Below are 61,045 nucleotides of genomic sequence, written 5' to 3'. Positions count from 1 at the left end.
GTAACTGGGTATGCCACTCCATTAGCATTAGCAAAACATGTCCATTTTGGTTGAGTAGTTTTAACAAAGTCTTGTGGATTGAATGTCATGTAATAAGTTGCCTTTGAATCAATAATCCAATCACGATTACCTCAGTCATTTAAAGCTACAGATTTGTTTGCAACAGAAGTAGAGATGTCCCCTTAATAAGAAGAGTTCCCTTTTTGTGTAATGGATAGTTGAGATTTAGTGTTCATGAATGCAGCTCGACCATTATTTTCTCCTACACCAGCTTCACATTTCTTCTTTGCCATGAGTTCATGCCACCACTCTGGATATCCATGTAGTTTAAACACGTCTTTCGTATGTTTCATATTTCCACAATGTGTACAGCCTCCTCTTTCTCCTTGTGACTTTGACTTTGTTGGTGTATTAGACTTTTCATTTTGAAGTAAGAGTTGGTGTTGTGATTTTTGTCCCTTTTTTGACAACATAACTACACTAGATGTGATATCCCCATCTCCTTTTGTTAACGTCACTACTTGCCATAAATCATCTCCGTGGACAAGTGCATAAGCATGCTCTACTATAAGAAATGGTTGAATTTGAAGTACATCTCCTCGAATTTTATTAAGTCGATCATCCAGTCTATCCAGGAAAGTATAATCTTTATCTTCCTATATAATAGAGTTATACTTTCGTATGTTAGTTTCACATTTCATCGGATTTGGGTGACGAAAATCAATTTCTCTCCAAAGGCCTTGAAGATTGTTGTAGTATGTTTCGATAGATCCTTCGCATTATTTGAGCCTCATCACCTTTCTTCTTAGACCATAAACTTGTGAGGTGTCAGTGCCATCAAAACATATCGTAGCAACAACGTCCTACACAACTTTAGCTGTTGGAAATATGATATAATTGCCGATCAATTTTGGATCCATGGAATTGATCAACCAGCTTTTCACCACTGCATTTTCAGTTCTTCATTTCCTAAAAGTGGAATCATTCTCTTGGGGTTGTGGAAGATCCCCATTTATATATCCCAGTTTGTCTTTCCTGGAGATGTACATCTCGACAACCTAAGACCAAAGACCGTAATTGGTATCGTCCAGTTTAATACCACTTGTTGCTCTACTAAGTTTGTAACCAATGGAGTCGGTGTTGATTCAACATTTGTGATATTTTAGAGGTCAAGTCTGTAATGATTGGGTTCTCTTCTCGAGAACTCTTTATCAAAGAAGAAAGTTCTTCAATTGCTCTCGATGATTTCACACAGTCTTAGAATCTACACTCTGATATCATGTAAAAAAGATATCACTCTTCAATATATTTGATATATAGGTGAAGCCTTATTTATAATTTATAAAAAAGCTATTCTAAGAAGGCTATAACAATTACACAAATCTAGCCTAGAATAATGGTAAATCAAATATTACAATTACACAAATCTAACCCAGAATAATAATAAATCAAATATTAAATATCTAATTTAAATTTCTCTATAATCTTTCCTTTAATATTCTGTTTACAGCCCATGCTAACAAAATTTACAAGATGAAAAAAAAAAATTGGCACCTTTTTTGCAAAGAAAAAAAAAGTATTTGGATTAGGATTAGTTAATTGAGATAATCAAATAAGTTATGTTAAAATCCGACTAAAGGGCCAACTTCTTTGGATTAGTGAAAATTTGAACGAAAGAAAGAATCTATGATCATCCAAACAAATAAAAACTCTAATTTTCCCAAAAAAAAAAAAAACATGTTTTAAAAAATGTTTTTTAAAAGTTGATTTACACAAAACAAAGAGAACCTAAATTAAAGAACTAAATTGAGTTTGGTCCGGCCCCAAATCCTTTGACATAAAGCAAATCTTCCAACGGTCAAATGAAGTTTAAGAACCCTGACGTTGCAAAGTCACACCAGCTCTTTCCTTCTTCGCTATTTCTCCATTAAAAACCTCTCTCTTACCTTCATCTTCATCAAGTTTACAAGCTTCAGGAGTCTTAACACCAGATCCAACCCTACACAATCTCCTTTTTTTTTTTTTATTTGTTTTATTTTGGTCTCTTACTTTCTTTATTCATCAACTTTGCATATTGTTTTACAGTTTCTTTTTCTTTTTTTTTTTTTAACCTTATTTCTGAGGTTGGAGAATGGAGCACCAAAACATAGACTGGAACAACATAGAATCGAAATTCGAAGAAGATGACACCTACGAGAATATCCATGCGCCTAAATGGGTTGATCTCTCTGCTCCATGTGAACCTATAGATGATGAAGCATGGTTCTGCAAACCTGGTACAGCCAAGTGTCCTTGAACTCTGTTTGGTTTCTAAGAAAACAAATAAGTGTGAAAGATAACTTATTTCATGAACCGATATTTTAACTTTTTAAGAATTAGCAAGTTTCTTTTCATGGAACCTTTTTCTTACTCAAGAAAGTTAGTTTTAATGCAGGTTGCAAGCATCCAAAGTGTGCAGAAGATTATCTCAAATCAAAGCACTACACCAAAGTTCTAATCCAATTTAAATCTTTGGAACAAGGCTTTTATTTTATTTTTATTGTAATCTGTATCTTGAATTTATACACTTTTTCCTGATTTGCATTTCCTTTTTCCTCTTTTTCAGGTGAAGCTCCTAAAGTCAATGACTATATCTGAAATTATTCCTTTCAGAGATAGAACTCGCAGGTGCAAATTTGTTCAGGAAACAATTCTCTAAAATTAAAAGCAACTATAAACCAGTAGCTTACATCAGCAGTTTCATGCAGCAACTTGTTCGAATTTTCACGCTCCGATCTCCTTTGTACCAAAACAATTTAAAGCAACGATGAATCAAAAGATTTTTATTTGAAACTTAACAGTTAAGTTAACTAGTAGTTTATCTTTGTTGCAGAAAAGCAAAGGCTACAAATGGAGAAAATGGTCTAAACCTACACAAAGTTTAAATGATGACAATGAGAACAGGAACCCAAACTTATCTACTCCACCTCTCGGTGCCAAGACTATGCCAAAGAAAATGGCAAAGAAATCATCTATGGTGGAGAAAACTCAGTTGGATGATTTAAGAGACAATTCAGCCAAGTCTGACAGGAAGCGGCGTTTAAAGAGTACCTTCTCTGCGCGTAATTTAGTAGCAGGTCGAGAGATTTTAAAGCAGATCACTGAATTCTGCGTTCAATTGAAGAAAATGGCAAGCAAAGGTTCCGAAAAGAGAGCATCAGAGAAGGCTTCGGATGGTGTTTTGGGTGAATTGAAGGAGAGAGTTAGAGAAAACGAGAGGATGCCTCTGCTTTTGGTTAAAGAAAGGGAAGTCTAGACAGGAGTGTAAATGAAACAGGGGAAACAGAGAATTATTATTGCACATGCATCAAAAAGTTTTGTGACAGTAGGACCCAGTTGCATTATTTTTGTTTTTTTGTGTTTTCATCAACAGATGATTAGTTAGTAGTTTTGTCATTTTTTTTTAAAAAAAAGGCCGCCTGAGTATAGGAAAATGTTTGCAGGTGCTAGGATTTCCCATCCTTTTCGTAACAAAGATAAAATATTTGTAACTTTTGTCAGGGTCGTCAAGAAATTTATTACTGTTTTTCCTGTAGATTTAACATCAACATAAAGGTTTTCTGCAACACAGTACCTAAAATATTTCTCAGATGGATCATTTTAGCCATATGCATCCTTTTTATCGTCATTAAAGGGCAACATAAGAAAGTCAACGGTTATTGCCTGGAAGTAGGAAAATAATTTTTTATTAAGTATCTCACATGACCTTTTGCTGTATCTTCCAGAATCTAAATTTGCCATAAAGCTCCCAGAAAAAGTCTGTTGACTTAGCTGGTGTTGAATAGTGAGAGATGGATCTTAAACATTTTAGCCATGAACATCCGCTGGAGCTCATCCAAGACCAGACTCGTCCAACTGAAGAACAAGAACAAGAACAAGAAGAAGCTCGATGCTTTGGGTGTAAGGAACTTTGCAGAGGGTCCAATCTATTGCTTCAGTGATTGCAAGTTTTATCTTCACAAGAAATGTGCCGAGTTAGCCCCCGAGGTTAGTCATTCCCTCCACCCTCGACACCCTCTTATTCTTCTATCAAAACCACCATATCTGATGTTACATGTTGCATTTGTAATTACTGTCATAAGTGTTGTTTTGGATTCGTTTACCATTGTGCTTCTTGTGAATTTTATCTGGACATCAATTGTGCTTTGATTCAACCATCCATTATAAACCATTTTTCCCACGAGCATCCATTGGCCTTATTTGAAAAGCTCCACGATCGAGCCTTTGTTCATTGCATCGGATGTGAAGGATGAGCATCAAGTCTGGTTTACAGATGTTTGGTTTGCGACGATTTTTATCTTCACAAGGAATGTGCCGAGCTACCCTATGAACTCAGTCACCCATATCACTGCTTACATTCTCTTTCTCTCTTGCCAAATCCGCCAACTCATCAAAAGGGATGTTCATGCAAATTGTGCAAAATCAAATGGAAGGGATTTGTTTTATTACTGCTTCATATGAAAGTTTATCCGTACGCTTGAAGATGTTTTGTCGTTGAGATTAATTACAGCTGCAAGTCATGAACACCCGTGGACTCTTGTATCAAGACCAATCTCATCCATCTCTGATGCATATGGCACTGATGGAGACTGCACTCCCTATCTATGCCTCAAATGTAATCTTCTTGTTCACAAGAATTGCATTTCATTGCCCCACACCATCCGAATAACGTGACATTCTCACCCTATTTCTCATTTTTATTTTCTTCAGCAAAATCAATATGCAAAGCCAGAGTGCAGAATTTGTCACAAAGAGGTGAATTCGGAGTTCGGAAGTCACTATTGTTCTTCCACTGATTGCAATTATATTGCTCATGTGAATTGTGCAACCAATAAGAGTATTTGGGATGAAACAGCTGTGTTGGAAGCCAATGAATCAACAAAGTTTGATCACCGCTATTATCAATGAAATGAGTATTGGAGAGGATATAATAGCAACAGAAATCAACACATGCCTACCATGATCACAATTTAATTCTCACTTTTTTAATGGTGAGTTCAAATATGATTGTGATTGTGATGGCTGTATGAGGCCTATCTCAGCTCCTTTCTATAGTTGTGGACAATGTAGGTTTTTTCTCCATAGAAATTGTGCTGAGTTGCCTATGGAAATACAACACCCAAGTCACAAGCACTTGCTCACACTGGCAACGAATTACCTTGCATATTGCCATGCCTTTCTTCGCTTTCACCATGGATTTAGCTATAGATGTGACAGAGAACCCTGTCACTTTGAGATCGACATTCAATGTAGTTTACAACTGGATACATTGAGCCATCCAAGTTACGAGCACCTACTCTTTCTTGGCCACGAGTATGAAGGGAATTGTAGTGCTTGTCCCAATTATATATGGGATGACAACAGTGCCTACAGATGTACGAAAGGTTGTAAATTCATCTTAGACTTTGCATGCATCACATTACCACTTACAGCTAGGTAAAAGTATGACAAACATCCTCTCTCTCTAACTTATCATGATGGTTCTAGCCCTAATCAATTTTATTGTGATATCAGTGAGGAAGAAAGGGATCCAAACCATTGGTTCCACTATTGTGCAGATTGTGATAACACTGTTCATCCAAAATGTGTTATTGGTGATCTCTCATTTATCAAGCTTGGGAACACATGCGAATGCTTAGCTCATTCACACCCCCTCACTTTTGTCAGGAACATTTGGAGCTGTCCTCGATGCAATGTATGCGGCAAGCTTTGTAATGGGCAGGTCCTTGAATGCAAAGAATCTGAATGCAATCTTATAGTCCATTGGAAATGCCATCATCTTTTAAAGACGCATAGAAATAGCACTCTAGATTTGATTTGAATAAAGGAAGTCATAGGTCAGGTACTTGCAACTATCAAAATTTTCTAGTATTACTCATGGTTCTTGTTTACATGTATCTCTTTTTCAATTTGGTTATGAGTCTGTTGCTTGATTACTCCAAAGTTTTTAGATCAAACATAACTTGCAGTCATGGTTGGAATTCCATAATTGTTCTATGTCACTTTGAAGTTCTATTGGCTCTTGAATATTGGTACTTGGTAGTAATATTTTTGTTAACTGGTATATATTCTATGCTATTGACAACAAAACTGTAGCCTATTTGAAGAATACTATTCTTATAGAGATTTGTCATGTCTAGTTATTGAGAAGGAAATGGACTTCAAGAGTGTAAAACATTTTTGATTAAGTACAGATTAAATTATCTTTAATTGTTTCCAAAATGCTTTCTTTTCAACATAATGTTAGACTAGATGAGTTACTTTTAGCTGCCTTTTTGCAACTATCTGCAGATCTAGTCACTCTAACTCCTCAAATTAATGTTAAACCTAAAGAGTGAAAATAGAGTTCTACTGTTTTTTTGACTGTATATAATTCTTCCTAACAATTATTTCTCGGGTATGATAGTTGTTCTTTTTGCATCATCTGCTAAATGAGAATCATTGAAGTGTTAGTGGTTGAATAGTTAGTTAAGTTGCCGTTTTATAGTTACAAAAAAAGTATTGGTAGGTGAAACTTTTCTTTGAAATTTTCTTTTGTGAATTCTTTTTTTGAATCTGTGATTGTTATAATATTAATCAATAAACAAGTTTTCAGTCTGATTAAAATCGTTTCCCCTGGCCGTGCTGTAATTCTAGCAGATTTTATTGTGATCTGTAGAGCAAAGATTAATGAAACAGCGGACTGAAGATGACAGTTATTTTCATTTCTATTTGATCCATAGGCTTTTTTTTTTTTTAGTTTTTTCTGTTGGATAATTAGAAGTTTCATTTATAAACCGGAGCAGAATAAACTGTGTTAAGCATCCGATCGAAAACCATTTGACAATAGGCGGAGGGCCTAACTTAAATATAAGACCACAGGCAATCCAATATTTAATAAATGTGAAATAATACCATTTTAATGGTAACAGGCTCACATGTAGGTGAAGACAGAAGCCTTTCACGTGACATACTTGAAATGGGTAAGAGACTGGAGTAACAAGCAAGAACAGGCAATCCAATATTTAATAAATGTGAAATAATACCATTTTAATGGTAACAGGCTCACATGTAGGTGAAGACAGAAGCCTTTCACGTGACATACTTGAAATGGGTAAGAGACTGGAGTAACAAGCAAGAACAATGGAACAAAATCTGGGCTTTGATGCCATGATAAGCGTCTAATCTAAAATCAATTGGCAATAGGTAGAAGGAGCTAACTTGAATATAAAACCATAAGCAATTCAATATTTAAAGGGATGTGGGATATCACCAACCACTTTAACAAACTGCTACTAGAGAACTGCAAAAAACAAGGGACTGACATATAGAAAAGTTTAAACTAGATACAAACTAAAACTGAATAAAATAGAGAAAAAAACTCAAATCATTCGCTGCGACATAGAAGCCTATTTTCTGTTGTATTGTCAAAGTTAGAGACAGTACCATTGATTCTGAATGTAAAATGTCTTGGACAGCTATAAAAATAGCATTAGAATTTTCTGGATTCCCCTCCATTTCATGCCAGTCTCAATATAAGTACTGCTAAGGCTTTACCTTTTTTGGTATCTTTGGCGCATTAGAATTTCAATGTTCTTTGTTATGGTTTGTATGCTCATCTGTACACAGTATTGAGAGTTGTCGGTAGTTAAGAATTGGTGACTGCATCAGTAGGACACACTAAATTGCCAATCAGATTTATAAATTTAGACACTTATGCAGAAGTTGCTTCAGAGGGTTTTTTTCTCTCCCCACCCCATAAAAGAACTAGACGCCTCATTGATTCTATGTTATAAAAGTAAAACTAAGACCTGTTATGTTCTGCCCTATCAGAAAACAAAGAATTTACCAATTTGATTACTGCTATTGTAAAAGAAATGAGTCAGTCTAGGAAAGGATACAATAGCAACTGAGATCAAGCATTTCTGCTATGAACACAATTTACTTCTTACTTATAATGGTAAGGTATGATGGGTGTATGAGGTCTATATCAACTACTTTCTATAGTTGTGAGCAATGTTTGTTTTTTCTCCATAGAAATTGTGCTTAATAAATTAATTACAATACAAATGTCATGATCAGATTGTTATCCACAGAGAAATATGATTCATAGTTTTGTCGTTAGACCTGTATGGCTCCCATTTGTCTTCTTTGGAAACAGTCAAACAAAATATCCAAATTGTTAGTAGCATTCTATTTGTGAAATAAAGTGACTGATTTACAATTTCAGTGCTCTTTGATTTGGTTCTTATCAAAACCCAAAGATAAGAAAAAACAAACAAAACCATCCAGCCATGACGGTTTAGCTCAGCTTAGTTGGTGACACTGGCACCTTGTTGGAATTTTTCTGCTGTTTTTCCATTTCACTTCCTGTTTGCGGGGAATCTTTCCTCCTTGCCCATAGAAGATGGGTTTTTCCTTTTTAACGTGCAGATTTAAGAGAAATATATGTCTTAAGTAACGTGAAGCCAGCTGATGAACGACTGCCATGTTGCCCTTCAAAATTAACCTTAATAAATTAATATATTCATCTCTTCCGCCTGATTCAATCGATATGTTCAATATTTAACACGAGAAATATCGTTTTTTTTTTCATCATTTTCATTTTCATGTGGTTTTGGGGGTTGTAGAGTTGACTCACCCCATGTGCTTTCCTTTGTTTAAAAGCCATACATTTCACATTATTCTTTTTAAATCTTTATCTTAAAATTGACTACTTATACATCGGTTGACGTATAATTAAAGTCGGCGTTGGGAAGTGATGGGATTCAAAGCAACTTGTAAGTAATTTTTTTTTCAAGCCGAATAGTACAGAATAGAATACAGAAAGAACTGGAAAAGAGGTTATTGAAAGACTATATGGGAATTAAAGTTAATGAATCATCAAGCAAAAGAATTAATATGGCAACAAATCATTTCCATTTTTAAATCAATATCTTTCTTGCTTCTTTCCATATGGAAACATACAGTTACTCGCATTTTTTTGTTTTTGTTTTTTTTTTTTAAATGAAGTATTTCTTTTTATTAAAATTTTAGGCAAAATGATTGGGTATCAAAATGACAAATTTGGCCTTGATTTGCTAACGGCTTTCTCATCCAAAACAGTTAAGTTATAGCCAGTCATTAGGTAGGCCAACAATGGTATTTACAGTAATATAAACACCAAAATGCCATGCCATCATTCAAACTTCCCCTGCGAGAGCCTTGGCGGCTTTTGTAATCAGAGCATTGACTCTTCTCCCATTGGCTGCCAAATTATTACTTGGTCCTTTTAATTCTCTTTTTAATGCTTGTTTAATGCGAATCTTAAGAACAAGCGCCTTGCCCAACTGGTAATACGACAATTATTGCAGTGTTAAATTCTTTTTTTTTTTTTTTGTCAAAAGTTGCAAATCCAGATCTGGTTAAAGGTTAGCCATTGCTTCTAGATCACCAAATTTCAATCTTTGTTCAAAAGAATTTAACTTTTCTTCTATCAATTATGGTGAAATATTGCCCTGTTATTAGTTATGGCGATAATGATTTAATGGTTTTAATTCTAGAAATTATTTGTCATTTCTTGTTTTGAGTTTGATTTTTTTTTATCGGAGGTTGTATGAATTATGAAAATTTTGTTTGCTTTTATCAATAAAATATTACATTAGAGTTTTGTGATTTAGAACTGTAATTTTGAAAATATTTTAAGGTTGTCTTTGACAACATAGTTTGAAAGGAGGGATTTGGATGTCAAATTCTGTAGTAATACTCTTCAACATTTGAGTTTTATGATTAAACTCAAATTCATGGATTTATTACATTCTATTGAGTATTGAATTTGTAATACCTAAACAAAAAAGTGAATTTCAAATACATTTTTGAATACATTCATCCTTATGATTTGTAAAAGAAATAAATCCAAATTCACTCTCTAAAGCTTGTTTCCAACTGAAGCATATGGTTATTGTGCTTGTTTTCTAAAATTGCTTCCTGATTGATGCAGTAGGTGCTTGGATAGAGTGTGAGGGATGAAGATACAAGAAATTTTTCATGTGAAATTCGCTGATTTGGTTCTCAATTAATAGAATAGATGCTTGAGATAATGTTTTCTGTTCAGAAGTGGAAATGCTCATGGTCTCTGGTGGCTACAGTTGCGTCTATTATAGCGCTAGTTTCAGTAGTTCATCTATTCCTGTTTCCTATCGTCCCTTCTTTTGATTACTTCATTTCCCGGCAAGTTCAGTACACATGTGTTCCAGTTAATGCATCAGTTGAACAGGGTGCTGATCATGTTTGGGGAAATATACACCAGGGTCTTGATTTAGATCACAGGTTTCCTTCTGACTTGCATAATGGAGTTGTTTATCATAATGCACCGTGGAAGGCAGAGATTGGGCGGTGGCTTTCTGGTTGTGATGCAATTGCTAGGGAAGTCAACATTGTTGAGGTAATTATCATGATTGTTAATTATCGTTCATCCTTCTTGTCTTACCAAGCAGCCCCCTCCCCTCTCTCTTGGATGGCTCTCTCTTTTGTGTGTGAGTAGCAATTTTAATTCAAGACTTCTTCTCTTAGGAAGTTTATATTTGTTATGCACAATCAGGTGGATGTGTATTTCTTAATTAAAAAATCTAGACTCTTTTAATGTTGCATCAACATCTTCATGACTTTTATACCATAAATATGTTCATTTTGGCAGAAAATAGGTGGTAGGCGCTGCAAAGATGACTGCAGTGGTCAAGGTGTTTGCAATCATGAATTGGGCCAATGTAGATGCTTTCATGGATTTACTGGTCAGTACTTGCATCCTTTCATTGTCTTTGTTTCAGTTAAACTTCTATAAGAAGCTTCACTGAAAGAAAAGCCTTATCCATTGCAAACACTGATAACATATAAACTTGATAAAATGAGGTGGACTATTATAGACTTGATAAAACTATAAAATACCAAGCACTTGACAAAGTCAAAAAGTTTTGGTACTAACCTTCTATTTGATACTGTTATTTACAATTTTATCTCAAAAGCAGTAGTACTTACAATGATGGAATAAATAGTCCTGTCCTGTTACTACTGCTCCTAGCTTCTAAAAGATTAGGCATAAGGCACCATGTAAGTCCTGGACATTTGGAACTGTACGTTTTGTCCATCTCTAGGATGATCAATTAAAGACCATTGATTTTAAAATATAATCAATGTAAATGTTAATAGCAAATTTAGGTTGATTATGGAGCTATAAATAATATAAGTGTTGTTTAAAATTGGCAGCATTTTGTTTTAACTTAAAAAAAATTTCCTAAAATAATATGGTATTGCAAATAACACATTTGATGGAACAGGAGAAGAATGCTCTGAGAGGCTAAATTTGAGTTGCAACTACCCTAAAACACCAGAGCTGCCCTATGGACGATGGGGTGTCTCAATATGTTCTGCTCATTGTGACACTACAAGAGCTATGTGCTTTTGTGGAGAAGGCACAAAATATCCAAATCGTCCTGTGGCGGAGGCATGTGGGTTTCACATGAAGTAAGCATAGTCTGATTCCTAACATGTGCTTCATAGTATTTCTCTCTATCCTGAACATCATGGGCCACACTCCTTGTGTTGCCTTTATTTCAGCTTACCTGCTGAACCTGGTGGTCCTAAACTGACTGATTGGGCAAAAGCTGACCTGGATAATATTTTTACTACAAATGGTAGCAAACCAGGATGGTGTAACGTAGACCCAGATGCAGCATATGCTTCAAAAGTGCACTTCAAAGAGGAATGTGACTGCAAATATGATGGACTTTGGGGGCGTTTCTGTGAAGTGCCTGTTGAAAGTGTTTGCATCAATCAATGCTCTGGACATGGTCATTGCCGTGGTGGGTTTTGTCAGGTAATAGCTTTATACTTCTGTATGTTTCTATTAATAGTGGAACTTAATTTGCTTTTGGAAGGAGAAAAAATTGGTGAACAATCTTCGTTCCACCTACATTCATTTTTAGGCAAAGATATATGAGGGGCAGTAATAGATGAGGATAAAAAAGTATCAACTTTTGGAATAGCACAAAATTAGGGGACTACTTTGATTGTTGGAATGTAAATATTTTCTATAAATAACAAGCTTCATAAGTGTTTTTTTTAAATGATTTGGAAAGTTTAGGAGCACATTGAAAGGCTACATTACACTTTAGACTGTACTCCATGATTTGGGCAGGTTTAGAAATTGAATTTTTGCCCATGAGGATTGTTCCATTAGTGATGATCTGATCGCTAGAATAAGTAGAGAGTTTTATTGGTGTGTATTTTTGCTATTTTTGGATATTGGAGCGTATTTACCATTCAGTACTTGGTAACTTATAGGAAGTAAAATTTGAGTTGAATAAACATTCCATATTTAGTTTATGAGTAATCTGATTTTAAAAATCCTTATTGTATTGTGTTCCTTCATACATTTGATTTGAGTTAACCACCCTTTACATTGGAAAATATTTGGCTTCACTTGTGTCTTTCCTGCCTTTATTCAAAACTAAATCAAGTTTATTTTCAGTGCTATAATGGATGGTACGGGACAGACTGCAGTATTCCTTCAGTCGTATCTCCAATGGGAGAGTGGCCTAAGTGGCTCCGACCTGCTCAGGTCAATATTCCTGGTAATGAACTCTCAGGAAACCTTGTCAATCTCAATGCTGCGGTGAAAAAGAAAAGGCCCCTTATCTATGTATATGATTTACCTCCTGAGTTCAACAGTTTACTTCTTGAGGTATGAATGAACAATATTTTGTATCTGATACTATCAAGAGCAAAATTCTTATATTTGTCACTTAATTGACTGTTGCAGGGACGACATTTTAAGTTTCAGTGTGTAAACAGAATCTATGATGACAGGAATGCAACATTGTGGACAGATCAGTTGTATGGCTCCCAGGTATTATTCAAACTAGTATTAATGCAAAGCATCTAATAACCTGAATAATTGCTTAGAAATTTTCTTGATTCTATAAATTTCCAGATGGCACTCTATGAGAGTATTTTAGCTAGTTCATATCGAACATTAAATGGTGAAGAAGCAGATTTTTTCTTTGTTCCTGTTTTGGATGCTTGCATCATAACACGTGCTGATGATGCACCCCATTTGAGCATGGAGGTAAACTTCATAAGTTGTTATATTTCAGTCTATATCCTACTGTGTGAAAAAGAAATTATTGGATTTGGATTAGCATAATCTCTATTGCTTTCTATTTTGGGGGCTTTGTTCAATGTTCATTTCCTCTTTATGATTTTCAATTAAAAGTATAGATTATGATGCCATTGTTCCTAAGAGGAAATCTATAGACATACCAAGAGAGGGGTAGTTTTAACAAGTTCTTTTTTCAAATACTGAGTCTATCGGTTAGCATTGTTGATGCTTTATAACTTTTATTTTCTAAGAAAAATTTTAGATTGGGCTTTGGCCCACTCAAAATCCTTAAGGGTCAAAACCTCATAATTGTCAATATCAGTATCATCTATTCACCTCTCAGCAAAATTGTTTTTTCATGCAGGAACATCCACACGGCTTTATTTACTTTTTTATTTGAGCCCAGCTTCCCCATATTTATGTGCTTATTACTCTCTGATTTCAGAATCATACTGGCTTGAGGAGCTCTCTCACTCTGGAATTTTATAGGAATGCATATGATCACATTGTTGGGAAATATCCTTATTGGAACCACTCGGCAGGAAGAGACCATATTTGGGTATGATATAAAATTTTTTTCATTTGATGTGTGTGTCTATCTATCTAATTTTGTGTAGTTTTTTGCCGTATGTGTGCTAATCATGTCACCTTTATATCTGAAGGCAGTCTTTTTCGTGGGATGAAGGTGCTTGCTATGCCCCTAAGGAGATATGGAATAGTATGATGTTGGTTCATTGGGGTAATACGAATTCTAAGCACAACCACTCAACAACAGCCTACTGGGCTGACAACTGGGACAAGATTCCATCTGATAGAAGAGGCAACCATCCTTGTTTTGATCCTGATAAAGATCTCGTGCTTCCTGCTTGGAAACGCCCTGATGTTACTGCATTGATTGCCAAACTGTGGTCTAGGTACACATCCTATTGATTGCATTTGTCGAAACACCTATTAATACTTACTTTTCTCAAGTTGAAAAAACAAAACTCTTGGATTATTTATTTTCAGGCCTCGTGAGAAGAGGAAGACGCTTTTTTACTTCAATGGAAATCTAGGACCAGCTTACACAAGTGGAAGACCAGAAGCTACGTAAGTTGAATAAATGTTAATATGGATAAATTTGATAGGGGAAATTACATTTAAAGGGAATATGGACAATCTCCTCAGAGGATTCCAAAATGAACACCTTTCTTTTTGGTGCCTTAGCCTTCCTTTCTTCCATCTCCTACATCTTCATTAGCTAAAAGATCATTTTCTGATGTTTGAAGAATGTGTTTAATAAACTTTACGAGTCCTTACTTTTGGTGTCATTATTAAGAAACATGTTTGACTGATCTGGCAACCATTATCATTTAATTGTTGGCTTTCAGTCGTCACATGGCAGCAGATATGCATTTAGTAAGTTTCAAATCTTGGAAATTACCTATGGATGGTTTTGGTGTTTGTGCAGGTATAGCATGGGGATCAGACAGAAACTGGCAGATGAGTTTGGTTCGACCCCTAACAAGGAGGGAAAACTAGGGACACAGCATGCAGAAGATGTGATTGTAACTCCTCTTCGTGCTGAAAACTATCATGAAGACATAGCCAATTCTATTTTCTGTGGTGTGCTGCCTGGGGATGGTTGGAGTGGTCGTATGGAAGATAGTGTTTTGCAAGGATGCATTCCTGTGGTTATTCAGGTAGTGCATTAATATATGTTGTTGTAGCTCTTATAGCTACCTGATCTTGCCAGATTATGGGTTTAGAGAAGCATTTAATAGCAGCATATACTTCTTTGATAATGTACGAGACTTGGGTGCTTCCTATGTTAGAGTGTCAAATGACATTCTGCATCCATTATGGGCAATTGTCATACTTCACTGAATTATGGCTTCATCTTTCTGCTTTGCACCTAAAATATTTGGTAATATAAAATATAAAACTTTGAATTTTTAAATTCATTTTTACTTGCAACTTAAGGTAGCTTCATGGAGGGCATTGCTTAATGGCGTTTGGCTCCCTTAGGCAGATATTCAGAATGCAGAACTTATTCTATATGGCTTTATTAGATGTGAGCTTGGTAGTTTTGTAAAAGACCTCATATAAAAGAACTATTCTCAGGCTGTTGCATGTTAGTTTTCTCAACAAGTTCAGCTCAAAAGTTTTTTGTGGATGTGCTATCAATTAACATGGTTGCTGGAGCAATTTGGTTTGCCAAAGATGCAACCTGACAACTTATGAATAAATAACCTAATTGCTGAGATCAATAGTTTTACTGTTTGATTGACCATGATAATTAAAAATTTGACATTAGTTACCAAGAAACTGTAATTTGCATTAGCCCACATCCTGAATTTGGTAGGCTTCCATTCTCTCAAGACTAATTTCAATGAGAAAAATGCATGGTGGTGCAAAGATTGGCCATGATTTGCTATGAGCATTGATAAAATGCTCTTAAGTTGTTGCAGTGGGGATTTTATCCTTCCCCTCTGAATAAGATTTCTTGTAGCAATTCTTACGATTGCACTTCGAGAACAAGCCAATGTTGAGTTCCTGAAATATGCTATCTGAAAAGAATATTGCTGTAAGAGAAAAGGATAACTTTGTTCTGATTATGAAGTAGGTATCTAACCTGTTGAAGTGGCTAACATCACTCTTACTTGGAGAAGAACATTAACTTATCACCTTTATCCAGTTGTTGTCTTTATCACCTTCAAATTAGAACTGTTAACTTGATGTTATGGGTTTCACATTCAGGCTTCAGGGGAGTGCGCATTGATAGTTTAAGAGTCGGAACAATTGAATTCACTGGCAATTATATAGATCATTATGTTGCCAATACACTTGAATGATTTCCCCTCCAGTTCTAGGGTTCTTTTACATCTTGGATTTCTAACTTCTATCTTTACCTACTTAAAAGAATGACATGATTCATCATCTTTATTCTGGTTTGTTCCCTTTTTTATTTCTTATCTCCTCATGTATAGGATGGGATCTTCCTGCCGTACGAGAATATGCTCAACTATGAGAGCTTTGCTGTTAGAATACATGAAGATGAAATTCCAAATTTGATCAAGATTCTTCGGGTTTGTCATTTTAGGTCTTATAAACTGGAACACAGAAAGTTGGTAGTTTTTTTTTCTAGCTGACTGTTTGGTGGCCTTTATATCTTGCAGGGAATCAATGAAACAGAAATAGAAATCAAGTTGACCAACGTACAGAAAATATGGCAGAGGTTCCTTTATCGAAATTCTATTTTGCTAGAAGCTGAGAGGCAAAAAACTGGCTTTGGCCGAGTGGAGGATTGGGCAATTCAATTCTTGCAACAAACTGAAGATGACGTCTTTACAACATTTTTACAGGTATTCTTCCTTCTGTACTGAATATAAAGCTCTTTTTTCCCCAATCTATGCAGTGACAACTGTGAAGTTGATGTTAATTTTCTGCATTGTGGTACATCTGAGAATATGACCAATATACAACCTCTGTACCTTGAAATAGGTTTATTCTTTGAGAAGTTTTAGTAAAGTGACCAAAGGTAAAGAAATATCTAACACCTTTGCTTACAGTAGAATCTTGTAGCAGTTTCGTCAACATATTTGTAGAATTTATATTCCCCACAACACTTTATTTCTCAGTAGAGTATGAGCTCACTGGTACATAAGGGTTGAATCTTATCAGCCAAGCAAAACCATACGTACTAAGATCCAAGAGCATAAGCTTTTCAAGAAGTTCTTGGCCAATGAGGTTCATCCGGCCTAAGATAACTTGGAAGAATAAAATTTACTTTGGCTATTTCAAGAAATGAATTGTTATGATGTGAGTGAAGTTAGAATTCATGTGAGCTTCAGTAATATCTATTAAGTACTGGGTTAATGTCATGAATGGCCTTTGAACTATAGTAAAATGTTAAATGTGATACCTGAACTTTAAAAATCTCTATTATGGTACCTAAACTATGAATTTGTTAACTAATGTGGTACTAACATCAATAGTTCCAAATGATGACATATGGCTGATAAATAGCCCTCCAAGTACCACATTAGTTAACAAATTCATAGTTTAGGTACCACATTAGATATTTTTAAAGTTCAAGTACTACATTGAACATTTCACTATAATTCGGGAGCCATTCATAACATTATCCCTTAAGTAATATAAGGTTAAGGTATCAGGGCAAATAACTGGACTTGGTCTGATCGTAATTCATGGCAGTTCAAATTGTTTATAACATTTTTTGGATGATCATATTCATCTGATAACTCACTAAAGTTCTCATTTTATTTCTCCTTGATGACACCCTATATATTTATGTTATTTCCCCTGCATTTTAAAATCGCTATATTTTCTTTAGAACTAATTGCTGTGCATCTAAACAAATACGGATTAGGCAATTCTGTAGCTTTCTTCCTATTAAAGTTCAAAAGAGCAAAATCTCTCTCTCTCTCTCTTCCTCTTCAAGTTTGTAGTATTTTGTCCCGTTGACACTTGTAAATTTGTGCAGTCAACTAAAATTATCCTTCAGGCTTAGTTCTTATAGCTGCATAAACTGCTTCTCTCTCATTTGTGCGGGGTTGTGGATTCCTATGGAATGTTAAAATAATAACCACACATGTTTATTTGGAATCCTAGAATCACTTTTTCTTATGCACAATGTGGTAGTTGGAGTGTTTGGTGGGGTTCAGGGTTCAAAATATGCAGTGAAACTCTTCAGCGATGATGCCTTGTGTCCTTGCATGGACATGACAGTTACCTCTCTGCAGTGTTCTGTTCTCTCTGTAGTTTGAATATGCGGTTTGACCACCAAAGAACCAATGATGCATGCTTTTGTATGTACGTTTTAAAGTGTTGAATGTGCTCTAAATTTGCGCTACATGACCTAAGGTCTCAACGGTGTTTAGGTTTTCTTAATCTATATGGACATATTTATTTGTGTTTGTGTTTTTATTTTTTGTGTAAGTACATCATGCTAACCTGTTTTTATTGTCATGACTAGGTTTTGCACTACAAGTTACATAATGACCCTTGGAGGCGGCAACCTGCTAACCTTAAAAAGGAGTATGGATTACCACCAGAATGCTTGATAAGAACCAAGTGAAGAGCTATAAACTAACGTATATAGCAGCAGCTAAAGTGGCCAAAAACGAATGTACATGAATCAACCATTCTTAGCTTCTTGCAAAGAATTGAGTTTCAGAGCTTAAGAGTGTGTAAAAACTGGTCAGGTGGATGGATATCAACAAGAAAGCCTGATATCCCAATAGATATGCCAATTGATGCAAGATTCTCAACCAAACAGAAGTAGATGCAGAACATAGGATTTTGTTACAATTTTTTAACAGTATTTAGAAGAGTAAGAAGAATGGAAAATTGTTTGGGCAGTGTGCGGTTTAGCAGAAGAGATGTGCATGTTGAAACCCTTTATAATATTCTTTTTATATTATTTGTATGTCAACTTGATTTTTGTCTATTCAAACATCATGCACTTTGGCCTTTCCCCTTTTCTTCTCTTACTATTTTTTTTCTCACTTCCATAAAAAATTTATACTGAAAAACCTGTTTAAAGGATTGGAAAATCGCTTTAAAAGAATTCATATATATAAATTAGTGACTAATTGGGTACTAATTCAACTTAAAATATTTGATGTCTTTAATTTTATGCTTAATATATATTTTACCAACATTTGTATTATATTAACGTCAATAAGTCTATTGTTTTGGACATTTTCCAATTTAATATATAGTCGATTCTCAATTAAAATGTTTTTAAGCCGTTTAGATGTTAGAAGTATATCATCTATAATTATTATAAATAAATAATTAATTATATTTCAGAATTATATAAGATTTATTAAAATTTTATCTGTAATTCATATTTATAAATAATAAATCTCTATATAATTTTTTTCATTATGATAGAATATTATAAAATTGTATAAAAAATTATACTTCTAATTCTGGCCATAAAAAAGTATAAAAAAAAATCAAGTTTCAGTCAATACTATGAAAATACTACAAGGACTTTCATGAAAAAAAAAAACCCCCTTCAAGCAAGGGGCAAGCAGAGCAACTCTATCCCTCTCCACTTGCACATCCACACGATTCCAAAACTAAAAACCCCTCGTAAGCCTAATGTTTCTACTCTTTTTTATTCCACGTGTTATCCATCACAGGCACCATTTGATGACCAAACCGTAACTCAATCACTCCCCGCCACCAAGCCCTCCTTCCCTTCAAAACCCCTCTGTTTACCGCGCTCTTTTTTCTCTCGCGTGTCCTTTTTTTCCTCTTCAGTTTTTACCTTGAAACTCTCATCTCTAGCTCTCGACCCCTGCCCAGTCGCCACCTCAAGATGGGGCAATCAGAGGCCCAGTTTCCAATTTCACCACCACCGCTCGTTGTCTGCTCCTTGAAGCCCGCCGCCGGTGAGTCGCTGAGACTAATCGGGTCGCTGAGTCAGGTATCCAGCGTGTTGGGATCTCAGTGGGGTGATGAAGGCAAAGGCAAGCTTGTTGATATCTTGAGTGAGCACTTCGACATCGTCGCTTGCTGCCAGGTACTACTATTATACGCGTATTTTCATACGTATTTTATATTTGTTCTGTTTTGTTTTTGGTTTCATGACCAAAAGGTACTTTGTAGATATTATAAAACAAACAGTTTATGTCTAATTTTTGATTGGTGATTGGTGTGTGGAAGAGTGTTTATGGTCATGTGTACAGAATGTTAAACTATGGAAATGTGATTAACCCACAACTCTAATTGCTATACATTTGGACTGTAATTCTCCATTAAATTTTTTCTTCTTAGACAGGACCCTTTATGACCCTTTACTTCAAATTACAGCTAATTTTGGGAACTTTTTCAGATCATATGTAATGTGGTATGACTTGCCCTTGCATATGAGTTCGATTGTTCATATGATAACATTCTTTGTGCACTTCTACCTCTACAACATAAGCACATGCTGAAATGTGTTATTTTAGATAGAGCTTGACTACATTTTATAATGATATGTAAGATTTTAATTAGCAAGCTTGAATTTGTGGTTTCTAATTAGTCATTGCAAGTAGCAGCCTTCTCAGTGTTGGACATTTTTCTGATTTCAGGGTGGAGCTAATGCTGGACATACCATCTATAATTCAGAGGGAGAGAAGTTTGCCCTTCACCTTGTTCCTTCCAGCATCCTTAACAAAGAGACTCTGTGTTACTGGAAATGGAGTAGTGGTACATTTGCCTGGTCTATTCAAAGAAATTGATGGTTTGGAAGCTAATGGGGTATCCTGCAAAGGAAGGATATTGGTATCTGACTGTGCTCACTTGCTATTTGATTTTCATCAAGTAGTTGATGGACTTAGGGAAGTGGAGCTTGCTAAGTCATTGATTGGCACAACTAGAAGAGGAGTTGGACCTTGTTACTCAAACAAGATGATCAGGAATGGCATTAGAGTAAGTAACTTCCGGCACATGGATACTTTCCCTAAGAAACTTGATATTTTATTATCAGATGCAGCTTCAAGGTTCCCTGGTTTTGACTATACCCCAGAAATGCTCAGGGAAGAGGTTGAAGATTACAAGAGATTTGCTGAGAGGTTGGAGTCTGTCATTGCTGATACTTTGCATGTGATGAATGAATTGATTACACAGAAAAAGAGGATATTGGTGGAAGGTGGCCAGGCTACTATGCTGGACATTGATTTTGGTACTTATCCCTTTGTAACTTCCTCAAGCCCATCAGCTGGTGGAATCTGCACTGGAGTTGGTATTGCTCCAAGAGTTCTGGGTGATCTAATTGGAGTTGTAAGTGAATGATTTTACTTTTGTTTACTTTTCTTGGTTTCTTTGTCAGAGAGTTGATTTGTTGTATGGTTGGTGGACATGGTATGAATTACGGGCAGACACAAAATCAAATGGTTCTAAATATAGCTGTTGGTTTTAATGCATAAAATATGTTTAACTTCATTCATTTTCCTCTCTTAAACACTCTGTGTGCAGGTAAAGGCATATACCACAAGAGTTGGCTCTGGTCCTTTCCCAACAGAAATCCTGGGTCAAGGGTTGACATCCTTAGGTTTGCTGGGCAGGAGTTTGGCACAACTACCGGTCACCCTCGTTGTTGTGGTTGGCTCGATATAGTTGCCCTTAAGTTCTGCTGTCAGATAAATGGCTCTTCTTCTCTAAACCTCACCAAACTTGATGTTTTGTCAGATCTTCCTGAAATTAGATTGGGTGTTGCTTATAAACAAGTTGATGGTACAGCAGTGCAATCATTCCCAGCTGATCTTCATCTTCTTGAGCAGTTGAAGGTCAGTGAACTGTCTGACATAATTGACACTGATCAGATTTTACATTTGTAATTTTATTTTTTGCTTTTAATTATTTAAAACCTAACTTCTTCAGTTGTCTTATTGATGCTGCATTCTAAGTTTAAATTAAGACCCAACTGGAAGTCCTTGAAAGATAGGCACCATGTAAGTGAATACCATAAATTGATTGCTTTTTCTTCTTTAAGCTATCCATTAATGGATGCAATTTTGATAGTTTTGCAATCTCCATTATGGACAGAGACACCGTTAGAGGTTGCACTATCTATGAAAATGATAAATAATTTGTTTTATGCTACTCAGAATGCAAACAATGAATGTTAGATGCATTTGCAATTACTAGGTTGTTCACTTTTGCTATTTCTCTAGCAGTTGTCAAGCACTCTTGTTAATTCATTTGCTTCCTATGTGTTTAGGTTGAATATGAAGTTTTTCCTGGATGGAAGTGTGATATTTCTTCTATCAGAAACTATTCAGATCTTCCAAAGGCTGTACGTCAATATGTTGAGAGGATAGAGGAACTTGTTGGTGTGCCTGTCCATTACATTGGTGTTGGACCTGGTCGGGATGCTCTTATTTTCAAATAATTGACAATTTTTCTATTATATTATTGTTAGTTGATTTTCTTGCAATCAGGCAAAACATACTATTAGTGCCGCAAAAATTATAATCCCTTTATGAGTGGGAAATTTTTGGGACGAATTTAGGGCAAGACATAAATTTGTTACAAATATCTTCACATATGCAGGTTACTTGGAAATGGGATTTCGATCTCTATATGAAATGAATGTCCAGGGTTTCAATCTGCTTGAGGATAATTGGTTTAAGTATTAGTGCTTGAAGTCTCTTTGATTGCAGTGGTAAGTGCAGGAGAGTTCAAAGGGTTTATATGTAAGAGCAATTTTGTAAGTGGTAGCTTCGTGTAATGCATGGGTTTTGGCCGTGCATTGTTGGCTAACCTTGATACACGAGGATTTTGACCTCACCCATCTAATTGATCTTCTCATCGTGTCCATCTCAAGATTTGAAAGTCGACAATTGTTCTATCCCTTTTTTAAGATAGAAGTTTTGTTATCTCTCTTCACTTGAAATTCATTAACTGAAGATGTGGTTTCAGTAATTTCTAAAATTTGGATAATGTATGGGAAATAGTGATGTAAATTTATTTGCCTGATTGATACTCGTGAAAGAAATATTTTGGAAGTAACTTGATTACTTTTTACAGGGTGCAATAACTTAGCAGATTTATGAGCTGCTCTTTTCAAGTATTTTCTTCTTGTCTTAATTATTTATTCGTATTGTTTTTAATCACTGATATTCAGTTTGTACTGTTAATTGGTTTGATCCTGTAAGTGAACCCTACCAAGTACCAACCGGACTGTTTGATCAACTTAATTTTCTTCTAACTATAATGTTATGTTAGATGCTTTTAACTTTTAGTAGTATTCTCTTGTGCTCTGTCTCTGGGAATCCTTACTGAGTTTGGCAAAAGACAAAATTGCAGAAAAGCCAACTAATCCAATGAAGTGAAGGTGATAGTTAAAGTCGACACTTGATCTGTTCCGATCAGACAAATCGGTCAGAAAACAACTTTCCCGCCGGTAACTGGAATACTGAACTTCCACCTCCCTTCTGCTCTCAGAAACTTTTCTAGAAATGCCACTAGTATCAAATCTTTATCCTAGCTCAATGCCAACTGAAAAATGTTGATTACTACTGTTCTAGAAGTTCCAAATAGAAGTAGGAAAAGTAAGCTCTTCTTGAATATCATGAACTTGGAAGCCGGCCTCTACTCCTTGGTAGTCAGCAACTTCATGCATCTCAATCATAGCATCCCAATTGAAGCTGTTCTCTGCAATGGCAGCTAATTCATCATAATCTTTTATCAAGGAATCTGTTGCTGTTAAACTTTCTGTACTACCAACTCCTTCAGAGTGGTTTTCTTCGCTCAGTATTCCCAGCTGCTGAAGGAACTCATGCAAATCTATCTGCGGTCTATCCTCATAAGCTCCCGCCATTTTTTCTGATGAAATTCTAACATCCTTCTCATTCATTTGACGATCTTCTGCAGGGGTTTCATTATTTACAATCTGAATGTCAGTTTTTGAGTCACATGAAGGTGAGCTTGAACACCCGGTCTGACTTAAAACCCCATTCTTCTTAAGTTCTTGGAGTCTCTGATGAATAACATGAACGCTAGGTTGGGCATTTATGTTAAGCAAGCCATAAGAAGGAAACATTGAGATGAAGTTCTTGGAAGGAATCCATTTAAACTTCTGCAGTTTGTTTGGTGAATCGGAGATGGGTTGGAGGTGTGGGAGATTAAGATAAGCATCCGGGCCATACAATCTCCTGGCAGCCTCATCATACGCGATGGCAGCTTCTTCAGCCGTCGCAAAAGAACCCAACCAGAGTCTATTTCTCTTCTTGGGTTCTCTTATTTCTGCCACCCATTTGCCCCATGTTCTCTGCCTGACTCCACGGTATTGGCATGAAGCATTCTGGGGGCCGCCTTTGCCTCGAGCTGGACCTTTCTTCCATGGCTTCAATGGTGATTTTTTGCTACTTTCCATGGGAGTTTCAGTAGGGGAACAGAGGAAGTTGAGTGTGTGAGTGAAGTTGGAACTATGGGAGTGAAGAGAAGTGGGTCGAGAGGCGCGGGATATGTAGGGAGTGGAAATTTAGTTTGGTTTAAATGTCTTCACGTTCCAAGAAAAGCCTATTTGACCGTTATTGAGTGTTAATCAGGTAATTTTTCAAATCCAATGGCTTATATTTTAACCATTTTGCTTCCTCTTGGTGAAATCCTTTCAATAATTGCAACCGGGTGCTTTTAAATACATCTCTATATTTGCTCTCCCCACTCTTTTTTTTTTTTCAAAATTATCACTAGATAAAATTATTTAATTATTTTTTTATTTTAATTTTAAAGTTTTTAGGTATGTATGCATATATAATAACTTATATAACTTATCGGATTAACAAATTACATTTAAAGTTAAAAAAAATCAATTGAGAGATAAATTTCATATCTTAAAAAATTTTCATAATATTATAAAGTAAACACATAATATGTTTCAAATAATTATAAACTTATTACAAACTGATAAAAAAAAAAAAAACTATGAATATAGGTTTTTAGATTTTTTCTTAATTTAAATTATGAGGGACAGAAATTTTAAAAGATTATGGATATTTGAATCCAAAAACTTTTAAAAAATTTTAGATTTGCAATTTTGAAAATTTTAAAAGTCATTGTAAATTCTAAAAATTAAAAGTGAGAAGAAATTTGAAAAAGGATAATTAAATAATTTTATTTAAAACTATTTTTTTTTAAAATGTGAAGAGCAAAAAATTGAGATGAGTTTTAGATGCCCCAGCATTAAAAAAAATGTATTAATATTCAAACTTCAAATTTATTAAACATTATTTTTTAAAAATGACTATTTGAATTAACTGAAGAAAACTCATTAATCATACACATTTAACAATGAGAGATACATGTTAAAAACTTGAGCTCAAATTACCATTTTTAAAAATTAAAAAAAAAAGAATAAGAACGAATTCCTAATGATATTGCTTAATTAGAGGCCAGTCAATCAAACTTTAAAAAAATTTAAAACCCCCGTAAGACGAATGTCTGATAAATTGTTGGAATGGATTGTTAATATTACATTTTTAATTTTTTTAGTCATTAAAGCATGCATTTTCAATTTCATCTACTTTCAATAATCCCTCTTGTTTAAGGGACAAAGTAATTGATATACGAACAAAATATACTCCTTCAACCCTTGGAAAGTCCATCATTTTTATATTCTGCAGCTTGTGGCAACCCCATAAACAGCAAGACATGGTTAAGCTTGCCATTCATTGTCATGCCAATTGGCCTACCAATTGTGATAAGAATGCATTAATAGTGTTTTGGCAGTGACTAGAAAATAATTCCTTTCCTTTTTTTTTTTTTTTCCTGGAGCTGCTTTACTGTTTAAAGTAGAAAATGGTGTGATTGTGTAAGGATTGTTCCGGCAATGTCCCTCGGATTCTATAAGGATTGTTTTCGGCTAATTTCTAGTGTTGCTCTAAAGTCTAACATGAAATGAATTTGACCATCGCGTGGAGGATATCCACCTAACAACATTTTTCACTTTCACGAGCCATTGTTATTTCAATGTTTTCCTGCCATTCACGACCTGATTCCTGGGACTGCTGTTCACCTTTTTCCCATGCCTCTCTCTCTCTCTAACATCTCCGTATTCCTAAAGCATGTCACATGTTCAATTGGTATTACTATTATTCATATACTTCTACTGGGTTCACACACACACACACACACACACATATATATATATATATATATATATATATATATATATATATATATATATATGATCCATTCCATTTTACTAAGTTGCAACTAAGCAAAGGAATTCCATTTTTACTGATAAATACTCGATACCCAAATATATGTACGAAGTTGATCAAGTGCTTTTTAGGACGTCTTGAACTTGACGATTCACCTTTATCTAAAACATATATTGAGATTTTTTACACTAAAAATATGTCCAAATGTTTTACATACAAAGGAGATCGATGAATGGTGCTGATGATCCCATAACATTACCATTCTTTACTCTTCTACATACAAAGCTAATCACTTACTTTAATACTAAACCAGTTATTGTAAATATCAAGTTCCAATTTCTAGAGCAATTCCTAATCAGTTTGAACTTTGACCAATAGTTATAGTAAAAATTTTTGTAGAAGTAGACAGTTTGAAAGGTAGTATTTGAAATAGTTATCAATACTACCCTATATAAAAAGTATTCATTAAGAGATCTAACACTGATACGTGTTTTTTTTTTTTACAGTTGTTTGACATTTGAGTGGAAGCAACCTAGGAATTTTTTTTTTTTGTTCTTTTACAATTCTTTTTATTTGACCAGAACCGAGAGGCAGAAACTTCTTTCACATGACCTTTTTTTTTTTTTTTTTATGTTTGACAGAGTATTTTAATTAGATTTTCGAAGCTTCTCTTTTTGATTCCTATTACTGCTTCAAAGAGATGAAGTTTAGTGTGAAAAAGAGGCTTATCTGGTGTGTATTTCTTGGTTCTTTTTCCTTTCGTTATTTCTTTTTTTTTTTTTTTTTCAGACGTTTTTGGGTAAAGTTTTTGGCTTCTTTTTGTTATATAATTGAATGTGGGTTTCATTTTTTTTTTTTTTTTGGGTTTTGTTGAGATGATTTTGGTGTTAGAGATTTTAATTTTATTTAATGGAGTTGGATTCTTGAATGGAGTTGGATTCTTGAATGGAGTTTGGGTTTTGTGATTATGAGGTTAGCATGTTGTGAATTTCTTTTTTTAAAAGATTTTCTCTTTGCATGTTTTATGTTGGATGAAAATTAATTTTTAGTTGTTATTTTATTTGACGATACTTCTTTTTATTAGTGTTGTAATCATTCTTTTAAATAGAAACATACTTTTTTTGGTGTATATTTTGTGGCATTTTTTAGGAGTATGATGTTTTGCATATTGTTTGAATGAAATTGTGATTTTGTTTTCGATTGATCTTATAAAAATGTGTTTTTCTTTTGATGGGTGATAAAATTTTTGGGGTTTTGATTTTCGATCATCTTTCTTGTATTAGAAATTTGTTGTTTTTGTTATTTTTTGTTGTGTTTATATATTTAATAGAAAATTGTTTGAGTGGAGTTTTTTTTTGTTGCAAGAAGAGTTTTGCTTTAATTTGATGAGTATTTTGCTTTTTTCACAGGAATTGTTGAAAGTTTGGGAAAGACAGGGTGGAGTAAGAGTGGAAGTAGTAGTGTCATTGTTTGCATCCAAAACTTTTTTCTCTGTTTCTTTCATCAATTTTCCTAAGCAAGTGGCATAAAAAAGACAAAGAGAGTGCTCCAATAGAGCTCAAACATTGTGTTTTCGAGTTCCACAATGGAATCAATCTTTGCTTTCAGACCATTTCACTTTTGTTCTCGGCCACCAACACCTCTCTCACTCGGTTATTTTCCATGGCCACAGTAACTGACGACCATCACCACCACAAGCTTTAACTTTGCCACATTTTTTCTTCAACTTCCAAGCTTTTCAATCCCATCCTTACTTCTTACTCCTCACGTGATTGTTACAAAAGCACCTCATCTCTTAGGTCTTTTCTTTTTTGTTTTGCAGTTTATAATTCAATTTCTAACTCTTTTTTCCTTACCTTTATTTGTTTCCAATGAAACGAATGAACATAAATTTTAGGTCTTTTTTATTATTGTAAATGATTGACATTCAAATGGTTTTTTTTTTTTTCATTATGTAGGACTAAAGTTGACTTCTTTAACCAAGAACTTGCTTCTATGTTTTTTTTTTTTTTTTTTATGTAGGAAAGATGATGATTCCTCAGTTCATGGACAAGAAAGCCAATTGGGTTGTATATTATGCGCAGTTTCCAAATTAGCCATTAAAGTCATGGTTTTGGACCCTTTAGAGAATTACTAGGCTAGTGCCATTGCTTATGATCACATGGTTGGAAGCCTTGATGATAGTGCTATTGTTCAAGAATTCACAAAAAAGTCCAAATTTGATACTGAATTTATTGTCTTTGTTTGTTAGAAATGAAGTATTTACATTCATAATCTGTTTCTTAGACATCAGTTATAAGGGGAACAAGGTTGATTCTTCAAATGATCAGAATCATAGCCAGTGCAAGAAGATACCAAAGCAAATAAAAGTTGAAAATTTGGTGATTGTGATTGATAGAAGTAGTTTGGAAGATTCAAAACAAGGTCAAAGAATTACCGATTTAGTTCATCTGCTTCTATAAACTTGACTTAGATTGGTAACTCTAAGAACAATGTGAAGCAGGTTCATGATTAGGAGAGTCTTGCTTGCACGTTCTGCACTTAATATCACAATCTTGGTAAGGTATACCTAAATGCTCTATTATACATATAAGTGGAATGGTTTGATCATAAAATGCTGTTTGTTTAACTGTTAATGCAATGAAAAATTGGTCAGCCTGAACAGTAATAGTAACTGAATAAGTTACATATGTAGTTTTTTTAGATTCACACATGAATATCACATGTTAATTTATTGATATATTAGTATAATTGGAGAGCTTTGCATGTTGTTGTTGCTGTTTTTTTTTTTTTTTTTTAGTTTAAAAGTTGTGTTGTTTAAAATTTGGTTGTATAAAGGCTTAATGCTCACATATACCTTCAACCTTTTATACAAAAAGAATTTAAGCTCTTAACATTTTATTACATGCAAATCAGTATATATTCTTTTATTTTTATGTAGCTGAATCCACATACTTTCAAAATTAATGTAATTCAGTAAATTTTAAACTAACCACTGTTAGTATTAAACACATATCATCCAACGTGGATGATGACGTGTAATAATTAGTCCATGTTGATAGATTACATGGCATTTTGGTTGAAGTAAGAAAAAATTGTAAAAAAATTATGTTTAGTTAAAAAGAGTGGCTTGGTTAAAAAAGAAATCGAGAAGTAAAAGTTAAAAATTTGAAAAACAAAAGAAAAAAATTAATCGGTATTGCTATTGGGGAAAGAGAAGTTCTCACTGTGATTTAGGGATTCAGGATTCGGGTTTGGTTGGAAGGATCAAGGAATTTAGAACAAGTTTTTTCTTTCATTTAAGAGTTTTGTGATGTCAAAACAACAGTATCTTTTGAGAAAACAAAGAATCTATATGTTTTAATTTAGGGGTTAGGTTGATTTAGAGTTATTTGAAGAAAAGATTTTAGTGATTTAAGGTTTTTTTTTTGGTGATTTAGGATTTTTTTTTGGAGATTTAGGGTTTCAAAGGTTTTCGATGTAAGGGTTTAGGTGAGTAAGAGTTTTGGGTTTGTGATATTTAGGGTTTGTAGAAAAAGATTTTGATTGATTTAGGTTTTTTGAATTGTGAATCTAGACTGAGTTGGAGTTTTTTGAAGTGTTGTAATTTAGGGTTTTGTGAAATTAGTGTTATTGAAACTTGTGCAAAATGTGTGTGAAACATGTGCTAATGTTGGAAAGATTTTCTGAGTATTGTTAGAAAGGTAAAGGTTTACTATGAAAAGTGATTGAGTCAAACGCTTTTGTATATAAATTATATTTTTGTTAATTTAGCTTTTATATTGTGAAAATTCATGACTAATTTTATATTGAAGAAATTTTTTATGTGCTACATTAGTTTAGCCTTTTGTAGTTGAAAAGGAAAACATCATTTTGGTAGAGAAAGTGCTACTACAGGAACAAATTGTGCAAATCCTAATTTAGAAGAGGCAAAAATTGTTATTAAAATTGTCTTTCTTATAGTATTTTCCAATTTTATATCTATTTATGTTAGTTGCAAGACTAGCCCAAAGATAGTTAAGTAGTGTTCAAATAGTACTTCATATGAATAAAGAAATAATGTTATGATTAGATTTCTCTTTTATTTGGTTGGATTAAATTTGTTTTTTATTTGATAGATAAAGATAAGGTTTTCTTATTTTGTACCAAAAATTGGGATGTCTAAATTCTATAGATGGTTTGGACATTTCATGCCTCTATAGGTATATTTTTAGCTTATGTGGTGGTTTGTGCCTCTTACATGACTATTAGATGATCTTTCTAGTCTAATTTTATATAGCCTTACATCTTGTCAACAACATGCATTACAAGACGTAGAGGGAAAAGAAAGCAATAAAATAGGGCACCATACCTATTTGGCATTGGTTTATATACTGACTTAGACATTGAAAAGTCAATTTTAAATGTAAGCATATTAAACTTTTCAAATTGATAGATGTTTGTGTTTTTAAAAATAAACTAATTTCTTACCTTTTTTTTTTAATATATTTTTCCTATATAGCTTGGGACACCAAGTAAAATGCCCAACACAAGTGGGGGACTATATGCTAACAACAAGAAAAATTGAACATGATTGTTTATGTTCAATATTTGTTAATGCCATGACTTTTTCTGTTTCATGTATTTTTTCTTGAATTTTTTATCTGGCAATCCAAATAGTTAATTGCCTTTTGACACATAATTGTAAGTTCATGGTTTAATACGGGTGTTGTATATGAATGTAAGTGAAATGAATTTTTTGGTTCCAGATTTTTACCCTTTTTTTTTGTTTTTTCTTTTTTATTTACATGTATGAACGGTGATATTTACGATTTTCTCTTGTTTATTTATATTTATTTTTGTTGTATGATTCACAAGCAGGTCTAAATGGTGAAAGATATTACATGTTCTTTCTTTGTTTATTTATTTTTTTATTTTTGTTATATGATAGACCAGTAGGTTTGAAAGGTGAAAGATATTAGTTGTTTTTTTTTCTTGTTTATTTTTGTTGTGTTGTAATTTTTATATCTAAGTGTAATTTTTATTTTTTAATTTTTTGCAAAATGCCATGTCAACAATCCATGTGGACACCTTTTACCATGTTATCATGCCAGTTGTCAAAGTTAATCTAATTTAATGAAATTTTACTTAATTACATTAATTTTGAAAGTTTGTAGATTTATTTACATAAAAATAAAATAATTTAGACTTATTTGCATGCAATAAAACGTTGGGAGCTTAAATCCATTTTGTATAAAAGGTTGAGGGTATATTTGAGCATTAAAACATTGTATAAATGATTATTGGAATTGTTTTCTATAGGATTTGTTCAAGGTTTGTTGATTAATTTCAAGGTGAATGGAAAGTTTAGTGTTCTATTTTGGTTGGATTTTTGTGATATTTGTTTTAAAGTATGGTTGGAGATAGTAAGTATTGTTAAGTTTGAGGTTATGTGATTTTGTTTTTGTATTTCTTTTTTACTGTGTGTGATTTTGTATATATTGAATTTGCCTTTTAGGTCATAATGAAGCAGCAAGATTGTTGCTTGGTGATGCCCACAAGACCTCAATTATGAGAAGTAATAAGTCTTAACTTTTCCTAATTGAGAAATAACTACAAAGAGATCAACTGATTGACTTATTTGTTGTTCATTTGATATTCACTAGCAAAAGTAAGGTGACTATATGACATTGCAAACGTGTTGTCTTCCATGAATCTTATTGAGAAGGTAAATAGATTGAGAAAACCAATGAAAGATTAGAACTTTAACTTTGATCTCAGCATCTTTGAAATTATTATTCTTATAAACTTAAGATATGGTGTTTTAAAGTGCTCAAAGGTAAATGAATATTATGTAAATACAAGGAAGCATGCACTTAGGTGGTTAGGGCTGAGAGGGAAATAAAAAAAATGATCTGCTGATGCTTTGGTTTTTCATGAGTCTAATAGAAGGGTGTTTCTAGCTGCTGTTACAAACATCAGTTTTAAGAGAAATAAGGTTGATTCTTCAAATGAAAGTAGATGCAGAAGCAAATAAAAATTGAAAATTTGATGACTATGACTGATAGAAGCAGTTTGGACGATTCAAAACAAGGTTCAAAGGGCTACCAATTTGGTCTATTTGCTCCTATAAACTTGACCAAGATTGGTAACTCTGAGAACAATATGAAGCGAGTTCAAGACCGGGAGACTCTTGCTTCCATGTTTCATCCTCAATATCACAATCAAGGTAAGGTATACTTTAATACTCTATTATACATATAAGTGGAATGGTTTGATAATAGAAATGCTTTTTGTTTAACTTCTAATGTGATGAAAAATTGGTCAGCTTGAATAGTAATAGTAACCGAATAAGTTACACAAACAGATTTTATAGATTCACATGTGAATATTGCATGCTAGCTTATTGATATATTATTTAATGTTTATAATTGTACTAATAAACCTGATAAAAACAATTGTACTAATAAACGAGAAAAATGATAAGGTAAAATATTTTCTATCAGTTCACATAAAATTTTGGTCAATAAAAATTTACAACCAGCTACTTGAGGTATAAATTTTATCTGGTCAGTTGCTTTCTACTTTTGGCCAGTTCAACACTTTTCTCAGTTTCTATGGTCTGTTGGTAATAGGGTATGTCTTGCTATCTTATGTCACTTGGAGCACTTAAGCACATCTGTGACCTGAAAGTTTTTACGTGCTAGATTCTGAATAGCAAAAGAGTAGTCTTTGTTGCATTTTTTATTAGCAAGCGGAAGAGCAGTTTTGGTTGCATTTTTCATTATGCTAATAAATTATTTTTATCATTGACCTTACTCTTTTATTTTACTGGAGGAGGATGAATTAATAATATATTACTTTAGGATGACAATTAACAATATTAGATGTTTGAAAATTTAAGCTTATTTACAAACGAAGTTCAATTACGAGGTATTGATGAATTCATACCAATTTGCTCTCATTTCTTTTATTAGTTTTAATCACTCTTCAAATCGAAGGGTTTTGAAAAACATATTGATATTTGTGTTAGTGCTCTAATAATAATAAAATATGTTTTAAGTAATCTCTTTAATTAAAAGTATATATAAATCTATTTATTTTATTTATTTAATATTAATTTAGTATAAAATTATTCTGTCTCGATGCAAAGCGAGATTTGCTTCCTATTAATTGAAATAATTTGTTTCATAAAAAAGGATTTATCCATCAACTTCCTGTCACAGGATTTTAGGAAACTTCAAATTGGATTTTAAGCATCTGGCCTCCAAATCCCATTCTCAAGTTTTGTCAGAAGATCTGCAGCAAATGTAAGGGACCAAATATCAAGCTTGAGAGAGAGAGAGGGAACAGCAAGGGCGTAAAAGAATACTAGCTTACTATTAGAGAAGCCAAATATATATGGGTATATTCAAACATCACTCTAAATATTGGCTTCCACCAAAGGCAATGGCAAACAAACATTTCACAAAGACAAAAAGGAAGGGGAAAAAATCCCCCCCCCCCCCCCCAAATCACAACTTCCAAACTACTCAGCATGACTTAGCCCTTGACACGGTATTATATGTGATAACAATAGTGCTAAAATCACTTGGCCATGACATCATTTCATTTGCATCTCGGGCTACCCTTGCTCATATTTCTCCATTTATCCTTGAGGTCTACTGTAGTCCTACCACTCAGAAACACTTTAGCACCAAAGTCCAAAATTCTCTTCCATGGAACATTTCCACCATAATTTCCAAACTTCTGTACTCCCTTCTGCAAGAATAACATCAATGTTTTTCAAAATGTGAAGGACAAAGAAAAACATCGCCAGCTCAAATCTTTGAAAACTATACTGTGAAGAAAAAGATGAAACAAGATGCAGTTCCTTCAAGAAATCATAAGTAATACACTAAAAGCCACAGGCTTGGAAAATCTAAATGTTAATGTTGAGCCTGCTGGATTATTAAAATCTCCATCGGACCCACATGATATTGGAGGCATAAGAAAAATAAACATTCAAGACACATTTCTGAAACCAAAACTCCGACCACAAGGATTACACAATAATAGATCTACAAAACTATGAATATAATTTATATGACTTCCTCTACAAATAATTACCCTGAGCATCTCTTCTTCATCATTCGTCCACGGAACTTTCTTTCTCCTCAACTGTGGAGTTGCAGGGAATGAGCTACAAATAAGAATCACGTTAAGATTTAATTATCAATGAAATAAAAGGCTCCCTAATTTCTTCCAGAACAACTATTCACATTCCACAAAATAATAAAATTGATGACCAAAGCATATTAAAGATTTCAAAAAGATGCTTTACAAATGGAATAGAAATATCTATTCTTGAAGATGACATGAACATTACAGGAATAACAAGAATATTAATTTAAGCAAAGGGAACTTACTACTTTGTCTCACGTTTTCTGAACCTCATGGAGTAACTAGATATTATATACTTGTTGTTTGCATCCGTAGAAGATTCTTCTCCATCGCTGTTTAGAGAACAGCCAGGTTTTGCAGGTGCATCAGTAATCTGAGGCTCCACAGCTTCCTTCATAACATCTTCTTTAACTTCTACCTGAATTACGGGTACAGTTTTAGTGTTTTCACTGGTTGGATTATCATCATTGAATTTAAGGTTGGCAGGTAGTTCTTCCTCTTGGTGTTCACATTCTCTCATGGATTGGTGCCCAAGGACTAGTTTTTCTTCCTCTTCATTATTTTCACCTTGAACATCTACTGCCCCACCCATAAATGTATCTTCTTCTACACACAGTTTATTACCATTTAGATGTGATGCAGAAGGGCCATGATTAACTTCTCTATTTTGATTAATAAAATTGTGTTCACTCTCTCCTAGATGCCCACTCTCCTGAATTCCAACAAGGTCTTCATTACCATTTAATCTTGAATGACTCTGAAGCTTCCTCTGTTCCTCAGTAAGTTTTTTTGAACAAAACTCCATAAAAGCAGCTAGTTCCTTCCTCGCCAAGGAGGCTTTGTCCTTAGCTTCTAGGTACTTTGAGATGGAAACAGAATATGCACAGAATGGGCAATAAAAGTTGCCCTTTTCATCAAATCTTGCAGCAGAATCCAAGCAGCTCTCATGAACCACAAGTTGGCAACCGCTAGAACTGCAAATCAAAACCTGACCATTTTGATTACACTTCGCACAAATATTTTGTTCTGTCCAGCCAGCTTTTCGCACAAGATCTTGACTTGGTGTGCACAGAGAACTCAAGAAAAGGCTCTTCTTCAAGGCAATATTAAACCTCTCATCTTCATATTCACATATTTGTTCCACACAAGGATGATCCATGTCAGCTTTGGCCTCAACAAGATCAATATTTTGCTGTAATCCATCGGCAGAAGAGGAATTTGGGGAACTTAATGGAAAACCTTGATCAATATTTTCACCAGCATCACCACTGGCACCCCTTTGCAGTGCACCATTTTCAACATGATCGGATTCATTCATCACAACATTTTGGCAAGGTCTGTTTCCATACTTTCGCTCAGCCAATACATCAGCATTTTGAACATTCACCATCTGATTGTCCTGCAATTCTACATGACCAAAAGCATCACTCTGCCCAAGGGTCCTTGAGGGAACACACACATCTTGATCACCCTCACCTGCTTGAGAATCCTTTCCCAAGTTATTACCTTCTATTTCAGTAACTTTTATAATCCCTCCAGACAGATCTTCCAACTGTTCCTCACCATGCAAGCAAATTGGAATCTGTTCAACAGACTGAATAGTACAAGTCGCATCCTGCTTGAACTTCTTTGCATTCAAATGAAGATCATTATGCAAACTATTCTGATTAACACTGACAAGTCCCACCAAATTTCCAGCAACCAAGTCATTTCTACACCTCTTAGAGTGTATTGAATTTCTTTCAAGCAATCCATCTTGCAAGATCTCATTATCATTTTCATGAATTTGAGGAATCAAGTTACCCTCTTGATTACAATTTTCATCATCACTATCATCAGGTCTCAATGTAGGCACATTTTCATCACCTTCATGATCAGGAATCTCCTCCAAAATTGAACTTTTCAACTGTTCCAGAAAAAGGTCAATAAGGAATGATAAATAAATAAATAAGAACGTGAGTGCAAAAAAAAAAAAAAAAAAGAAAGAATGAAGATTGATACCCATTATGCCATCATTGCAGCAGGAACAAAGAAATAAGAAATTCCTATTTTACCTGTTCTAATGCACATTTAGGTAGTGAGGCTCTTTTATGCATCATAAAGGGGTTAACATCCAATCTCAAAAGCTCTGCTCCAGCCTTTTTCAGATTTGAAAGTGGGACCTGATAAAGAAAGATACTGATAACTGACAATGTATAAATTCTGGCTAGCAAATTCTAATGAAAGAGAGGTGAAAAAAATAATAATTTCTTCCCAGACAACCAAATTCATAAAGCAATGCTGAAACTAGAATGTAATGTTTTGTATTTTACCTCCTGCAGTATGTGTTCGAGAACATCTTCACAGCTAGAAGAAAGATCAAAGGCAACTCTTGAATCAGGAGGAGCAACATTTTCGAGACCATTTTTAGGACCAAATACCTCCTCCAGACATCTTAAAGCAACCCTTTCACTCGTATTTTTCCCTAAGCCGTCTGGTGATACTGGAGCCGTTTCGATCAAATCTGAAAGAAGAGAGAAAAGGTAAAACGCCCAAAAAGTGAACAAACATCAAGAGATTTTTATTTGTCCATACCACGTATAACAGAAGTATCCATCTGGGGGAAGCTTGATAGGTATTCAATGATCCAAAGCCATGGACGGCTTGGACCAGAAGAATAAATGCCAAACATTCGACCTAGTTCGTCCATAAGAATGCCCAGTTCAGAGCAGGCACTTGATCTACCTATTATGAAAACACGAGTTTCGTAAGTTTGAAACGTTTTTAAAGAACGGAAAATCCGACAAACAATAAAATAAACATAAAAAGCAAAATGATGGCATCATTCAAGCACTGTTTTTGACAACATCTAGTTTATTATACAATCTCATGCACAGAAATGAGCAAGGAAACGTAAATTTCTCAAGAAATGAAGCAAGAATTTAGCAACAAAGAAAACATATTAACTGATTAATAAAAGACCAAAAAACACAAAAAGAAAAAACCCTCAGCTAGGAATACTAAGTGGATAGATTTCAAGAAAAATCCTTCAATAAACTCATGATAGAGTAATACTTTGCCGTGGGTAAAATTAACTGAAAAGACGAAAAATCAAAATCAAATCCACTTTTTTAATTAAAAAAAATTGTCCCTTGAACTAAGAAATGTAAGTAAACCCTAGAAAATACTGCATACAGAAAATAAAATTACTAGATGAATACTTAAATCAGAAAAAATAATAAAAAAAAAGAGAAGACGAAACATTAAAAAAAAAAAAAATCAAAGGTCGGGTTTGGGTGAGATCATAAAGAGTGAATAAACAAAAATAAATAAATAAATAAGTAGAAAGCAGTAGCGAACAATTAGGGTAACCATAAAGAGATTGGGAAGAGAAAGTTCAGTACCTTAAAAATGGCTTAAAATTCTTTAACAAAATTCTCAACAACAGAAATGAGAAATTTATTTTTTATTTTTTATTTTTTTTGAAGATCTTCATGGAAAACGATGACATATATAGTTTTTCTTTTTCATGGGAAAAAGGAGCAGAGCGGGAAAAAAAGGAGGTGGTACTGGGAGGCTTGAGGCTGAGTTTGCTTAGTATTTGGGTTTGTTCGGCTTCTCTAATTAGGATCAGAATTTTTGTGGCCTAAACTGCTAGGCTTTTATCCAAATCCTTTGTTCATTTTTTTATATTTAAGAATAGTCTTTGTGTCACATGTGTTGCATGTGAATTATTTTGTATTTTTAAATAATTTATGTTTAATAAATTTTATCATTGAATTCTCTTCGATAGTTTTTTATGTTAATTTTTTTTTTGAATAAATTGCGTGCAATTAGTGCAATATGTTTTAGTGGTAAAAGAAAATAAACTAATTCAAGTTGGAAGTGGATCCCAAATATTTATAGTTTGTTTGATATATTCAAATTCTGACTTAGATCGTCACAATTAACGTGCAAAAAAAATTTATTGAAAATATTTAAAACATAGATAATTTAAGGATTATAAAAGCAAGAAAATTCAAATCATAATTAGAATTTTTTAAAAAAAAATTATGTTCCAAAGCTGCATGTATTGAAGATCAATGCTTTGCACTCTTCAATCTTGTTGCTTTTCAATCTTGTTTGCTTTAGTTTCTGTAAATTGATTGAAGTAAATTATTTTTTTATTTAAAATTGTTAAAATTTGATCTTGATAATTGAAACTAAAAATTCAATAAAAGAGTTTTACTAAGAAAGCATTAAAAAATAATACCATTCTTATTTGGTGATCGCCATAGCAAAACAAGAACACGTGGGGAACTGTTTTTGCTTAAATTAAATACGTATTCTTGCAAGAATGACTTCTTTTCCATTATGTTGACTAATTATTATCTCAAAATGTATTACATTATCCCAAAATGTTTGCATACCATTATTGTTTCTTTGCACAAACCATTGATGGATCCAAATTTTTTAAAAGTTTGATCGGACAATTAAGTTTTAAGATCAATAAAATAATATAATCACATTGGTGAACAGAGTTTTTTGCAGGACATTTCATCGTATCTATCATATAGAACATAAAAATTTCATAAGTATTTAAATAGCACAAAAAAATCAACATATATAATATTAGTTTAGTATTAAAATATTAGATGAAATGAGCAAACAATATAAAAATAAGCATATCAAAATATTATAGTTAAAATAGGCCAAATCAAGTATTATATTTAATGGTACATATATTGACCACATCAAATAATGTTATATATAGCATTGAAATTTATACTTAATATATCAATCATCGCTATAATAAACAAACTCATGAGTTTCATCATCATCATTTTTTTGTTCTTTTGCTTGAATCGTTTATTCATAATCTATCTCTTCATAATCACTAACAACAAAAATTGTAGGATTATCAAATTATTCTAAGATAGTAACATTTCATAGAATAAAAACTTTAATTTTTTAATACACATCTTCATTTAAATTAGCTATTTGTTCTTCATCTCCATCATTATTACTTACCCAATATGTATTCCTGGCTTTTATTTTAAAAACTGCCCCCCAATTATTTTGATCTCTTCTTTTAAAAAGATAGCTTGTATAGAAAACTTGATGTATTTATGAAGCTAAGACAAATGGTTCTTGCTAGTAAGTACTAAATTGTATTTAATTTCAACAAGACCATGATAGGGATCAACCTTTACCCTTTTTTCTATGTCAAACTAATGACATTTAAAAAGTACAACTTTATTTTTTGCTCCAAAATACTCTAACTCAATTATATCTTCTAAGATACCATAAAAGTCATGCCCGTATTCATTATAACAACTTCCTTTCACACATATCTTATAATTCATCATTTTTTGACATTAGCCATAGTAAACTATATGAAACTTAAAACCATTCACAAAGTAACCTTTAAAACACATAACCATGCGTCCGGGGCCATAAGCATCTCAACTAGACAATGATCAATTTTGCCATTTTAATCTTCAACCATTCAATCATAAAACATTCAAATTGATCATTGTTTTTAATTATATGAAAATATTATTTTATTCATGTATGGTATTATGCTCTAAACTAACAAATTGTCTTAACCATTACGGAAGTCTTGCATCACATGCTTTCTCCATCTCTACATCACTTATATTCACAAATTCCCTTCTCATTGAGTCATCAAATATCCTATCATTGTAAATTATGAATTAAAAAAATTTTAAAAACTAACTAGAAACAATACATTATCATGTTTGACATAGTACTTACTCACTGTAAGAATTTATCTTTTCACAATTCAATAAAACATATAAGTGTGCTTTGGTATGTTCATGCATTGATAGCCATCGAGACTTATCTTATGGACCTAATGCTCGTCAAGATGAGTAAAAATAAAAAAAATAATTGTTAGATTCCATGACTCTCCCATCATTTACGTAAAACTCGATTCAATTTTGTTGATACATTTGGATCAAAATATAATGAGCAACAAATGGATATCTTCTTCATAACATATACCTTATATATAGATGTTTCAACAAATGCTTAAATGGTGCTTTTTTTTTTTTTAGATAATGAAGAAACGTAGTCATCATCATAGCATAACATAACAAAAATGTTATTGAGAGGAACTTAAATTAATAAATTTTAATGTCTAACAACTAAAATATATTACTTTTTATATGGATACATCCATCGATAATGAACAAATCCATAAATTTTTACCTCGTTAAGCACATGAATTGGCAAATGTTCCATAAAATCAAAGAAACCTAGAGAAAATTTTATTTTTAATTTGTAGATTATTTCTACAATTTTTTTATTCAATACTTCTATATGATTTACATGTAGTTCAGTAGAATATAGATATATAAAAAAATGAAATAGCTTAGTAATTGCATCCTAAATAAAGTTAGGCACCAAATCACGAAAGGCAATTAGGAGCAATCATTGTATGAAAACATGATAATCATGACGTTTTATGCCATAAAACTTGCAATTAGCCATATTTATACATTGAGCTATGTTAGATGTAAAACTATTATGAAGCCTTAATTATTTAACTTATGCACAAACATCTTTTTTTTTGCTTTTTGCTTAAAGCATAAGAAGCTTTAGACATGAAAACTCTCATTTCTTTCAATCAATTTTAACTCAGGATGCTTGTAATACACTTTAAGATCTAATCTAGCTTTTATGTTGTCTTTGATTTTGCCTTTAACATCCATCATTGTGTTAAATACATTGTTAAAGATATTACGCTCAATATACATCACATCATGATTATACCAAAATAAGATTGGTATGTAAATATCGAGGATGATCACATACCCAATAATATATCAAATTTACTGTTTTCTTTTAAAACAACAAGCAATTATCTTCACATATATAAATTTTTTTATAATCAAGTCTAAGTTTCATCATCTTTTTTTTTTTATTTTATAGAAGTTTTTTGGTAATTATCATCCACCAATAACATATCTTTCATTATATTCATCAGACAATCAAAACATAACCCATTCATTAAATTTTGATTTACAATTTAAAAGTTACAACATAGCAGATATGATTATATGCTTTGTACAACTTGATCACAATGGTTCATCCGTATCATTTAATAAAAAATAAAAGCTTACCATGTCTACATTCAGATTTTCTTATTCAACTCTTGCACCACTAGTATGAGAAGTATCCACCCTAAAATCAGGATAGATAGCATCTTTAACCATTCTAGTATACGAATTTTCTAAACCTACTTCACTAATCAATTCAAAGGTATCCCTACTTATTGATGGTTATCTTATTTCTAACTTTTCATATGATACCCAACTCATATAACCACAGGTAAATTTCTTATAATAAAGGTGCTCACATATAGCATCCACATTTAAAGATCATCTGTTCTCACATTGCGTACAAGGGTACCTGATCTTTTCATTACTTACAAAGTATGGTTCAGAATAAATATATCCAACAAATTCTTCTACACCATCATAGAAGTTTTGACTAATGTATCCATTTATATCTAAATATGAATACATCAAAAGTGACTTTTGTACATTTTTCAACCCTAATTGCATTATGATAAAGGTCTAAAAAATATTACTCTTAGTGTAATAAACTGAAAATAAGCAATTAAAGTCTTAAAAAGCAATTACAAAATTTTAACACATAAATGCACGCCCCATATGTTTTGGAGGTGTGTACATGAATAAAAGCTCAAAAGTCACATAGTTTGAATTGATAGTTTTATAAGCAATAAGAATAAATTATTTTGACACAAATTCTTCAATACAAGTACATATGCAATAATATATTGTTTATCGTTAGACATTAAGATTTTACTTTTCAACATAAGTAGACACATTCCATCTTTAGATTATATTTCATCCATGGTCCATTGGAAACTTCATCTTTAGATTATATTTCATCTTAATATAATCTTTAGATTATATGATAACTTGTCCCAATTAAAACCATATTTGGGCTTGGCTCTATTGCTCTAGTGGTATGATAAGGAAAAAGTGAGACTAAAGATATTTGAAAAAAGAAAAAAAAAACAATTAAGGGAAGAAAAGTATAATCACTACCAATATTTGAAATCTTTTAACTCTATACTTAACACTTGAGTTTGAGATAAATAAAACTCTTAAGTATGCTTTTGTTCAAGATAAACGTGGCATAAGGTAATAAAATTTGGACGTATTTATTTGATTAGTGTGACATTTTGTTTGATTTTCCATTTGTTTGACAATTCTAATCTTAGGATGGGTAGAGTTGATTAAGATGTGATTTTCAAAGTAGGTCACTCCACTAGTAAAAATTAAAAAAAAAAAACATCAATCATCATCTGTCATTAACAATAATTGTTTGTCATCTTTTACTAGTTGGCAATCACTATTTTTTTTAAATATTTCACTATCTAAAAAATCCTGTTATTAAAATATAATACAAAATATATTATAGAGAATCCCTATACAATATCTTAATTTTGACATAATCATCTAATAGTGGGTTTTGTTATATTTTTTAAAAACTTATATAAATGAAATTTTACATCAAAATTAATATCTTGAAAAATACTATCAATAAATGAGTAAAAACAACAAAATTTTATTAATTTTTTTACAAATATTGAACAATAAATATTGCAAAAATAGCAAGTAAATTTTGTTTTTCAATTAAAAGCCCCAACTTTAAACATGAGAAAGAATACTTTGTCTATACCAAAATCAACAAAACAAGTAACGAAATTATATCTTGGTAGAGAAGATGAGTTCCAAACTAGTTCTTCACGAATGGGCAGTCACAAGCTCAAGGGCGACATGGGTTGGTGACGAAGAGCCTAGAAAAGAGAGAGGAAAGAACAAAAGGGAAGAGAAAGAAATTGATGAATTTGGGATTTCAGGTCGAAAAGAAAAGAAATGGGGAAGGGGATTTTTACATTAAGTTTTAGTGATGGATTACCGATAGATTTTTCATAGGTAATTCAAAATTTTTTAGCTTTTAGCGATGGATTATCGATGGAATCCATCCGTATCTCTGACTTTTTATGATAGATTACCGATAGAATCCATTGCTAATTAAAAATTTTCTCTCTCAATTTAATTCCAAAAAAATTTATTTATTTTAAACTGAATTTTTTTTTTGACAAAAAAAATCCATCAATAAAAGTTTTTTGTTGGTAAAAATTGTGTCAAATCCTCATTTTCCCACAACAACTTCACTTACGAAATATTGACAAATTATTTTTCATCGGTAAATTCTGTTGGTAAAAAATTTTTTAATTTTTTAAAATTATTTTCGATAAATTGTCAAAAATTTGTCAATAATTACTGAAGAAAAATTTTTGTCAATAAAAATCTCTCAGATTTAAAGAGATTTCTAGTGATGGATGATTGGTTCAAGGTAGAAAATTTTGAATCTATCAAAGAATTTTTACCGAATTAAGTAATACCAAATATTCCTCATAAACTAAAATCATCCAACTTCAAGAATGTGGGATAAAATTTGATCATCTTGTCGCCATTTTAATGGCAAGATCATCAAATTCTATTTGACAAAAAAGTTGTAGATCAATCATTTTTTTTTTAAAGATAAGTTTGAGCTCGATTTCTTTTGGTTTTTGTAGATTATGATTTGTTTCTCAATTTGTCTCCTAAAACATGGGTTAGACCTTGGTCCATTTATATAAGGTCCTTACTCATCTTTATAGGGTCGAGTAAGACATGAAGAAATACTCTAGTAAGGAGATCAACTCCCTTATCAAAGGCATTAAGAAGCTCAAGATTTTCAATGTTGAGTATAAGGAGATTAACAATAAGCTTGACAAGAAGGTTGAGAGCTTGATCAAGTAGCTCAAAGACATATACGTTTAACAAGTATATTGTGAGAGATAATAATTAGTTGCATCATTTTGACGATAACAAATGTTCCTACAGTGACTCTTAGTGAATAGGTTGTAAGATACTATTTATTGTACCTTAACAAAATTTTGAAATGAAAAGGGAAGTAACAAAGAAACTTTTTAACTTTAAAAATTTGCTTATATGTTTTCCATAAATTGATGTTTGAAGCTTTTGGATCACCGAGGCACTCTATATCCATTTGCTTTTTAATGTGTTATTCTAGTGCTTACTATTCTATTTTTAAATTTGTAATGTTTGATCATTGATCATTGATGTGTCTCTATGCGTTTTATGTTCTTGTTGCATTGCTTTTTTTTTCTATCTTTGTCATTTACCTTCAATGTTCAATTATATTTGTTGCATGTATTTGTCAACTTGATTTTCTGTCGAATGTAAGTTTTGAGGTAAAATTGAATGCTTGTTAAATAATTAGTGTATGACTTGTTGAAAATGATGACTCAAATTTTATAAGAAATTTATTTGAGATTTTTTCAAGATTGACTAGATATTACTTGATGGATAAGAATACTCATAAAAGAAGAATTTTAAGAGGAAATGGGTTCTTGATTGGTAAGTTTCATATTCATAAATAGTTTGAGTCTCTATAAGATTAAATATGAGAAAAAAATATAAGAGAGATGTATATTTTATTGGTAGACACGGGATTGAGATAAGAAGATCCTTATAGGTGTGTATGTTTAAGTAAATTATAAGAAAATGAAAGGATCCACATAGATATGGTGAGCCATATGTTACGTGCTTATTTAAGTTGAAAATATTTTACAAGATTAGAAGAGAATGAAAGTGTCCATGGATATTGTTTTGTTTGTGATTAAGTATTGATAATTTATTTGTTTGTAATTCTCTACAACTATCGAATTTTTTTTTTATCCGTAAATGTTTGTCGATTAGATTGAACCACATTAAATTGTTATATCTTATATTATTGATTAATTTTTTTATTATACTTCCACTGGCTTGATGGTTTAACTGATTGAGAGCTTTTTTGCCTACCAAATAGTATCAAAGCTATGTTCGAAACTTGTGGATAGTATTTCTAACAACTGGTATTAGGTTAATGTTCAAGACATAGGAAGAAGCAAGTCTAAAGAAGCTTGATTCAATGGAGAAATTCGAGTTCCTGTTTTGAAGATCGGTTTGCATGAAACTTGAAGACACAAGAAAAGATGATTACAAGACTTTCATTGTGGGTGGAGCCAAGCATATCTAGAATGAAGATGATTTGATAAAATTTGAATCAAGGTAAAGATTATTGGAAATAGTGACTCAAATCCCATAAGAGATTTGTTTGAGATTTTTTTTAGATTTACGAGATACTACTTGATGGACAAGAAGATTTGCAATAGAAGAAATCAAAAAGGAAAGAAATTCTTGATAGACAAGTTTGTATATTTATAAATAGTTCAAGTTTTTATAAGGTTAAGTATAAAAAATATATATATAAAAGAGTATAGTTTTATTAGTAAACACCTCGTAAGATTAGAGGAGATTAAGAAAATCTTTATAGGTGTGTATGTTTGAGTGAACTAAAGGAGAATGAAATAGTCCACATAAGTATGGTGAGCCACATGAGTATGTATTTATTTGAGTTGAAAATATTTTATAGAACTACAAGAGAATGAAAGAGTCCACAGGTATTTTTTTGTTTGGGATTAAGTATTGATGATTTGTTTGTTTATAATTCTTTATAATTAGTAGATCATTTTTTTTATCCGTAGATGTAGACCAGTTAGATTTAACAATGTTAAGTTGTTATCTTTTGTGTGGTTAACTAATTATTTGATTATACTTTTACTGATTTAATGATTTAATTGATTGGAAGCTTTTTGATCTAACATGATCAGCTATGTTAACTCCTTGTACCGAATAGCTGTTTGGAACCTTGATTATTATTTTTCTCTCTAGCTGAATTTGTAATCCTACATTCCAGAGTTAAGTGGCAAATTTATTATTTATGGCACCAATTAAGTGTCATTCAATATAGGATGCTAACGAGTGACGCTCTTTTAAGGTTACTATATAAAATAATATCTTTATCCATTAGAAATCATGAATGAATTTTTCAATTATTGCATTTAAAATAAAATTATTACTAAAAATAATATATTAACTAAGCTTAAAGAGTGTGTTAACGCACTCGTTAGCACTCGTTAGCAGAATTCTTCAATATATAGTAGGCCATAAACACCTCATTTCTGCTCGTATTCATCTAGCTTTTATTGATGAGGCTGTCCAAAGGCTATCTGCTTGAAGTAGAAAGGCTTCTGAAAGACAGTTTTGCAGCACATTGAAATGCACAACTTCAGGTTACGCCTTAACTATAGGCTTCTAATGGGCTGTTTTGCGGCGCATTGAAATGCTCAACTTATGTTTTTTCTTATTTCACGTAGCTATGGCTACTATGTATATATTTTTTATATCTGTCTTAGAAGACATGCTACTATTTTGTAATGTTATAGACATCAATTATCCTGTATATAAAGTTAAGCTTTTGAAGGGATTAATATAAACTTGAATGTCTACAACTGCCCTGTAAAATCTTTTATATTCTATTACGTATTGCTAGTTTTATCCTTTTGAATTTACTTGTAGGACTGTTTGAAAGGAATTTATGTCAAGTGTCATTGGTGCACTGCAAAATCTAACCAAAATTCTGCAGCAGGTGTTATGCATGCAGCAAATCTTTCCCTATGTGATCTTGAATGGTCTTCTATGGCAGGTTATTTGACTGGTAACCATAAGCGTCTAAGAGATTTATTTCTCCGCTTTGTTTTCTCAGGCAAAAGACCAAGATCTGCATCAGCTTTGGGTGCGTCAAATTAATGACAGATGTTGATGCCTCTTATTTTTCTCCCCTTCCTTCACAAGGTCAACCCATTGCTTTGTAATTGTTCATTTTTTCTCTTTCGGGTAGTTTTCAGGAGTGATGTTGATTAGATGGATTTTATGGGTTGGTTGTCTTCTTGGCAACAAGTTGATACTTTTTTGCCAATCACAAAGATGAAGAAATTATACTGTGGTGGGAAAAAAAATCCCAAGAACGGGGATAATATTGTACATATAGTCTTATAAAATTTGCAGATATTGTTCCAATTCGTGTTATTCATTCTCTTCTAATTCCTCATCTTGTTACATGAACAATTTTGTTTCCATTTCCCTAATATGGTTGCTTCCAGATATCGATTATGAATCTCCAAAAATACTTTACCACCGACCTTATCTCCTCTTTGAGTAATAAATCATAATAAGAGTCACATCGAACAAATATATTACATAATTAATTATACCAGTGAGGGCAGCATTCGTTCTTTTTTTTCTTTTTTAGTGGTTGGTTTTTGGGAAAATGATTTCTTCTTACATTATAGTTTTTCAGCTCCTATTTTTAGAGGAGACCTTGAATGTTTTTTTAAAAAAATGCTTTCTGAGAATTTATGGTTGAGCGATAGAGTTGCCTGTTCATCCACAATGACATGCAGCTTTGACCTTATATCTATCAACTTTCCTGTTTATATAAGCAAGAAAATTTGTTTAGCTTCAGGCTTTTTTGAATCAAAGGAAGCCATTGCTGAAGACCATGGTGCATGTAAGCCATCAGTTTACCCTGTGAAGGGAACTGTAATCACCTGGTCCAGCCATGACTGAAACATGAGAAACTGTTTCACACTCTTGGTCATTAACCAATTTTTTTAATCATATAAAATTCTTGTCATCCTTGATTTTGGTTTTACTTGGTGGCTGGTGACCCTACCTTTCCGCTACGAATAACATATTATTTAATAGTTTTCATGGGAGTTCTGGGACTTGTATATTAAAGGGAGGTTTATGCAGTATCTGGTGTAACGTTTAGTTTAAAATTAAAAATCACTTTTTTTCCCAACGGAAAATCTACCCATTGCTTCATCATTAAGCCTGATCCAGTTGAACTTCTACATAGCCATCTTGATTCCTGTGAATTCTTTCGCTGCATGGAAATTGTTGCTTAGCCATTTCCTGATTTTGTCCTTCTTTGGATGTTATTGAACTTTTCCTGCTTGAAGAATTTCATTTTTTTTTTGGCATGGCCACAACAAAAAGAGTTGGTGAATTGTAAGAGTTCTTAGCTATATTTTTCTTTTCTCGAGGAAGTTTGAATTTCTTCCACCAGTTGCTTGTTTTACAGCCACAATCTATTCATGGCTGTTGGTGCCATTTTACGTTTGTGCAAGAGTATGGGAAAGTTACCCCTCTTTGTGTTCCTCAAAGATACAAGGTATTCTTCATATTGCAATCTCTTGATAAATCGTATTGGTTCTGATTCAACCTACTTGGAACACTATCCTTTCACCTAAGATTAAAGGATAATCATGGTTTAAACCCTGATTTTCATCTCCCCTCCCCTCCCCCCACCCCAAACCACAAAAAGAAAAAAAACTTTTTAAGTCAGTCTTTTTGGTTTTTATGATTAAGTTGTACTCTGGACCATCAATTATGTTGCTTATTATTCTTTGATCATATTAAATTTATGTATAGTTTTATAGCAATTTTGCCAGGTCTCAAGAATGATGAACTGGTCATAGAAAAAGCACAAATCGCACTTCCGGAACACTTGCTTTGATGGCAGACCCTATTGCGTCTCTAATAGACACAGCATTCATTGGTCGTATAGGTTTGTGGTTACCGACTTGTCAAAGTAAAGGACTGATTGACGGTGTACTAATTATTTTAAAGTGTATGCCTTTACTACCATTGCGCAGATACCTTGCATCTTGAAATATTACCAGTGGCCTTCTGCAACTGCCAAATGATTTCTGATCTAATTACAAGAGATAAATTTGGAAGAGTTACTGATTCTCTTATTAAGGTTAGAAGGTGTAATTATTTTTCCATTTTCAGTTAATGTAAAGGGACAAAGGTTGTGTTCAAAGCTCTGCATTCCAATGAGTATCAGAAATACTATTCCTTCATTAATCTTTTGATCTCTTTATCATGAGGCATTAGACGAAGGCATTTCGTTAGAGTATATTCCCGATCACTATAATTTCTAATAATCTGGATTTTCACTGCAATTTTTGATTACGCATATAACCACTTCCAAGAAAACTTAAGTAGAGTGTCTTCTTAGACTTTTCCTCTCCCATAATCGCTATTTCTGTTTCTTTTTCTTACTGTATTACAGTATGTGAATGCCACAGCCATTCAATAATGGTGAGTTCTAATATATTTTTCAGCCAGGTCCAAAATTCTAATAGCTCTTCTCCAATCATATTTTCTTAGTTGTTGTAAATTATCTTTGCTCTTAACTGAATTGAACTGAGGTGCAAAGCATTCGATTCTTTTCCAATACATCACTATAAAGAAGTGTATCTCTTCCTGCTGTTGTAAGTTGTCACTGGGTTTTATAGAAGGTTCTCAGCTTAGTTTCAGCAACTGCAATTGCCTAAATTGGATTCTGCATCTTGAGGGGAACTCATCCTCTTTGGTTCCCAAGAATATAAAATGCTGCATCTTTATTATTTCTCAAAATTTTGTCAGATTTCTAATTTCTTGTTAACTGTAATGGTGTACTAATTTTGCTTTGTTCAGGAATCTCCTATGCTGAAGGCAGCACAACGATACTTGACATTAACATCACTCGGTGCTTCCGCTCTTCTTCTCTCTTTAGCTGCACAAGGGGTTTTTCGAGGTTTAAAGGATACCAGAACTCCCTTATATGCTATCAGTAAGCAAGCTTTCCTTGTTAATTATATTCATGTTAATTTTGTTAGTGATCAAATCAACTTGTGGAGCTATTGAAACGAGTCTAACATTTCAAAACACTTGCTTCCAAGAGTTTAACGAATTTTATGGACATTTCAGATTGAATATAATTTGAAGGATTTATGTAATGCTGCCTTTGCTTTGATAGAATAAACCCGTTCAGGCCACGGATATGTCTTTAAGAGGGACTTCACTTTTTGTGAGTTAACTGCCCCTCAATCTTATTCAGTTGTTTGCAACTGCTAATGTAGTTTTGGGAGATTCAGCCAACGTTCTTTTGGACCCCATATTTATATTCACACTTGGTCTGGGCGTCAAAGGTGCAGCTATCGCTCATGTACTTTCTCAGTAAGTTACTGTGTTTCGGTTGATTCATTTTTATTGGATTCTGACTTGTTGGATGCATCTTCTGTCAGGTCTTTTAATGTGCCTTCATCTGGTTAATCACTTGGAACATTATTTTTGTAGGTATTTAATTGTTCTCTTAGTGTTTGGGAGATTGTTGATACAGTTGATTTGTTACCTCCAAGGTTTAACGACATAGAATTTGGCCAATTTCTTAAAAATGGTGAGTGGCTTTGTTATGGTACTTAACAAACTCAAAGGATGTTGATTGTTTTAATTAATCACATTTCATGGTTCAGTAGGGACTTGTAATCAAGTTTTTGTTCTATTCAATTTTCTTGCCAATTGATTTACCTTATGCTACAGGGAGAAAGAAAATGATATCGAAACGCTTGCAGGACTATGATATCTGTGCGGTTCAGGATTTCATCTATTGGTGAAGATAATAGCTGTGACATTCTGTGTGACCGTTGCTGCATCATTGGCTGCTAGGAAGGGATCAACAACAATGGCTGCATTTCAAACTTGCTTGCAGATTTGGCTTGCAACCTTTTTGCTTGCTGATGGATTAGTTGTTGCAGGACAAGTAAGATTTCAACTTAGACGTTGGCCTCAGAACCAATCAGAAGCATCAGGTTCCTGGGTCGGCTTCTTTTAAAAATATGTTATTGTTTTCAAGCAAACCTTTAAAGGAGTTGGGGTTAGATAAAATAAATAAATAAATTTGCAATGTCTTGCTATTTGTTACTTCAATGTATGTTCTCCTGCTTCTCATCTATAACCCCAAAGGGGCAAGCTGCGACTTAGATCAGTTTCCAAAGAGTAAACTGCAACATTTTTCCACCTTTTCCAGGCAATCCTTGCAAGTGCATTTGCACAGAAAGATTATGTGAAGATCGGCGCCATGGTTTCCCGTGTGCTGCAGGTGCTAATATTTCAATGCTACACTGATTCACTTTTCTTCATGCTCTAAATTGCTCATGGTTTCAATCTGCAGATTGGTATTGTTTTGGGGCTTCTGCTATTATTTATTCTATTAGTTGGGTTACAATTTGCTTCCAGACAATTTACAAACGGCATCAACGTTTTGCAACTTACAAGCCTCAGCAATTCCAGTACGGCTCTTCATTAAAACCTATAACATTCTTTTCTTTCTTTGAGTGCTACTTCTGTTATCAACATTTTCTTGCTGATTAGTTCATTGCAGTAACTCAACCTATCAATGCTTTAGCCTTTGTTTTCGATGGAGTCAACTATGGAGCTTCTGATGTTGCATATCCGGCATACTCTATGGTTAGTTGAATAGTAACCATTTTTACTGAATCAACAAGTTATCACAAATTTAAAATCACGCCCTGCATCTGAATAAGCATCAGCTCAGTAAATGCACTGCAAATGCATTGCAAATGGTGCCTGGCAGTACTTTCTAATAATTAAAGCCACCATATGATTCCAATGATGTTTAAAATTTTCTATGTCCTTCTTCATTTAATTTTGTAGGGACTTTCGTAGGTTTTGGTTGCGGATATCAGCATCTTTTGCTTATTCTTACTATCCTCAAGTCATGGCTATGTTGGCATCTGGATTGCTTTATCAATCTTTTTGAGTTTGCGTGTGGTTGCTGGTCTTTTCAGGTAATAATACATTACCTCTAAGTAAGAAATTATGGTTTCATTATATTTTTTACTTCTGTTTTTCTTTGGAGAAGTAATCATAAGCTTTGCTGTTTTCTGATAAACCAAACATAAAAACTTTCATTGATTTGAAATTGGAAAATTCTTTATGGCTCTTAACAATTTCTCATCTACATGTTCAGGACAGGAACTGGAATGGGGCCTGGAGCTTTCGTAGGAGCTGAATTGATAGCTACAAAAGTCTTTTTTGCTTAGACCCTGCACTTTCATATTGCTGATACTGATTTCTGATTAAATTTACATTTATTATTGAAATATTTCTCCTATTTTTAGTCCATCATTTCCTTTCTTCATTCACTTATCAACATTTCTCATACATTTTCTCAATCAACTTAACCGGCCAGTAGGTAAATAATTGGAAATCTGTCATAATCAAAGCTATTAAAACAGAATTCCTTTATATGGATGAAACATAGAGTGCAACTACCATTGCCATAAGTCATTTACATACAAACAAAATTAGCTGAGTAAGCTTGGGGTGTATGTATGGATATATATATATATATATATATATGGACACACACATACACACATATGGATCATGTCATTTACTGTCTCTTACTAGAAATGTCAGTTCCTTGAAAATGCTACCATCCTAAAGTGCATCCCTCTAAAATGGGGACCCTTCCCTCCTGAAATAGATTCATCATCTGTTATAAGAATATGACTTAAAAAATCCTTTTCTCCCCAGTTTCTATTAAAGAGGACCACTGACCTACCAAGTATGCAAAGTCTTTGAATTTAAAATCTTCGAGCACCAAATTCGAAACTTAACTAAGTTGGTTTATATAATCACCCTAACATGACATCCAACAAATCTAAGACTAAATTTTAATACATACAACTCATTTCCCTATTTCATGCTGTGGTCTCTTTGCACCAAAATATCCTCAAGCAACCATTTTAAACCATGAAAATTTTGGAAAAATCACAATAGCATTAGCATTCCCAAACAGCACAATATTATATTTAATATAAGTTCATCACATTGATAAAATTTATTCAAATCTCTGCAGATTTAGTAGGGTTTTGATGTCCGCTGTCATCTAAACTGGGAGTGTCCAATCCTTGACAAATTTTGTGCTGATGAAAGAAAAATAGTCCTATGGATGGTTTAGTTCTCCACCAAAACCTATTGTCTGAATCTTCAGAGGGTCAGTTCAATAAGTTATCAAGTACCCTTACACCAGCTTCCTACCCATCCTTCACTGCATAATGACCAATAATCTTCTTTATTTTTATTGAGTTTGGTGGCGGCTTTGCAAATATTTTGGCCAATGTCCCTTTAGCTAATAAAACAGGCCTTCCTTGGCTCGACGATTTGAAGGAGATTATATATATATATATATATATATATATATATATATATATAAATAAAAGGAGGGATCAACTTACATCACTATAAATTTTTTTAATTTTACATTTTTTATCATTAATTTTAACAAATCCAAAAGATGAAATTAAATCATTTTTTTTACTTATCTTTATCTATTAAAATAAATAGTTAAAAAAGTATAAAATTAAAAAGTTTTACATATATATATATAAGTGTTAACTTTAAAATTATTAAAAATGATTTATTAAAATGCGTTTAATAAACAAAAATATAATTAATGATACTTTTTAACAATTAATTATTTTAACTATTTTGTCCATAATTAATTATTTTCTTAGTAAATTAAAATATAACTTTTTTTATTTATTTCCTTATTAACTTTGAAGCCCTTAATTGTTAAATTAAAATTTCCTCGATTTATAATTTGAAATTTTGTAAAAGAATTATCTTTTTATTTTCGAAAGTAAGTATTAAATTTAATTTAATTTAATTTAATTTAATTATTGACATCACGTTAAAAGTCCTTTTTTGAATTTTTTTATACATCTCATAATTTATCAAACCAATTTTTGGATTTAATATTTTATTCATATATATTATGCATCTCAAATTTCAAACTAATGCATAAGGTGTTTGTATATATATTGAAGGACATTTGTGATATACCTTATTTGAAAGTTTTTTTTTTTAATCTATAAGATGAGAAATAAAGATGTAGGATTTGAACTCTCTTCTTATATGTCTGTTTAACATTTCTTAATTATTAGACCCAAATAAAAAATAAAAAAAAACAGTGTTACCTTTTGACACCATTTTCCAATTACTATAAACTAAACTCCATAATACCCACCAAAGTCAACCATTAGTTCCACACCTCCCAAAACAAAACTAAAATAACAATTCGATTTCTTTTTATATTTAAAATGTTACGATTTAATTTTTTATTATTAAAATTTAGAATCTAATAATTTATTAATAAATCCAATGATTGTTGGTTTTATATATAAATATAAATAAAATTTTGAGGGTGAAAATGTAGGATATTTTGTCTTGATTTGTAATTGAAATCACCCCTTAAGTTTTTGTTTAAGTCGAAGAATAAAGAAAGAAGATAATAAGAGAACTATTGAAGATGGTATCATCAACTTTCTACAATTCTACAACTTTTTATTTATTTATTGATGAAAGCAAATAACATTACTAACTTTCTTCCATTTGTTGATTTTAATCTTTTGTGTCAAAATCAATCCTTTTTAACGGCCAAAGAAAGCTTCCCATTATTCCTCCCATAAATATTCACTATCAGAACCTGAACTAGTCGGTGTCCAAAATTCCCATTGTAAGAGCATTTTGGCCACTTTTGTTGCAAATTGCTTCATGAATCATTATTTTATTTTTCCTTTATTTATTTATTTGAAATTATTAACAATTGAATTTTAATCATTAAAATTAAAAATTCAATAACTTATTAACAAATTACATGATTTTCCGCAATTTTCCTTTACTTTTACTTCCATCTCTTTATATATATACACAAGGAGGAATCCATTCCTGTTAGTGTAAGTCTTACATTTTTTTTTAATCATTGAATTAAAATAGCAAGGAAAAAAAGTATCAAGGCTTATATTAGTGTAAGTGGATCTCTAATAATATGAAGATAGGAAAGATCAATTTATACAATGTAAAACTTTTTTATTTTTACACATTTTTCTAATATTTGATTTTAATAGATTTAAGAAATGAGAGGTATCGAAACAATGGTTTAATTTCATCCCTTGAATTAATTAAAATCAAAGGTTAGAAAAATACATAAAATTAAAAAAGTTTTACCTTATGTAAGTTGATCCCAAATATATATATATATATATATATATATATATACACATGCTTAATTCTTTTTATTAATGGTGTTTAATTTGATTAGTGAAAACTTATAAAGAAATGTCTAGCAACGAAGGCACCGAAAGTTGAAGAAGGAGGGTAAGCTCCACCCAACGTTTTCTTCATTTTTCTATTATTTCAAGAAAGGAAGATGAAAGGAAAAAAGAAATGAAAAGCACAAAGAGAATTTCACCATATTTTCTTCTCTTTTTAACTTTGTAGTTCTTATCAATAAGCCCGACAAAATAAAAAAGAATGTCTGTTATAATATATAGATTTGTTGACTCATCGCTAGACATAAATTTAAAAAAATTATCACCAATTTTTTTTATTTAAGTGTAATTAGTCACCTAACTGAATTTGTCTTATCTTAAAGATGAATCTCAAGATTGGCTTAGATATTTTTAAATAGTAGATTCTAGTCTATGAAACTAGATTTTAGGTTCAGGAATGCGGTTACACCGTGAAGAAGGTGATAGCACCTCCACAGCGCCTATCCAAAATATGGTATCAATTGATTTCAGGTTATCCAAGCCTTCATCATATTTATAACTTATCAAAATATTTAATATTAAAAATTGATCTTAAAATTACTCCAATAGTTGGGTAGTAATTTAATATAATTTTTTCATCTTATAAGTATTCATGAAAACTAATGTCTCACTTTGAAGATGCTCCGTCAGCAGATTCGTTAATATATTTTATTTAAAAAATAATCAATAAAATCTTCTAATCGTTTGGTAATATTTACTTTGATACAAATCTCTCAATATTTTGATGAGATTTTATTGTAAAATTATTTTTAGAAAATGCATTAAAAAATTTAATAGTTTGGTAAAATTTAATTTCATATGCAAATCCTCCAATAATTTAATAGGATTAAAACAAAATATTTTATAAATTTTTTTTGTAAAAAGAATTTAATTTATCATATTCTCTTAAAATTTGGTAAAATTCATAAAAATTTAAATTTACAAAAAATTCTTCAATAGTTTGGTAAGATACATGAACTTAATTTAGAAATATTTTTTGGTTATTTTTTACAAACAAATGAATAAAATAAAGACATTAAAAAGTTAATAAAATAAATTGTTTAATTTAAGGTAATGAGTAAAATAATAGTTAAGGAAAATAATAATAATAATAATAATAATAATAATAATAATAATAATAATAATAAACAAAATAAAATGAAGATGAAAACAAAAAACAGAAAACGAATTGGAAAAGGAAAAAGAATTACTTGTTGAACGGGTTAGATCTGAAGACGGATAGACACGTAGGTCACACCCAAGCTAATGGGTCAAAGGTCTTCTTCAAAATGGTGCCGTTTTGGCTACATTATATAAGCTAAAAATCCTTTGTTTTCTTTCAAACTTATCTTGGCCCTTTCTCTCTCTAAAAAAATGCTCTCACTTTTTTTTAAAATAATTTGCTTGAAGGTTCAACCAGCTAAGATGAACCCAATTTTTGATGTCAAAAAATTTAATCGGCCTTTAAAAACTTGAAACATTTCCAAAAATCTTTCAAAACCTAGATCTCAACCACTGTAAAGCTTTTCAACTATTATGTACCCCACTAGAAACTTTAAAACCTCACCAAAAAATTCATAAAAAAAAAAAACTCAAAAACCTAGAAAAATCAAAGTTTTTCCCAATATTTCTATATTCCCGAAAAAAATCAAACGACGCTAGAAACTTCCAAGAAGAAAAAAAATTCAAATTTCCCCAAAATTTTCACTAGAAACTTCAATCCACTATAAAAACTTAAAACCAAAATTATTTCCCAACAAGCAAGACCCAAAACCAAAATCACCAAATCCACCCTGAAAGCCTAGAAGAACTTATTTAAACAACACAAATCCAGAAAACCAAAAATGAATCCAAAGCTTTTGATTTTTTTTGTATTTTTCAGAAACCACAGCATAGAAAAACCCTAGCCTTCCACCCAAAATATCTCCACTGTCCAATTGACTCCCCCTAAAATTTCTAAAAACCAAAAAAACCTAAATTCCTTCAATTTGCTGAAACCATTTTTTTCCTTTTCCTTATGTGCTTGATGGAGATTTATAGGGTTCCTTTTAATAGATTTTTAGGGATTTTAAGAAGGATTGAATTTATCATTGAATAGATTCAATCCAGAAGATGGTTTAACTCTTAGTTTTCCAATTGATTTTGTTTCCAATTTCAAACAATCTTGATTTTTGAATTTCCATAAATTTTTTTGTTTGATTTCGTTTCCCTTTTTTTATTTTGAACTTTTGACTTTTTTTGTTTTGTTGACTTTTAAAAAAAAAATGAAATAAATCAATTAATTAATTAAATTAAATTAAATTAAAAATTTTCCTATTGGGCCCAAAATTCCTTATTAGGCTCAATTTACGATCAAAAGCCCACTTTTTATTTTGAAAAAATCTCGAATAAAATGAGATATCTACAATTGCTCCTCTTTACACAGTTTCTATGAAACAAGAATTGCACAAAGACAAAAGACATACATTTTGTTTAGGTCAACTTAAGGATCCTATGCAGTTTTTTAAAAAAATAAATCAAGAAATGAGCTCTTCTAAACAGAGGTTAAACAACTTTAAATAGGAAATGAGTTTCTTTAAATAGAGGCTAAACAACTTTAGATTTGGAAATTGACTCCTCTAAATAGAGGCTTAATAAACAACTTTAAATTAGAAAATAGGCTCTTTTAAATAGAGGCAAAATAAACAACTTTAAAATAGGAAATAAACAACTTTAAAATATGAAATGAGCTCCTCTATTCAGAGGCTAAACAACTTTAAATAGGAAATGAGCTCATCTAAACAGAGGTTAAACAACCTTAAAATAGGAAATAAGCTCTTCTAAACAAAGGCTAAACAACTTTAAATAATAAATGGGCTCATCTATACAAAGGCTAAACAACTTTGAAATAAGAAATGAGATTGAACCACAAAGTTAGAAAAATAAATGACTTAGACTGAGCCGAGGTCCAAAATGAGTGACTAGGATTAAATAGCTAGTTAGAAAAATAAAATGACCTAGACCAAGTCGAGGTTAAACATGAGTGATCAAGATTGAATCGTAAGTTAGAACAATAAATGATCTAGGCTGAACAGAGATCGGAGATAAGTGATCGGGATTGAATTACATGTTAAAAAATAAATGATCTGAACTAAATCAAAATCGAAGATGAGTGATTGGGATTGAACCGCAAGTTGAAAAAATAAAATAACTTAGACCGAGCAAAGGTCGAAGATGAGTGATTGGGATTGCACCACAAGTCAGAAAAATAAATAATTAGAACTGAACCAAGATCAAAGATGAGTAACCGAGATTGAACTATAGTTTAGAAAAGTAAATGATCTGGATTGAACCAAGATTGAAGATGAGTGATCGGGACTGAATCATAAATCGAAAAAATAAAATTCAAAATTTTAGCTTGAAATCCAAAGATTTACAATTTGAAAATTCAAAGATTCACGATGTTCTATAACAAAAATTGAAAAATCTCAATATACCAGGTTTCATAAAAAAATTCACAAAGATTTCAAAATTTGAAAAAAGTCAAGATTCATAAAGGTTTGTAAGAGTTCCAAGTTTTGTAAAGGATTCACAAAGATTTCAAAATTCACAAAAGGTTAAGATTTGTAAAAGTTTGCAAGAATTTCAATTTTCGCAAGAGTTTTAGATTTGTAAAAGTTTCTGTTTCACAAGAATTTGCATCATTAGAAAGATTCGCAAACTATAATTCATAAACAATATTCAAATATTCGCATTTAAAAGATTTAAAGTTTCATGTAAACAAATTCATGGATTCACATTAAAAATTTCAAGGCTCATCTTTTGAATTCAAATATTTTTATTCGAAAATTTTAGAGATTCATAACCAAAAGTTAAATATTTTTATTTGAAAAATTTAAGGATTCACATCTAAAATTTATATTTGAAAATTTTAGAGATTCACATTCAAAAGTTAAAGATTTTTATTTGAAAAATATAGCGATTCACATCGAAATTTCAAAATTCACTTTCATAAACTTTAACATTTCATAACCAAAATTTCAAAAACTCTCATTCGAAAAATTTTAGGATTTCACATCCAAAATGTCAAAGATTCATATTCGAAAATTTTAAGGAATTCTCATCCAAAATTTTAAAGATTCTCATTCAAAAAATTTTGAAAATCACATTTGAAAAGTTTCTTTAAACTAAGGCTCTAGAGCTTTAAAAGTTTAAAAAATTTTCCTTGTCCAAAAATAAAAGATCTTTCTTATTCGAGGAATCAAAAGGCAAATATTTTCTTCCAACAAAACAAATGTCATGCTAATAATGCAAATGCCTTCTAAATGTAATAATCTGGATTTTTACTAAATGATGCAAATGCAAATATCATACAATAATTCAAATGTGCTCTACATGCATGCCCCAATCATGATGCAAATGTGATTATCAAGTATTTAAATACAATGTAAACACAATTTATGTAATGCAGATGTTACTAAATCAATGTCATGAAATTTCAATTATGGTAACAAGGTTTTCAAGACTCCACCACCTCATATATTCCTTCTCAGCTCAGTATTAACGATTTTCAGAACAAATTTCATCATTCAATCTATGTTATTTTTCTCATTTGGTCCAAACTCTCAGGTTATGTTGACTAATCCATCATTTTTTTCATCCTTGAGTCACCTTATAAATCATTTTCTCAAACTTATTTCACTTTTATCATCTTGGATTTTTTTCAAAAGAATGAAAAATTGTTTATGAACATCGTCATTTATTCATTTATCATCATTCTAATTCATGATAAAACTAATACATTTCTCCAATTCATTTAAGGGATACAAACTTGGTAAAGAATGAAAAAATGAGTATTCATTATCGAAAGAAAATTTGGTCAAGAATAAATCAAATATGGATAAAAGCAAAATAGTGTGGCTATTTAAATGAAATATCAACATCCAGAATAATGACTATTCAAATAATTTTGAACTCTAACTTAGAATTATTTCTCAAAAACACATTTTATCAATATTCTCAATCTTTGAACAAAATCCATATCGCAAGGGTCTTCAAATGAAGCTTTTTTCCTAAATATCTATTTTTTTTTTACTTAAACTGCCTTTTCGAATTTTTAATTTAAGTCTTTTTTTTTTTACATTTTTTCATCTTTTTTTTTATTTCTCTTTTCCCTTAATCCATCAACGATACTTTGATCAAAATCTTAAACGATCCAATGGCAAACTTGCTTTAATTCAATTCATGATTCTTCAATTCGAGTATTCACATTCGATCAAAATGAACTTTTAAGAGACGTAATGTAGGTTAGGGTGAAGGGTTATGAAAGAAACAGATAAAATAAGCCCAAACTATATTTAAAGGGTAATAAAAACCAATGATTATTTCTTTCAAGTTTAAGGCACCTTGACATTTTACCTCATCAATTTTTTTTCTTTTTTTTTCTATTTTTTACTTTTTTTTCATCATTGTTCAAGAAAAATTTGAACATAAAAGGACTCTGCCCTTGAAATCACTAAGGATAAATAAGCTTATTAAAATTTTCCCCCAATGTAGGGATGATTCTTAGTTAGGATTCCCAAAAAAAAAAATTTCAAAAGACTCAAATGGGATAGCTAAGGATAATTTTACTCTTTTTTGTGAAAGTTAGAATAAAGATGATCATTTCTCATTTTAAACATGAATACTCTTAATGAAAAACATTTATTAATTAAGTGTAGACTTGTGAATAAACCATTGTAAAGCTCATGTATTGCATCACTTTCATCTTTCAATAAGTAAAATTTTTCACCAGATTTATCTTTTTTTATTCAGTAGTCTCCATGAATCAATAATCTCAATTCGTCAATCATATCATTATGAATGATGTTTTCAAAATCAAATCTTAAATTATTGTCATAACTGTCTAAACATTCATTATTTGGAATCAAAGAATAGATATGAAAAAATATATGAGAAGGTAAAAGTATATAATGGTGATTCAAACAAAAAAAAAATATCATGAAAATGCATCGAATCTGTCACTTTTATTAAAATGATGAAAATATAATAAAATTCAAGTACATAAAAAAGATCCATATTCTTAAAAAATCTTATAATGATAAGTAGTTTCAATCAACCTTCCTAAAATCATACCTCTAGGTGATTGGACAAAAGACTTTATTGACATTTAGTTCCTAC

The 61,045-nt window shown here is 32.1% G+C and overlaps 4 protein-coding genes and 4 pseudogenes across 10 annotated transcripts; 6 read left to right on the top strand and 2 right to left on the bottom strand.

The window, feature by feature from the left end:
- Positions 1-1,659: 1,659 nt before the first annotated feature.
- On the top strand, positions 1,660-3,855 carry LOC111297768 (uncharacterized). Its single transcript, XM_089741225.1, has 4 exons — positions 1,660-2,276; positions 2,435-2,490; positions 2,606-2,667; positions 2,873-3,855. The coding sequence occupies exons 1-4, from the start codon at positions 2,132-2,134 to the stop codon at positions 2,922-2,924; spliced, it is 315 nt and encodes a 104-aa protein (XP_089597351.1). The 5' UTR covers positions 1,660-2,131; the 3' UTR covers positions 2,925-3,855.
- Positions 3,856-4,296: 441 nt separating this feature from the next.
- LOC111297767 (protein VACUOLELESS GAMETOPHYTES-like) lies at positions 4,297-7,221 on the top strand. Its single transcript, XM_089741224.1, has 3 exons — positions 4,297-4,654; positions 4,750-5,475; positions 5,554-7,221. The coding sequence occupies exons 2-3, from the start codon at positions 5,066-5,068 to the stop codon at positions 5,858-5,860; spliced, it is 717 nt and encodes a 238-aa protein (XP_089597350.1). The 5' UTR covers positions 4,297-4,654; positions 4,750-5,065; the 3' UTR covers positions 5,861-7,221.
- Positions 7,222-9,136: 1,915 nt separating this feature from the next.
- Positions 9,137-18,605, top strand: LOC111297090 (exostosin family protein). 2 transcript variants are annotated; one of them, XM_089741223.1, is made up of 15 exons: positions 9,137-9,350; positions 9,998-10,441; positions 10,694-10,787; positions 11,331-11,517; positions 11,611-11,869; positions 12,524-12,736; positions 12,815-12,901; positions 12,986-13,120; positions 13,599-13,712; positions 13,820-14,067; positions 14,162-14,242; positions 14,604-14,835; positions 16,123-16,221; positions 16,312-16,497; positions 18,132-18,605. In XM_089741223.1, the coding sequence occupies exons 2-15, from the start codon at positions 10,085-10,087 to the stop codon at positions 18,231-18,233; spliced, it is 2,394 nt and encodes a 797-aa protein (XP_089597349.1). In that variant the 5' UTR covers positions 9,137-9,350; positions 9,998-10,084; the 3' UTR covers positions 18,234-18,605. The 2 variants fall into 2 exon arrangements, with proteins under 2 accessions (XP_089597349.1, XP_022747434.2); XM_022891699.2 differs by having other exon boundaries at positions 9,298-9,428.
- A 763-nt stretch (positions 18,606-19,368) lies between these two features.
- Positions 19,369-22,243, top strand: LOC111297892 (adenylosuccinate synthetase 2, chloroplastic-like; annotated as a pseudogene). The gene is made up of 4 exons (XR_016326111.1): positions 19,369-19,691; positions 20,245-20,935; positions 21,131-21,441; positions 21,876-22,243. The product of XR_016326111.1 is annotated as an adenylosuccinate synthetase 2, chloroplastic-like (transcript).
- A 57-nt stretch (positions 22,244-22,300) lies between these two features.
- LOC111297893 (dehydration-responsive element-binding protein 2F pseudogene) lies at positions 22,301-24,242 on the bottom strand (annotated as a pseudogene).
- Positions 24,243-31,356: 7,114 nt separating this feature from the next.
- On the top strand, positions 31,357-32,094 carry LOC149515889 (E2F transcription factor-like E2FE; annotated as a pseudogene).
- A 1,063-nt stretch (positions 32,095-33,157) lies between these two features.
- LOC111296311 (uncharacterized) lies at positions 33,158-37,600 on the bottom strand. 4 transcript variants are annotated; one of them, XM_089741219.1, is made up of 7 exons: positions 37,347-37,600; positions 36,538-36,687; positions 36,276-36,466; positions 36,018-36,125; positions 34,209-35,869; positions 33,910-33,982; positions 33,158-33,561 (listed from the first exon to the last, which is right to left on the bottom strand). In XM_089741219.1, exons 2-7 carry the CDS (start codon positions 36,650-36,652, stop codon positions 33,409-33,411), a joined length of 2,301 nt encoding a protein of 766 aa, XP_089597345.1. In that variant the 5' UTR covers positions 36,653-36,687; positions 37,347-37,600; the 3' UTR covers positions 33,158-33,408. The 4 variants fall into 4 exon arrangements, with proteins under 4 accessions (XP_089597345.1, XP_089597346.1, XP_089597347.1 ...); XM_089741220.1 differs by having other exon boundaries at positions 36,538-36,683; positions 37,347-37,574; XM_089741221.1 differs by lacking the exon at positions 37,347-37,600 and having other exon boundaries at positions 36,018-36,141; positions 36,538-36,678.
- Positions 37,601-48,034: 10,434 nt separating this feature from the next.
- LOC111297766 (protein DETOXIFICATION 42-like) lies at positions 48,035-51,892 on the top strand (annotated as a pseudogene). The gene is made up of 12 exons (XR_016326338.1): positions 48,035-48,111; positions 48,419-48,507; positions 48,596-48,702; positions 49,410-49,560; positions 49,850-49,946; positions 50,067-50,166; positions 50,366-50,529; positions 50,797-50,868; positions 50,941-51,058; positions 51,141-51,236; positions 51,456-51,577; positions 51,760-51,892. The product of XR_016326338.1 is annotated as a protein DETOXIFICATION 42-like (transcript).
- Positions 51,893-61,045: the final 9,153 nt, after the last annotated feature.

This window comes from Durio zibethinus, chromosome 12, assembly GCF_047325235.1.
Source record: "Durio zibethinus cultivar Kanyao isolate XHJ-2024 chromosome 12, ASM4732523v1, whole genome shotgun sequence".
NCBI lineage: Eukaryota > Viridiplantae > Streptophyta > Magnoliopsida > Malvales > Malvaceae > Durio > Durio zibethinus.
This window is presented reverse-complemented; position numbering and strand designations above follow the sequence as displayed.

Bases quoted from the DNA above. Each gene is read 5' to 3' on its own strand.
- LOC111297767 (XM_089741224.1), top strand. From the start codon at position 5,066: ATGAGGCCTATCTCAGCTCCTTTCTATAGTTGTGGACAATGTAGGTTT. The intron at 5,476-5,553 runs GTAAAAGTATGA...TTGTGATATCAG, and splicing joins ACATTACCACTTACAGCTAG to TGAGGAAGAAAGGGATCCAA.
- LOC111297090 (XM_089741223.1), top strand. From the start codon at position 10,085: ATGCTTGAGATAATGTTTTCTGTTCAGAAGTGGAAATGCTCATGGTCT. The intron at 10,442-10,693 runs GTAATTATCATG...TCATTTTGGCAG, and splicing joins GGGAAGTCAACATTGTTGAG to AAAATAGGTGGTAGGCGCTG. The intron at 14,836-16,122 runs GTAGTGCATTAA...CCTCATGTATAG, and splicing joins GCATTCCTGTGGTTATTCAG to GATGGGATCTTCCTGCCGTA.
- LOC111296311 (XM_089741219.1), bottom strand. From the start codon at position 36,652: ATGGACGAACTAGGTCGAATGTTTGGCATTTATTCTTCTGGTCCAAGC. The intron at 35,870-36,017 runs GTAAAATAGGAA...TTTCTGGAACAG, and splicing joins CTAAATGTGCATTAGAACAG to TTGAAAAGTTCAATTTTGGA. The intron at 33,983-34,208 runs GTAAGTTCCCTT...TCTTATTTGTAG, and splicing joins AGAAAACGTGAGACAAAGTA to CTCATTCCCTGCAACTCCAC.
- LOC111297768 (XM_089741225.1), top strand. From the start codon at position 2,132: ATGGAGCACCAAAACATAGACTGGAACAACATAGAATCGAAATTCGAA. The intron at 2,491-2,605 runs GTTCTAATCCAA...CCTCTTTTTCAG, and splicing joins AATCAAAGCACTACACCAAA to GTGAAGCTCCTAAAGTCAAT. The intron at 2,668-2,872 runs GTGCAAATTTGT...TCTTTGTTGCAG, and splicing joins TTCAGAGATAGAACTCGCAG to AAAAGCAAAGGCTACAAATG.